The sequence below is a fragment of the Barbus barbus genome (assembly GCF_936440315.1).
Source record: "Barbus barbus genome assembly, chromosome: 40".
Lineage (NCBI taxonomy): Eukaryota > Metazoa > Chordata > Actinopteri > Cypriniformes > Cyprinidae > Barbus > Barbus barbus.
In genome coordinates, this window is record NC_136718.1 from 18,713,774 (window position 1) to 18,785,862 (window position 72,089).

General features: G+C 36.3%; 5 protein-coding genes across 9 annotated transcripts; 2 read left to right on the forward strand and 3 right to left on the reverse strand.

Annotated features, from left to right (window-relative positions):
* Nucleotides 1–9,611: 9,611 nt before the first annotated feature.
* On the forward strand, nt 9,612–25,691 carry LOC306859980 (CD63 antigen-like). 2 transcript variants are annotated; one of them, XM_079401450.1, is made up of 8 exons: nt 9,612–9,944; nt 10,912–10,996; nt 13,947–14,129; nt 15,526–15,600; nt 15,687–15,779; nt 24,432–24,578; nt 24,772–24,855; nt 24,960–25,691. In XM_079401450.1, exons 2-8 carry the CDS (start codon nt 10,931–10,933, stop codon nt 25,023–25,025), a joined length of 714 nt encoding a protein of 237 aa, XP_079257576.1. In that variant the 5' UTR covers nt 9,612–9,944; nt 10,912–10,930; the 3' UTR covers nt 25,026–25,691. The 2 variants fall into 2 exon arrangements, with proteins under 2 accessions (XP_079257576.1, XP_079257577.1); XM_079401451.1 differs by having other exon boundaries at nt 9,867–10,585; nt 24,960–25,391.
* On the reverse strand, nt 25,258–30,563 carry LOC306859979 (LETM1 domain-containing protein 1-like). Of its 2 annotated transcripts, none has more exons than XM_079401449.1 (9): nt 30,439–30,563; nt 29,986–30,143; nt 29,766–29,881; nt 29,593–29,675; nt 28,478–28,664; nt 28,270–28,371; nt 28,025–28,177; nt 27,835–27,931; nt 25,258–26,733 (listed from the first exon to the last, which is right to left on the reverse strand). In XM_079401449.1, exons 1-9 carry the CDS (start codon nt 30,555–30,557, stop codon nt 26,660–26,662), a joined length of 1,089 nt encoding a protein of 362 aa, XP_079257575.1. In that variant the 5' UTR covers nt 30,558–30,563; the 3' UTR covers nt 25,258–26,659. The 2 variants fall into 2 exon arrangements, with proteins under 2 accessions (XP_079257575.1, XP_079257574.1); XM_079401448.1 differs by having other exon boundaries at nt 29,766–29,902.
* A 111-nt stretch (nt 30,564–30,674) lies between these two features.
* On the forward strand, nt 30,675–34,083 carry LOC306859797 (gametocyte-specific factor 1-like). Its single transcript, XM_079401068.1, has 9 exons — nt 30,675–30,736; nt 30,969–31,036; nt 31,279–31,437; nt 31,595–31,704; nt 31,781–31,907; nt 32,027–32,107; nt 32,288–32,351; nt 32,584–32,654; nt 33,075–34,083. Coding segments are annotated over exons 3-9 (540 nt in total). The 5' UTR covers nt 30,675–30,736; nt 30,969–31,036; nt 31,279–31,352; the 3' UTR covers nt 33,077–34,083.
* Nucleotides 34,084–41,640: 7,557 nt separating this feature from the next.
* Nucleotides 41,641–41,949, reverse strand: LOC306859798 (protein reprimo A-like; the record flags this gene model as incomplete). The annotated part of the gene is made up of 1 exon (XM_079401069.1): nt 41,641–41,949. One exon carries the CDS (start codon nt 41,947–41,949, stop codon nt 41,641–41,643), a length of 309 nt encoding a protein of 102 aa, XP_079257195.1.
* Nucleotides 41,950–53,390: 11,441 nt separating this feature from the next.
* LOC306859996 (nuclear receptor subfamily 4 group A member 1-like) lies at nt 53,391–58,274 on the reverse strand. Of its 3 annotated transcripts, none has more exons than XM_079401492.1 (7): nt 58,085–58,274; nt 55,844–56,616; nt 55,591–55,720; nt 55,306–55,463; nt 54,995–55,197; nt 54,728–54,906; nt 53,391–54,644 (listed from the first exon to the last, which is right to left on the reverse strand). In XM_079401492.1, the coding sequence occupies exons 2-7, from the start codon at nt 56,612–56,614 to the stop codon at nt 54,388–54,390; spliced, it is 1,698 nt and encodes a 565-aa protein (XP_079257618.1). In that variant the 5' UTR covers nt 56,615–56,616; nt 58,085–58,274; the 3' UTR covers nt 53,391–54,387. The 3 variants fall into 3 exon arrangements, with proteins under 3 accessions (XP_079257618.1, XP_079257619.1, XP_079257617.1); XM_079401493.1 differs by having other exon boundaries at nt 55,844–56,525; nt 58,085–58,225; XM_079401491.1 differs by lacking the exon at nt 58,085–58,274 and adding an exon at nt 57,971–58,025.
* Between the last annotated feature and the right edge of the window lie 13,815 nt (nt 58,275–72,089).

Sequence of the window (72,089 nt, forward strand, 5' to 3'; positions counted from 1 at the left end):
CTTGTGGCTTTTGTCATGTTTTGAGGTGAGTGTTAGACCATAAGCAGGAAGTAAAAACAGGATGTTCAAAACCTATGTTGTCCACAGTAATGCAGTGCAGAAGAACCTGTTTTTGAAAATACATTCATGTCATTCTTTCGCTGATGAAACACGATGTTCTCCCTTTTTTACTTGCAGTCTAAAGTTATGGGTTAAATAAACAGCATGCCCATTCAAATTTCACCTGTCCATTTTTTTAATGCAACTTCAAAAAACAAAACAATGAATTGGTTAAATATTGGTTATGTACTTATGAACTATTTTTAAACTTTGCAGAGGAATACATTTCATTAATCATCATTCACATCAACACAGTCACACTGGGGGAGGCTTAAACATAAAATGAGATCACAACCACCCCCTTGCATTTAAAAACAGAATCATAAATGGAAATTGTGCAAATTTCCTGTAATTTCCCTGAAATTAAAATTGCATCATTGCTGGTGTCATCTACATCAGCGGTTCTCATGGTGCGTTCAATTCATGTCGGATACATCGTATTTACAAGTTGAACGCCACCTCAAAGTCGTTATTACGAGTGGGAAACTCAACATTTTCTTTAAAGGAACACTCCACTTTAATTTTCATTTTCGGTCGGTCTTGGTACACAATGTAACTACAGGAGAGTCAAGCTTTTAATAGGAAAATTATCGAAACTCTTTGGTCATTTTTGATGACCAAATGCTAATGGTATAATCCGATTCAATGATATGCTAAGATAAGCTTAGCCATATCACCCTGCAGCCCAAGACTGGTTGCCCATTGAAGCTAAGCAGGGTTGAGCCTGGTCAGTACCTGGATGGGAGACCTCCTGGGAAAACTAGGTTGCTGCTGGAAGAGGTGTTAGTGAGGCCAGCAGGGGGTGCTCACCCTGCAGTCTGTGTGGACCCTAACGCCCCAGTGTAGTGACGGGGACACTATACTGTAAAAAGCACCGTCCATCGGATGAAACGTTAAACTCCTGACAGAGGTCCTGACTCTGTGGTCATTAAAAATCCCAGGATGTCCTTCGAAAAAGAGTAGGGGTGTAACCCCAGCATCCTGGCCAAATTTCCCCATTGGCCTCTGACCATCACGGCCTCCTAATCATCCCCATACACTGATTGGCTTCATCACTCTGTCTCCTCTCCACCTGTAGCTGGTGTGTGGTGTGTGGTGGGTGTTCTGGCGCAATATGGCTGCCATCACATCATCCAGGTGGATGCTGCACACTGGTAGACACCCACCTTGTATGTAAAGCGCTTTGAATACCCAGAAAATAAATAAATGTAACAAATTATTATTATTATTATTATTAAGCTAAAAGTGCTACTGCCAGACCCGGAGATCGGCTGAATGGATTCAAAAAACGATAAAACTCAACTGTTTAACTTTAGGGGAGTTGTAAAATGAGCCTATTTCCAAAAAAAGTGGAGTGTTCCTTTAAGCCCCGAGTTTCCGAGGTGGGGGCGTGTCAGTGAAAAAACGTGTCGGATGCAGCCAAAGACTAAAGCAGCGTCGGTAAAGTTGTTGAAAGTAATAATATATATATATATTTTTTAATGTACAATAAAACTATATAAGTTACACATACAAAATATTATATTATTGTATAATTAGAATATATAATTGTTCAATTTACATCACCTTCATGAATTAAATAAAAACAGAAAAAACACGATGCACATTCTTCATTAATCATTTTATAGATGTAGAGTTAAAAAAAAAGATTGAATTTCATGTAGAAAAGTTATATCGCCATCTTGTTCCGACCAAAGTGACATGAACGCACCCGATTTGTCAACTCGTACGAACGTCCCAGGAGGACTTGACTTTTCATTCCAGTCCTCGCGTACCCCTTCTCTGCACATTTTGTATGCTTCTCTTATCGCTTCAGACGTTGTTCTATTCGACTGTAAGTGCCCTGCGAAGTAGACATCACAGGATATTCACTGCGGTCAGGCCAGCCTCCACTTTGAAAAACACGGTCATTCTAGCCGCCACGTTATTTTGTTGTGCGCGCATATATTAGGCGTTGCGGTAATAGCGTGTAAAAACTCAGATCAGATTTCCACAAATCAATTTCAATTCAGATTGACAGTCCACTACCACAGGGTGTCACTCAACGAGTTTCAAGCAGGTTTCAAGACGATCTGATGTTGCATTACAAAATTAAAGCCCTCCAAATCTCACATTCGACCTGTTCTTCCTGTGATTTTGGATAGCTCTAAAAAGGAAACTCCCTGATTTTGGATTGCTCTAAAAAGGAAACTCCCTGATTTTGGATTGCTCTAAAAAGGAAACTCCCTGTTTCCACAGAACAATTTCAATTCAGATTGACAGTCCACTACCCCAGGGTGTCACTCAACGAGTTTCAAGACGATCTGATGTTGCATTAAAAAATTAAAGCCCTCCAAAAACTCATATATGACCAGTTTTGTCTTTGATTTTAGGTAGCTCTAAAAAGGAAACTCCCTGTTTCCACAGACCAGTTTCAATTCAGATTGACAGTCCACTGTCCCAGAGTGTCACTCGGCCAGTTTCAAGACGATCTGATGTTGCATTACATAATAAAAGCCCTCCAAATCTCATATTCTACCTGTTCTGCCTGTGATTTTGGATATCTCCAAAAAGGAAAACTCCCTGTTTACACAAACCATTTTCACTTTATATTGATAGTACACCACCTCAGAGTTTCACTCAGCCAATGCTGATACTGTCTGATGTTTCATTATATAATAAAATCCATAATAAATCTCATATATAACATGTTTTGTCTTTGATTTTGGATAGCTCTAAAAAGGAAACCGTACTCAGTGTAGGATATCAGAGACTGAATCAGACAAATTTAAGATTCGATCAGAACATCGAAACATGAGAAGCTGAAATTCCACAAAGAGGGGCCTCAAAGCTGTAACAGGACAACGTCATAAATCTGTCCAAATCCTAGCGCCAACTAGTCTGAAGCATGCAAACTAACCAGCACGCCTCTTTCACAGAACAGCTTACAACCTTGAGACAAAAGAACACTTATTGATAATTCCAATTCAAAAAGAAGACTGTCACATTTGAGGCAAGTAATCAAGACTGATGGTCAAAGAGATGACCGTCACATGTAAACCTGTAATAGAAAATCACGAGCTACAGATTCTCTTGGGCAGGTCTCCCCACATACAAGACAAAAACCAGACTGAAATTCCTTTGTTCACAGAGACTATCGTTTCCATATGCACCTAAAATCATCTTAAAAGACTTTAATTTTCATTTTAATGAAACTAATCATTTTTATGCATCACTCCATAATATGTATGTAACCCACACATTAGACTATCATGTTTTAATCAGATATTATGTATGTCTATTTAATCATTATTGAATAGCTGAAGGATTCATATTCGTGTTTGGTATGTATGAGTTTGACAATTCTAGCTTTAAATGTTTCTTCCAATCAATTCTTTGTCAAATGCATCATAGTCTTGTTATAGAAATCATGTTCAAAAGTATACTTTGCAAGTGCCTATAGAGTTTGGACCTCTGACTGAACAGATAACATGTTGATATATTGATTGGGTGGAGGAACAGAGCAACACCCCAAGCAAGGACAGTATCTAATTGGTCATGATGTCCAGATGGGACGGTCTGAAAGCCGAGTTTAAAAACTCAGGACACCATCAAACTCTTTTTGGTCCTCTTAGCGCTCTTCTCTCTCCTCTTCTTCTCTTTTGCCACTGCGTTTTGACACTGCTCTTTGAGCGTGCCCTGGCCCATGTGCCATACCACAATGAGAAGGAAAACCCACCTAGTCTCGTTACATCCTTTTATTCTTTTACTTTAATTTATTTTATTTTCCATTGTGAGTTTCGTGTACTCAGTTAAGTTTTGCCGCCTCGCCTCTTCTCCGAGTTCAACTCGAGTCTGTGACCGCCTCAAAACTTCTACCAGCCACAACTCCATTGGCTTCCCAAGACGTCACTTCAACGACTACTGAACTCTCAACCAATCAGCAACTTCGGGGAACCCCCTTTCCTGCAAAGACGAGGACAAAAGGGATTCCCTTAGCAAAGCAAGCAAGTACCTCCAGGTTCTAACTGAATCGGTGCAGTTAATATAAATTTTAGCCTAATTGAGAAACTCAATGCGAGGGTTAAATAAGTGATTGATCGTTGTTCAGGTCTATGCAATTGAACATATTGCTGTAAACTTGGGATTTCACATTTTCATTCTCTTATACTCATCCTTTCCTCACGGTCTCTCTTTCTGCAACATGTGAATGTGTGAATGCTTGTGTTCATGTGTTAGATTAGTTTATGTCTTAGGTTTATATAAATAAAATCGTATTTATATTGAAAAGAGATATATCTTGTGTATCTTGTGTTTTGTGCTCACAAGTTAATGTCTTAATCTGTCGATCTTGTTACTGAGCTATTTAATAGTGTGTTCACTATATTTTATAATATAGAATATAGTTTGTTATACGGCTCGTTCAGTGAATGGCCATAATAGTGAGTCTGTTCAAATTCCCTATAAAATCATAAATGATTCCCTTTGAGTTAAATTAAACAATTTATTTAAATTACATTTTAATATTACGTTTTATTAAGTTACATCGGTTACTGTTGTAACCTCAATTCCCTGAGATACTTCACTTCATACTGCATCTTGTCTAAAGACGCTATGGGAATACAGTTCAATCACGCCGTGCTGATAGAGGAGCGACTCAATTTATACCTCCTCAAGCATCAATGCTTAAGGAAAGCATAACAATAACTCCAAGGCTAAAGCAGGCTAAACTCAAAGAGGTCACGCTCCTGGATAATCGTTCCAGAACTTCTTGCATTTCGGCACCCTGGGCTGAAACATACAAGTAACCAATCAGAGAGCTTAAGCTCCGTGCGGCCAAGAGTTCTCCGTCAATCTTCATTCAACAATCTTCATTGTTACACCAGTCTTTGTTGATATACACACACAAGCCACCTCCGCGGGTCTTACTAGATAGTGATGAATCGCTATTCGCTCGGTAGCTGGTTACCCCGTGCTGCTGAATGGTGGAGTCCGAGATGTTGTCGTTTTGCCATGTTTCGGTGAAAACAAACACACAACAATCCCTTGACTCATGCTGTGTAGACCAACTGAGTTGAATTAAGTCCAGTTTGTTTTCCAGAGAGCGAACGTTTGAGAGCATGTGTTGGAAGAGCCGGTCTTGTGGGGTTAGCTCTTAGCCTAGCTCGTATACCTCCGCGCTTACCGCGCTTCCGTCCTCTCTCACACCGCTTGCAACGCTGCCTTGTGCGGGTAGCGTCAGTAGGCAAGGCCGGGGTCTCGAGGTCCGGCTCCAGCAGTAAACAAAGGCCTCGTAGCTTCTCAGTAGCCGCCGGCGAGAGTTGTTGTTTGTATGCGTTGCTGATATCCAAAAGGCTTTGGTGATCATATATGTGTTTTGGATTGATTTCCTTGAGAGTTAGCGACAATTTTACACTATTTGGAGACGAACAGACGACATTAAAAGACATAAAAGCACCGTCTTTGGGACCCGGAGCAGCCGCTGCGTCTGACCGCGCCGCCATCTTATTTTGGAATTATACATAAAATAGTCCTGGCAATGTGTGAGTGACTCTCAGAGCAGGTGTACTCTTACTCTGAAGTGAAAGTGGTCTGTGGAGACAGGAAGTTTAATTTTATACCAATCAGAATTGACATACAAAATACTATTTGGGCTTTTATTATGTAATGAAAATCAGAACGTCCTGAAATCGGTTGAGTGACACCCTGTGGTAGTGGACTATTAATCTGAATTTTTAGTGCTATCCAAAATCACAGGCAGAACAGGTAGAATATGAGATTTGTAGGGCTTTAATTTTGTAATGCAACATCAGATCGTCTTGAAACTGGTTGGATGACACCCTGGGGTAGTGGACTATTTATCTGAATTGAAATTGTTATGTGGAAACAGGGAGTTTTCTTTTTATAACTATGTGAATTTACAGATAAATATGGTTATATGCAAGTTCATGAAAGGCTTTTATTTTGTTATTTCTCATCAGTTATTTTCATATTATTTGGAAATTCTACATTTATTATTACTCAACATTTGAAGTCATTTTCATTTTATCAGACCGTTTTTTAAACATTTGTATTATTTAAAATTTATGTATTTATTTGTTCATTAATTCATTTATTTATTCATTATTGACAGAGAAACTGGCTTAATAAATGAATGCCAGAGATCGCTTTTCCTTTGATCTGAGTTTTTACACGCTATTAACGCAACGCCTAGTATATGCGCGCACCACAAAATAACGTGGCGGCTAGAATGACCGTGTTTTTCAAAGTGGAGGCTGGCCTGACCGCAGTGGATATTCCGCCATGATTCCAGTTCGAAGCGAACGTATATGTTCCTTTCTAATGGCAATGAAGTGTGTGAGACGTGAATTTAAATTGTATTTATTAACAGAGGTATATTATGTCACACTTCACGCTTCTCTAGAAGACGTTGCGCAGTGTGTGAGACGTGAATTTAAATTGTATTTATTAACAGAGGTATATTATGTCACACTTCACGCTTCTCTAGAAGACGTTGCGCAGCGCAAATCCGTGAGTGAATGTTCCCAAGTGAAGTAAAGGATTTCCCGTGCGAGCAATGGACACTGTGTAGGCACCATGTCAATGGGAACACAATTAATGCATGGAGCTCACTTCTAACGAGCTGATGATCTGAATCAGGTGTGTTAACAAAGAGAGACATAATATGAAAAATATGCAGAGCGGGGGTACGCGAGGACTGGAATTGAGAACCAGAATTCCCTTTCCCTGACTGCACAAGGTTGACCTCCTTTAAATGATTGTGGTAAATTTCATTAATTCCTGAGGTCGATTAAAATATTTTTTTCAGGTCATGACAATATTGCAATAAAATTATATCACACTGGGTGTGTGTGTGTAATGGGAAAGATGAAGCTAAATGATTTCTAATCTTTGCTGGCATCTTCAATATGTCAAATGATATTTGCAAGACTGTAATAAAATGATCTCAAATTAATTGTAGTTAGTATAACAAACAACATGACTCAACACATTTATTAGTGATATGAACTGGTTAGGTTTTATATATGAAGCAATAATCATATGATCAGATCATGTCAAAATTAAAATATTAACTTTTATTTGATTATCTTTTTTACAGCTGTTTTTGTCTCAGTGGTTGGTTTAACCAGGGAATACTTTGTCCTCGGTTAACAATGAATGCATAAAATTGATGAAGGATAGAGATCAGCTCCTTAAAAAATCACTAAACTCTGGTCTTATTAATGATCGTTTTAAATATACTTCTATGAGGAATAAAGTAATACAGACTTTACGAAAGACCAAAGCTAGTTTTTTTATGGATATAATTGAGGGATCAAAAGGGGATGGGAAAAAAATCTGGCAAACTATTAATAAACTAGTTGGTAAACAAAAGAATATGGATAAAAGTTTTGAACTTAAAATTAATAATATTTTAGTAAAAGATTCAACTATAGCTACTAATTTTAATGCATGTTTTTTTTAAATTCAGTTAACGAAATAACTCCGCTTTCTACCTTAAAAGATATTACTTATAGTCCTATTAATTGTGCTCAACCTATTTTTCAAATAGAGGAAGTAACTGAACTAGAAGTAGCTAGTATGCATTAAAAAGCTTTAAAGCAAAGGATGCCTACGGGACTGATATATATATTTTTTTTAAATATATTAAAGATTCCTTAGTAGGCCCAATAACACATATGGTAAATTTGTCATTTAGGTAAGCAGTTGCTCCATCAGCTTGGAAGGTGGCTGTAGTTACCCCAATTTATAAATCTGGAGACAAAACTAATTTGAGTAACTATAGGCCAATTAGTATCCTTCTGATTATATCTAAGGTAGCAGAAAAATGGGTAGCTAAGCTTTTGACTAATCATCTAAATAATGGTTTCACTTCTTTACATCCAATGCAATTTGGTTTTCACAGTAATTATTCAACAGAATCAGCAAATTGTCTGTTTGTTGAGAAAGTCAAATGCGTGTTAGATAGGAACTTGTGTGTGGGTGCTGTTTTCTTAGATTTAAGGAAGGCAATTTGACACTGTTGACCATCAGGTTCTTTTATCTAAACTAGCAAATTAAAATTTTTCGGAAGAGGCTATACTTTGGATAAAATCTTATCTTTTTAATAGAAAACAATGTGTGTGTATTGATGGTACAGCGTCTTCATACTTCGCTTGCCCCAAGGGGGTTCCACAAGGCTCCATCTTGGGACCAATTTTATTTTGACTTTATATTAATGCCTGGAGTATAAGTACCAGGAGTGTAAAGATGTAAATGTTCAGTTGTATGCAGACGATGTAATAATTTTTACCCATGCTAATAACTTTGAAAAAGCTTTGACTACTTTGACTTCTGCTATGACCAATGTTCAGGAATGGCTTACCAAATCAGGTTTATTATTGAACACACAAAAAAACAGTGTATGATGTTTGCAAAACAACCAGTAGAGATGACACATTCTAAGGTATTCCTGAGAGGGGAGGAGCTTGAAATTGTTAAAGAGTTTACATACCTTGGGGTGACTTTAACTTTTAAAAGTCATGCGAAAAGTTGTCTAATATAAAATTAAATCTAAAGAATTTCAAGTACATTAGGCCATTTTTGACAGTCGATGCTGCTAGGTTGTATTTACACTCAATGATCTTTTCTCATATTGACTATGTTTTAATAGTTGGTCATTCATAAGTGACACAACTCTAAAGACAATAGAATCATTGTATAAGAAGGCGATAAAAGTGTTAGATTAAAAAAACTGTAATTTCATCACTGTAACATTTTACAAAAACAATCTATTGAGTTTTGAAAATGTATAAAAATTTTAATTATGCATGTTTTATTTATAAGGTCTTGTATGGGCTTGCTCCCCCTCCGTTAAAAGTATTTATAAAACCGAGGATAGATGCAGTACTGGTACTTGGTCTATTATTAGAGGGGACTGTGAGGTGCCGTATAGGCGAACGTCTTTGGACAGAAAGTATTATCTGTAATAGGGAGTAATTATGGAATAGCCTACCGCAGTCAATAAGACAATGTTCTAATTATCATACCTTTAAAGATCATTTAAAAAAATAGCTTATGACGAATCAGTTGTGTAAACATTTTACTTAGAAATTTTAAAATGTGTTGGGATATTAGTTTTTATGTACTGTTGTATGTGTATTTGAGTTTGTGTTTTTACCTGCCTAGGGACTGCGGATGTAAATTAGCAATGCTGCTATAATCCAGCCTGTTTACATTCTGTATTACTACAAATGTTCATTAACATGCATTGTCCCTATCAAACAAACCAGACTTAATTCTGACACATACTGGTGTAAAAATATGTTGTTTACTGATAATACACTCATCCATATAATAAACTTTAGAAAAACAATATGCTTAGATATATTATTATTCAGCATGTGATGTCAACATGGTGCTCTTAATGTAGAATAAAACAGCTGATAGCCGAATTAAAACCCTTTTTAATTAGTAAAAATACTGAGTGCACCTTTAAAATGATAATTTAACCATTATAAACTATTTGAACTGTTTTGGGCAATTTAATCAGTTGATTGATGATCGAGGAGGTGTTTAACATTTGAGGGAAGAAAATCTGCGTAGATTCTCTTTATGTGTGTGTGCTGCAACCAGATATCAAAAGGATTTTTAAACAAGTGAGCAGTTTTAGCGTAAACCAATGATTTCTGTACTAGGCTCACTGGCTCAGCCTCTTCTGCAGTAAGGGGTGGGGTGCACTTACAAGAAGGGATCCCTTTTACACAGTCGACTTCTCATATCCGCGTGCTGTTGTTTGGACAGATAGCATCCAGTTCCGCACTCTACAGGTTTTCTACACGCTAGACTTGACATTTTGACCAGAGGTAACGTTATTGCGTCTTTATTTCTCACCGATGCTTTTCCTCGACAGGCGCGCCACACTTCTACTTCAACTTTAACGGAAATGTTTCGAGTAACGTCGAGATTGAAGCGAATGTCTCACTTTCTCTTCACTTATAAGTAGTACTCGTTGTCTGTTTTCTTAGGTAATTAACGTTAGTTTAAAATCCTCGAAATTACACGCGTAACCCAGTGAATAGTCACGTTGTTTTCTCTTTCCTTCGCGATTTTCTTGTGTCGTAGTTTGAATTTCAAGTCTTTTCTAAAAGAGCGAGGCCCTAAAAGTCTTCAAAACTTCAGACATTGGTGTTTTTTTTAAACATGCGAAACCTGTGTTTTATCAAATTTAAAATACCATCATGTAAAGCCTTGTAAAGTTAAGGATTTGGGTAAGAATAAGGCGTTTGTATAACACACGAGGACAAAAAGAAGTTAGAGTTGAACGTCGTCATACTCCAAAACTTTATTTACGTTGCATATTTATTATTTATTTACAACTGGCTTAGCGACTCAGTTAAAGATCGTGTAGTCTTTAAAAGCCAATTTGACAGTAAACAGTCACAATTTGTTTAAAACATCAAATTAACTCTGGTGATTATTAGTCTCGTGACTGCAGTCAGATGAGGTAATAACCAGTTTCACCTTTCTCACGGTTTTACTTGTTGTTGTTACTTAACAGTTTTAGCATTTTTTATGCTAAATTTTACCTGATTAATTTACTTTTTGGTCTGGTTAAAGAGAATGAGGACTAATATCATATTAGGCCTTAGTGTCCAAAACCAACATTTTACTAACATTTATTTTGACTATAGTCATTTAGTTCACATCTTTCACACAAATAATTTTACATGATAATAATAATAATAAAAAACGTAGTTAATCTTTTGTTTGTATCTTGAGTTACTGTCCAGTGATATTTTGTCCTGTGTTTTTACCTTAATTTTTCCACAGGATTTAATTGAAAAGCACCATGGCTGTAGAAGGTGGAGCGAAATGCATCAAATACCTGCTCTTTTTTTTTAATTTCATCTTCTGGGTGAGTAACAAATAATACCTGTATTATTTCCCATCACATTTTGCGTTAGTTAAGGCTTGTGTTATAACTGCTGACCCATATTCCTGAATTATAGTTGGCTTATTGTATGTTACCTGGAGACTTTATTGTGAAAAGATTGATATGAAATGCTTTCCTAACCTTCCCTTTTTACTTTTTCTATTTTTTAATTCATGCTGCTTCACGTTGACTTTAGTTTAGTGAGGTGCTTTGAAGTAAAAAGGAGAAGTAAAGTGGACAGTTTTTTTCTTTACTTCTCATATAAATCTTGTGGTATTTCAAGAAAACCCCCCAAAAAAAACCCCTCAGAGTGAAGTTTTGAGTGTTCGTAGTGACACTAACTATGGCACAGTTTTTCCTGTCAAGGAATTGTATTTTCCTGTCAATAAAATCCTCTTTTATTGACTCAGAGTGGAAATCCAAAAACTTTAACAACATTCAGGAATGTGTTTCCTGGTTTTGTCAGCTTACATTTACATTTATGCATTTAGCAGACACTTTTATCCAAAGCGACTTACATTGCATTCATGTTACAGTTTTTACATTTTATCAGCTCTTGCTTTCCCTGGGAATCGAACCCATGACCTTGGCGTTGCTAGCTCCATGCTCTACTATTTAAGCTACAGGAAAGCCTTTCAAAGACCAATCACTCACGAGCACGGGTGTTTACTCAGCAACTGGGCAAACCTTCGCATTACATGCTTAAAGCTAATGAGAATGTTGTGTTGAACTCAATTTAATTTATTTACCCTCCTAACTTGTAGAAAGACTCAACAATTTCAAGGCATACAATTAAAGTGTGCTTAATGCAGAAATGTAGTTTTGTTGTTAACACTTCGCTGTTAGTTGACTTTGGGGATTAAAGAGTTTATGGCTGTCCTTCAGCAGCTCACTGATAATGTAGGCTTCCTTTTAGGTCATGGAAAATAGCACTCACTTTATCCCAGCAAGTTTGATCACACAACACACTGCTTTCTCATGCTTTCATCTTGTGCTGTTGTTGTTATTGTTTGGTGTCTAAGCATTCCCTGGTGTAAATGTGCACACCACACACTCTGTTTAAAGCGTAACCTGAGCATTTAGTGGTGTGTTTTCTGAAAGAAAAAAACATTCTTGCATGTACAGCACTCTATCCTTCAAATTGACAACATAGTTGCTAATGGCCATGTACTTGTATGAGCTGACAGCTTGTTTTTCACATATACTTTGATGGGGATCTACACAAGGCCACAAGCTCATTTTAGCACCTATATCATCTATGCTTCCTGTGATCAGACAAGCGCACTGAAATTAGTTTCTGTTGCGCTGTAAGGATATATTTAATTTCTTAAAGTAGCCTACATTTGAGCTTTATTATGTATATAATTATTGTAAGGAATTATTTAAGTGTCTTGATGTTGCGATTGCAGTGGCCATTTTAAGCACTTTCTGGGATTCACCTCACCTTATTTTTGTTTTAAGTTTTATAGTTAATTTTCTGTTTATTCTAGTGTACCACACAGTACTTGAACGGTTTACTCAGAAACTTGGTGAAAATGACTAATGAAGATTGTAATTATAATTTAAACAAATGATTTGTGGCACAAGAAATATTACTTTAGTTTTGGTATTCCGTGAACATCAAAATAAATGAGAAATGTTTTTAAAATATATTTCCACAATTGCAAAAAAGTGTACAGTTCAGATGGGTTTAAAAACGGTACATGTGTGGAACTAATGTAACTTTCCCAGGGAAATTTCGATGTGTCTGAATATGACATCATAACTGTAATGTTTGAAAACACAAAACAAGGGATCTTGTTTTCTTGTATAAGGGATGTTACGATTTTTAATTTTTTAAAATAATAATGAAAAGTTCAGTTTCTGTTAATTTTAGATTTTTTTTTATTTCACTTTTGGTGCATTTCCTGATACAAACCAAACATTTAGCCATTAACCATTCCAGTGATTTTAAGAATTACAGTTGTGTTTGCTTTGAGGCAACAACATTTTGAACTAAAAAAGAAGAAAAACAAATTCAGGAAAAACTACTGAGCTGTGCTAGGACCTCTTCAGTGAAAGCAAGAGAAATTTAAAAGTTCAGTCTCAGTCATGTGACTGATCTTCCTATCATGTGACTTTCCCCATATCAACGTTAGTCTGTGACTCATTCAGTAAAAAAAGCCAAAGGCCAAACGGAATATGGGCTGATAATAGACAATTAAATACCACTCCTTATTTTGGACAATGTCATGTGTTTCTTTACATAATTATTGGCAATTTCAACGTATATCTTTATTTCACTCATCAGGATTCATCCTCCTGTTGTTTTCTCTTTGTCAGTTTTGTTCAGGTACCCGCTGTTACTTATTACCCTCAAATATTTACAAGGGTGTTGCTTTGTATGTTAGCCAGATCGGTATAGTCATAAAAGTTGATCTGGGTTGTTGACTTGCTGCGAGACGTCCATGCATCCTTCATTTGTACAGCCAACATATACGTATTACTAAACATCCTTTACATGTTGATCAGCTGTGCTGATCAGTCCTACTTTACTTAAGAGACATTTACACAGTACTTTATCTGTGTGATAATAATGGTTTGTAACTAATTTCCTGATTGCTGACAAACTTTACAGAGCATGATGAACAGATATTTCAAGCCATCGCCAATGACAAATTACTGTACTGAAATTTTCAATGACTCGCATAGTTCTAATAACTTACCCGCACCTAGTTACAACTAGCTGTTTATTTTTCTGCATATTGCAATTATGCATAATGTGGTGTTATTATAATAGTAAATAAGTGACTGTTGTAAGTTTAAAAATGTAAGTTATTTGCAGGTTAATGTCAGTTTAACTACAGAATGAGGAATAACTCAATTATTATAGAAGAGTCTTTTAAAGTCACTGTTTTTCCTCTCACTTCCTCTCTCTATCTCTTATCGCTAGCTGTGTGGCCTGGCCTTAATAGTTCTGGGGGTATTGGCTAAAGTTTCTATCAACTCCACGCCCTTCCTCAAAGGATACTTCGAGTCTGCTCTGGTGCTCATAGTGGTGGGAGTCGTCATCTTCTTCATCGCATTCTTTGGCTGCTGTGGTGCCTGGAAAGAGAGTCAGTGCATGATCACAACGGTAAGAATGTGTGATGAAAATGATCATGTTCTAGTGCATATAATGAGATTCAGGGATTCAAGTAAATGTAATTTAATGGGTAGGGTTGTTTCAGCTGTTTGCACTAGGGGCTAAAATTAGTTTGCACCATTTATTTTTAATTCTTCGGTATTAGATCACAAGCTCATTGTAAACAAATGCCTAGTCACCATGTATGACATGACATTTACCTTTATTGGTTACTTTACCAGTAAGAGGCTTTGAAATTCGTAAATAAGAAGTAGTGCTGAAATCCATGCATTTTGCTTTTAATTGTTAGGTTTGTTTTGATTTTATTGTACCCTATGCAGAAGTCAGCTGTTAAAAATTTCAGTTGCTATAATGCACATATATTTATATTTCCAAATTTTTCCAGATTTTAATATATATAAAAAAAAAATGACGACATAAATGGTGATTTTTCCAAGTTGTGCATTAGTGGTATTTATTTTCTAATTTAATTATTTTATTATATGTCATACATTTAAATATGTAAATAGATTAACATTAAAGATTTGGGAAGTGTATGTAAAATTATGAGTATTAATGTAAAAATTATAAATATGATCAAATCTGGCATGTACTGGGGTAGTAGACAATGTTGCAATGTATGTAAGTGCAAGTGTACTTGTGAAAATGAACTGTTGACTGACTGAAATATGAAGTTTATATGTGGGGTTAAGTTTAATGGTGAAGCACACTAATATTCAAGTCCACGCTTACCGGTGAGGAGAGTGTTTAAGGATAGTCTGGGCAAGCTGTGAAACTGACGTCATCAGAGAAGGAATGCCATTCCAGAGTGGAAGCCAATGTTCAGATTTTGATTAAAGATTACCAAGACAAATTTGTATTTTTTTCAGTAGATTAACTTGCATGGATTAATTGTGCACCTCAAGACTAGCAATGTGTGCTAAAAAAGTAAATAATGGACAATATTTAAAGTCTGCATGAAATCAAAATGTACAAGAAAATTGGTACACATTTACACTATTACACTACATCTAGACTTTAATTCCAGTAACTTGCTGCTGATGCATTTGTTTACAGACTATTGTATTGTAAAGCTGCAGCATGTCTTTTTTGACATGGTCAACACATGGCCAACAGGACAAACCAGATTCCTTTTTATACAACACTTAATTTGAAGAATAGATGTGTATCTGCACATTTGACTAAAATGGAAATCAAACAGTTACAATGAACTGGTGCTTCAGAATGTGCCACTTTATGCCTACTCAAATACAGTAGCACAGCACCTACCAGCTCTCAATAAAATCATTAAAATCTTTGAAATGCTATTCTAGTTATGGAATATGAAATGCTATTCCTAGTTATATCACCTTTATCAGTCACATCTCTTTTATTTATTCTCTCCTAGTTTGCTGTTATTCTCTCCCTCATCGTCATCATTGAAATCGGAGCTGCCATCGCTGGATATATATTCCGTAGGAATGTGAGCACTCTTCTCATTAGCGCTTCATTTTTATTAATCTCTTTCCTAGTACCATTTGGGTAATAATAATTTCTCTTTCTCTGCAGCTGAATGATCGGCTGAATGAAGGCTTTCACAGCATGATCGCAGGATACAATGAAACAGAAAACCATGAAGCCATGGATAGCATACAGCAACAGGTTAGTAAACCCATACCTCTTACATTTTGGCTGTGCTGCTTGTCCAAACAAGGCCTGTGAACCTGCTTCGATGACATGATCGTGTCTCAAGAGTTTCTCCCATTTTGTTTGCTCAGTGCCGTCTGTTGACACTAAACTGACATCCTGCTTCCTCTTGTGCTGTTATGTGGCTAAATGTTACTTTAGATATGTGCTTAATTATTTATATATATATATATATATATATATATATATATATATATATATATATATATATATATATATATATATATATATATATATATATATATATATATAGTGCCCTCCAAAAGTATTGGAACAGTAAAGACAAAATTGCTCTGTTGGCTGTGGATTCAAGACATTTACAAATATGATTAAAAGATGAATATGATGCAAAACTACAGAATGTCACGTTTTATTATTGGGTGATTCAACACATAGATGTTTTACCAGCTAAGAAGGTCAGCACTTTTAGAGTTTCATCCCTCTATCTGATGTGAGCATAAGTATTGAGACAAGTATTAAGTGATCAGCTGTGTCCTGTTGCATTAATTCTTCAGATATTAAAAGCAGGGATGTGTCGTATCAGTTATATCCATTACTTCTGTATTCTGAATCTTGCATTCGATGATGACACACAAACCAGGATGAAGATGAGGGAGCTGACTTTGAGAGAAAAGTAAGCAATTTGGATGCTAAAAGAAAAGAGGAAGTCAATTAGAGCTCTAGCAAAAACAAAGGGTATGGAGAAATCAAGAGTTTGGAAAACAGCAGCGACACCAGCAACCAACAACTACCTGATCGGCTGAGAAAACAACAGTAGTTGATGACAGACAAATCATAAAAGCTGTGAAAATTAACCCTAAAAACGTGTCTGTAAAATCACCAACAACTTCCAGTAAGCTGGGATGATGCTCTGACAATCTACTGTCCTCAGGAGACTTTGACACAGAATTACAGATGCTACACAGCAAGATGCAAACCTGACCAGCACCAAAAATAGAAAGGCAAGATTAGAGTTTGCAAAAAAAGCACAAAGGTGAGCCAGAAGAGTTTTGGAACTGTGTTTATGGACCGATGAGACAAAGATGAACCTTTATCTAAGTGATGGGAAAGCAAACGTGTGGAGAAAAAAGGGAACTGCAAATAATCCTAAGCATACAGCCTCATCTGTAAAGCATGGTGGAGGTGGTGTCATGGCATGGGCATGCATGGCTGCTTCTGGAACAGGCCCTCTCAACTTTACTGATGACTTAATATATGATGACAGTAGCAGAATGAATTTGGAAGGGTACAAAACCATCTTGCCTACCAGTATTCAAGAAAATGCCACCAGATTCATTGGGAAGTGCTTCATATTGCATCAGGACAATGACCCAAAACACCCTGCCAGTTCAGTCAAGGAATTTATAAGGGCAAAGAAATGGAAAGTCTTAGATTGCCCAAGTCAATCTCCAGATTTAAATCCGACTGAACATGAATTTCACCAGCTGGAGAGGAGAGTAAAGGCAGAAAATCCCCAAAACAAGCAACAATTGGAATTGGCTGCATTAAAGGCTGGGAAAAGTATTTCAAAGGATGAGACCAAGAGTCTGGTGATGTCTATGGGTCACAGACTCACTGCTGTGATTGTGCGCAAGGGATCTGCAACTAAATAATAGCTTTTAATCTTTTATATCTGCCTTATGTTCAACTGTCTCAATACTTATGCTCACATCAATGAGTGGGATGAACTCTAAAAGTGCTGTTCTTTTTATTTGGTAAAACATGTATGTGTTGAAACGGCTAATAATAAAATGTGACATTCTGTAATTTTGTCTCATATTCATCTTTTAATCATATTTGTAAATGTCTTGACTCCACAGCCACAGAGCAATTTTGTCTTTACTGTTCCAATACTTACGGAGGGCACTGTGTGTGTGTGTGTGTGTATATATATATATATATATATATATATATATATATATATATATATATATACACACACACACACACACACACACACACACACACACACACATATATATATATATATATATATATATATATATATATATATATATATATACAGTGTATATATAGATAGATGGATAGATATATACATATATACACACACACACGTGGCCAGAATTTTTGGTACCTTTGGTAAATATGATCAAAGAAGGCTGTGAAAAAAAAAATGTGCATTGTTAATCCTTTTGATCTTTTATTTAAAAAAATCACAAAAATCTAAGCTTTCATTGGGGAATAAGAATTTAAAATGGAGGAAATATCATTATGAAATGTTTTTTCTCAAATACATGTTGGACACAATTACTGGTACCCCTAAAAATTCTTATGAGTAAAATATATCTGAAATATATTCCCATTAATATTCATTTACATTTATGCATTTAGCAGACGCTTTTATCCAAAGCGACTTACACTGCATTCAAGTTACAGTTTTTACATTTTATCAGCTCTTGCTTTCCCTGGGAATCGAACCCATGACCTTGCGTTGCTAGCACCATGCTCTACTATTTGAGCTACAGGAATATTCACAATTCACAATTTTGAGCTCTCCAGCATGATTATGAACATGAAATTATCCAGCCATGGCTTCCTGTTTCACAGAAATATAAATAGGAGGGAAAGCAAAGCCCAAATTCCAAATTAATCATCCATCACAATGAGAAAAACCAAAGAATATATTTCTGATGTGCAGCAAAAGATAATTGAGTTTCACAAATTAGTGAGGTGGCTTTAAGAAAAGAGCTAGAGCAGTGAAAATTCCTATTTCCACCATCAGGGCAATAATTAAGGCCCCGTTTACACTAGTGCGTTTTTGTTTTGAAACGCATAACTTTTGCTACGGATACGCCTATCGTTTACACTAGGGATGCAATGGTATGAAAATTTCTTATCACGATTATAGTGACCAAAATTATCACGATTATCAGTATTATCACAGTATTGTTAAAATGTGCTGGAGATGTTCAAAAAGTACCGACACACAAATCACTTCAAGTTTTATATTTAAAAAATCAACAAAAAAAATTACTTTTGTTTGCATAATCACTAAAACAATAACGTTACCAATTATGTTCGGATTATAAATGACAACTTGACTGAAAACAGTTTAATAGCATGTTCAAATATCTAATGTAAATGTTCAAATAAAGCTTTGAAAAAGTTTCATAAGGTAAACCTCACATTTCAGCCTTTAAATAAAGAAAAGGGTTAAAGCAAAATGATAATTGATTAATAAATGATTATATGTATTTTATCTGCTCCATAAATAATTCTAGATAACTTTTCTGAATTGTTTGTGTAGAATCCACATAAGTTCCGTGGACAAAGCAAGATTACGATTAAAAACACTTCCTTTATGTATTACATGGAGTGAAGATGAAAACAAAATGCCATCGAATCGTTTCTGAAGACAGTTTGAACCTTCAGAGGTACATTTATATAATTCATTAATTAACATATTCATTTCTATAATTCCCGTAGCACTTCTTTTAAAACCTCCCAGCTTTTCTGCCCTATTTTCACTCAAAACGAAACTACTCTGCATGCTGTGCGCACGTGAGACTATTACTTAAATCTGTGCTTTGTACTGAACAGTATTTATTTATTGTGAGTTGTTCAAATCACGGTAATCGAATACGGTTTTAATGATAATTAAAATATGAAACGGTAATACTAACCATGGGGAATTATATCATGATTTATCGTTTAAACTATTAATTAAACTATAAATTAAAATGATAATAAACAAATATATATTATAAAAATAGACAGAGAAACAATAAATGCATTAAACTATACATTACAATTATAGCAAATGAATAAATCATATAAATGAAAAACTTCAAATAATGAATAAAACACAAATATAACAAATGTGTTAAATTATAAATTAAAATGCCCCATCGGGACAAGGCCACGGGAATCAGATAAGCCGTTTGCACAATCTGACATGGCTGGGGTTGGAATTGAACTGAGGATTTCGTCTGGCCAGAGGAGAACTGGCCCCCCAATTGAGCCTGGTTTCTCCCAGTACAAGGTTTTTTCTCCATTCTGTCACTCACTAAAAAGCATGTCTAATAGCGCCTGATTACTCAACTAAGTTATCTTTTGCGCTGCTGTCAAAACACACAAGGTTTACATATAGACTCAGTTGGTTATGTCTAAAATGAAAGTAAACAGTTGAGAGAAAAATGGATGCATGCCTGTTAGATGCGCGCAGGTCTTAAAGGGACAGTACTAAACATGCTGCCCCACTTTCATTAAAGGGATAGTTCACCCTGAAATTTAATTTGTCATTATTTACTCCCATGTTGTCCAAAACCTGTATTAATTTCTTTCTTGTGCTGAACACAAAACAAGATATTTTAAAGAACGTGGGTAACCAAACAGTTGCTGGTTCACATTGAATTTGATAGCAAGAAATAAAAACTATGGAAGTCACTGTGGACAAGCAACTGTTTGGTTATCCACATTCTTCAAAATAGCATTTATGTTCAGCAGAAGAAAGAAACTCATTCAGGTTTAAAACTAGGGATGCATCGATCCCATACTCAGGATCGGTATCGATACCGATGATTTTCTGTGGATCGGGTATCGATCAGACTAGACCGATCCAAATCCGATATTGTCCGTATACTATTCTGTGTTATTGTTGAGCCCCACGAAAGGCACAAAAACATTATAAAGCACCATAAAGTTTTCGTGCACTATATTTCAAGTGTTCTGAAGCTGTTCCATAGTTTAATCTGAGATACAGATGAATATTTAAGTCTTTAAATTCAACTTCAGGTAAACTCTTCTCTCCGCCGCGGCTGTCTGTCATCCTCCATTCAGCAATCAAACTGCGTGTCGCATTCGGTTACTACAGTCAAACTATCTTCACGAGCACACAGTTACTGAGGTTTAAAACTGTTAAAAGAAAAGGATTAATAAACGTAGGCATAGATTTAATACACTATGCATCAATATCTCTTCCCTTTGTACTTTGTCCCTTTGCGCGCTGTGACTCCGTGTCGCTTCAAGCGCATCATTCTGCGCACGAAATGTGCATAAAAGCTTTCTGCTGCTCTATATTGGAGCCTTACTTATTATAATACTTTTGCGCAATGAAAGATTATTAACAGTCTTTCTTGTTCTGTCCTATCTATCATATGTTGCTGCCTTCATTACTGTGCTATAGATTTAAAAGAAATGTCTTTTAATTTTATAGTAGCCTATATATTTATATATAAATGTATTTGCTTGTTTTTTCATGAATGTATTTTACAACATTTCAAAGAGCAATGTGTATAATTTCACCAGATTTAGTCCTACACTTATTCACTTTTAATTGTAAATAAAAATGTTTCACTAGGTTTTATAAAATTATTGTGCACCCATGATTTTTCTAGAGTATCTTTTACTGTATTATAAACCAAGTTTATAATAGTATTTTTTATCATAGATTATGATTATATATTTTTTCATTTGTTATTTTTCATTAAAATGACGTTATCTATATGTAGTAGATTGTGTTTAACACACAAAAGAGTGACACACACAGACACACAGAAGAATAGAAATTCTACATCGATAAAAAAAAAAACTGCGCTGTATCGGATTGGATCGGTATCGGCATAATTTTCAGGATCGGATCGGTTCGGAAAAAATGGTTTTGTTTTACTTGTATATTCACTTGTATAAATGGGTTTGTTTTACTTGTATATTATGTGTATTTGTAATGTGTATCTTTGTTCTTATTTTTAATAACAAAGATTTTTATCTTCGCCCACTTTGGCCTAAATATCCACCATTCTTTTTTTATATTTGTAACCTTGAAAGGCTTTTTTTTTTATAATAGGGAAATTATTTTGTCTGTACTGCTCAGACAAAATAGTAAAACCAACATGACAAAGAATCGTGATATTTCAAAAAAAAAATTGTGATATGATATTTTTGCCATATCGCCCACCCCTATTAAAAGCGCTATATAAATAAAGGTGACTTGACGATCGTCAAACCGGTAATTGTTACATCCCTAGTTTACACTACTCTGGCATTTTCAAGGTCGAAAACGGAGACTTTTGAAAACGCTGCAGACCCTATTTTAGTTTGAAAACTCTGGGGTTGCGTTCAGTGTAAATAGACCAAAACGGAGACTTTTGAAAACGATGGCGTGGCTACTCACATTCAGCATGCTCGTTATTGTACCCATTGATACGTATGGGTAAATTCCCCATTCGACCGCTCCAAGCACACTGATGCGTTCGCAATCTATATAATAGGGATTCTACCTATACATATCTATGGTTGTACCTGCATAAATGGTCATGTGACATCCTCCGTTCAGCATTCAAACTGTGTCCCGTTCGGTGAAGACAGTCAAGACGATGAAACTCTATCCAAGAGCGCTCAATAACTGAGAGTTAAAACTGTTAAACGAAAAGGATCAATAAACTATGCACAGATTTAATAAGCTACGCACCAATATCTCTTTCCTTTGTGCTTCGAACTTCTCTATGCGGAGCTGCGCGCTGTGACTCCGTGCTGCTTCAAGCGCATCATTCTGCGCATGGGAAGTGCATAAATGCGCTGCATTTTATTAATTATCAGCTCATTTCAAGATCAAAGACCGCAATAGGAGAGCACGTGGCATCAGCACTGGAAAGATAAGTTTGTCTTATACTTTTAATGAAGAGTATTGTGTTGATCGTCTGCGTCTTACTTTCAGTTTCATTCATGGCAGTTTGCATGTCTGCTTGCTGAAGAGATACTCAGCTACTCGTCCGCGGCGATGCGTATTGCATTAGCGCTGTCATCTCAATGTCATATAGCCTACACTGTAAAAAGTGACAAGCTGACTTAACTTATTTTTTTTTATTATTATTCACTTAAAAAATTTTAAGGCAACGGGTTTCCTAAACTTTTTTAAGACTCTTCAAGGATCACAGCTGGAGAATTGCAGAAAAGAGTTTCGGGGTCAGAAAACCTTAGAAATATTATCAAACTGCACCTACATCACCACATGTTGTTTGGGAGGGCTTCAAGAAAAAAATTAAGAAAAGAAAATGCTTTCATCAAAAAAGCAATCTCCAGCATATTCAGTTATCAGACATGACTGGAACTTCAAATGGGACTGGCTTCTTTTGTCAGATGAAACTAAATAATGAGCTTTTTAGCTGGAAACACTGAAGATGGGTTTGGTGAACACCGGCATAAAAAGTACCCCATGTGCACAAATATACTGCTGTATTTTTAATGTTGTGGGCCTATGTTTCTGCTGGAGGTCCTGGACATTTTGTTTAGACATATGGCATCATGGATTCTATCAAATACCAACAGATAAAAAATCAATAAGTGACTGACTCTGTTAGAAATCTTATTCTTGTTTGGATTATTGTCCAGTTGGAAGATCCAAACAAGAATAAGAGTTCTAACAGAGTCAGTCACTTATTGATTTTTTTATCTGTTGGTATTTGAACAAACCTCAAAAACAACACAAAAATGGTTCACTGAGCACAAAACCAAGCTTCTGCTATGGCCATTCCAGTCCTCTGACCTGAACCCTGTAGAAAATGAGTGGGGTGAACTGAAGAGAAGCAGCACCGTCATGGAGCTGTGACTCTGAAGGGTCTGGAGTGATTCTGGATGAAGGAATGGTCTCTGATCTCTTGTCAGGTGTTCTCTAACCTCATCAGGCATTAGGAGAAAATTTAGAGCTGTTAAACTGGCAGATGGAGGTTTCAAAAAGTATTGAATAAAACGGTGCTGTTAATTGTGTCCAATGTGTATTAGAGAAAAACATTTCATAATGATATATCCCCCCCCATTTTATATTCTTATTCTCCAATGAATCTTCATTTTTGTGATTTTTTTTTTTTTTTTAATAATAGATAATATCCATTTCCACAGCCGTCTTTGATTATATTTACCAAGGGTACCAACAATTCTGACCACGTGTGTATATATTAGGGCTGGGCAAGATAACGCGTTAACGCATTAATTAATGCTTACAATTACAGCAAGCCTAAATGCCGACAGCAGGCCTAAAGACTGCTGCTGTGCTCATATGAACGCTCCCAATAAAATTATTTAGGCTAAGCATCAACATTCACAAACCACTGTTCACTGTTATTTTAACAGACAAGTAAGCATGGGCTGCTACGTGCATGGTTTTGTATGGCAGAATACGTTCTGGGGCTCCCTTTAATATCGCTTAAAATCTGACATCTCAGTTCATTGAGATCTCATAAAGCTCTGTTATAACACAATGAATATATGCACAATGAATCCACACTTTGTGTGTTATAATGAGAGGATTTGTGAGCGCACAGTTTTCAGCACTGCACAAGAACTTTTGAGCGGTGAGTGGATTACTTAAACACCTTTGATTGGCCATTGCGTTCCTGAAATCAACAGATATGTCTGTGATTGTCTACATTGCTCAACGCGGCAAACACGTGTTATAAATAAAAACTGCCTATGCTTGCGCAAGTTAATCATTTTTATGTTATATTAGTTGTTTTTGTGCAATAGATGAATAACTATTTATGTTTTTGTATATTTAGTTTAGATTTTTTTCGCCCATTTATTGTATTATATATTGATATATATATATAATTACAATAAGCTAAATATGAATTTGAAATATCTTTCTTCTAGTTGAAGTGCTGTGGAGGAAACTCCTCTGACGATTGGTCGAAAGCGAAATTCATCCCTTCCAATTCAGTCCCAGACACCTGCTGTAAAAATATCACTAAGACATGTGGTAATGGAGCTATCCATGATGCCAACAAAATCTACACACAGGTAAGACACTGTCACTTCTGCAAGCTGTCTCTTCTGTATTATGGCATTTTTACAAAGAAAGTCCTCATAGCTAAAAATCTAATTTAGTGTTTAAATTTACTTTTTTAAATAACATATTGTTTATTGGACAGAATATGTGGGATGAACACTTTTTTGTGTTTGATTTGGTTTTGTTTTTGTGTTTGTTTGACAGGGATGTCAGCCCATTCTGGACAAACTTCTAAAGGAAAATGTCCTGTGGATCATCGTGGCAGCTCTGGTCATTGCATTTGTGCAGGTAAGAACTGCAAGATTGGTTTTCCTATTATATGCACATCAAAACATCAATGCAAACTCCCCTTCTTCATACACTAACCAATAAAATTGTTTGGCTTTTTGTAGATCACAGGCATTGTGTTGTCCTGCATTCTCATGCGAGCCATCCGCAGCGGCTATGAGGTCATGTGATCATGTAGTTACAGCACTTCATCCATATCAGCACATCACTTAAAGCTCTTAGAGACTGTTCAGGTGTTTTTAAAACTATTATTCTATTATAAACTATTTTCCCCCTTGCTGTGTAAGTTGACAGTACTCATTTTCTTTGAGAATTAAAAATCTATGACTTCTGTGCTTCTGTGAATAATCCAGTAGATTAGTCTCCTGTTAAGTCTCTGATTTATACTTTAGACATTGTTTTAAACTTGATCTTTATTGCAGTGACATTCCTTTGGGTTACAGGACAACAATCAGTTAATTACTGATATGACAAATTTGATACATTTATAAAACATTTGTGTTGAAATAAGGAATAAAATGTTCCGAACAAGCTTGTCCTTGTCTTAAATATAATGAACTTAAATATTATTTATTTACGTTTACTACTGTGTTGTTGGTGAATCAGTGTTACCTTAATGAGGGATGCGAAACAGAGATAAAGTTCGAAGTCTTTTAATAGAAGTTCCGATCTTTTCATACTACATTAACTATGTACTTTAACACCGAACCAAACAGCATTGCCTCTTTATACAAAAACTAAATAATGCAACACATTTGGCAACATATAAAGATAACGGCATGAACTGCACCTCATTTGTACCTGTGTTCTTAAGTAAAAGGCACCTGTTAAAAGGCTGAATAAGAAGATCAAGTTATTTCAGAACTTGTCAAGACTCCTTTAGCATAACATAAATGCCATGATCAAATAGCCCAGTGCTCACAGCAAACAGCTTCTTATTGGATAGGACAGGAATATGGTGCCATATTGTTTATGTAGTCTTTAGAACTCAAAAATAAATAAATGCAATTAAAATAAGTATATGCAGCATTATAGAACATAGCTTAATAATATATTAAGGAATACACTTTATCTCCAGTATTTTTAAAGGCTGTAAACCTCTTTTCAGTTCTCACATCAAATTTAAAACATAAAAATGGGTTTTTATAGTAAAACATGTTAAACCCGAGAGAGACACTAGAAAAATGAATGTAATAGGTGATGCTTGTCAGTGCAGGTTTTAAACAAAGGTACAAAATGGCTCAAAATGCAATTCACAAATGACTGTGCATGAACAACTTGTTAGTAGAATAAATATTCAGAATGAAAGTGTTTCAATATAAGACCAATGACCTTTAGTTCCAAATGGATGCATTTGGCTTATGTTCAGTGTGCTTTTTGTCTCCGATGTGGTTAGAACATCTCCCAGTCTAAATGTACATCATTAATTACACACCCTGTCTATATGGGGGAAAAAAAGTAATGAAATTATTAGACAAATTCCAGAATCCCGATGACATCTTTCAATGACCATGTCCCTCCTATCTGTTCCTAACTGAAGTAAACAAAATTGGATACATCTCCAAGAAACACATTTAAAGCATGTCACCCCTTTTAAAGAATAATTCCTAAAACCTAAAAAAAATCCCTTCATTATAAAAGTAACGTGCGACTAAGCCAAAAGACTCATGGTAAAAAAGCTTGTTGCGCTGTTTGGATTTGCATACACGAGTCTGTTTGTTCCCACTGTGTTTTGGCCTTGGGTGTGGTGGTGGATGATCAGTGATGGGTGTTAAGAAGAGAAGTCATCTACTTCCTCCAGAGGTCAGTGACGTGGGTGTTTAGGGAAGTTTACAGTTAGCAGTACCATACAGTGCAGATAGAGGGAGGTCTCGGACTCTGGTCAAACAGGAAAGAAATGGAATACCACAATGAATGTGCAACACAGTAACTGTCAAGTCAGTTTCAAAAGCACAACAGTGGTCTCTTCTGTGCTATTTGTTCATGCTATTTAACAAAAACCACTACAGACCAATTAAGAAACATTTAGTGGATTTTAAAAGAAAACTTTAGAGCACATCTATGCTCAAATACTGAATACTGTGCAGTACACAATATACTTCAAAGTATTGTGACTGTAATGATTAATATAAACATGCTACACTGTTATCCCATGTTTTCATCTAGTATTGTAAAAAGTACTTTTTGGCAGTTAAATGAAAACTAGAGTTTAAAAGTAATTTTGGTTCATTCATGACACTGCGCTGCATTATGGGATACAGTATCCTGGGCAATGCACTTTTTGACATTTTGTATTGTCTACAGCGAATTTGCATTGAGAAATGTTGCAAATGAGATGTTATGTTTAAATATGCAAATAAGGCATTATCTAATTAAATGTGCACTAATTTGCATGCATTTCTAGAACAGAAATCTGAACCCTGGTAAAGCCAGGTTAAAAATTCTTATTTCACATTAAATGTAAATGTTTTTCACGGAGGGGATTTTGGACATCTGTTTTTATCACTCTATAAATCTACAAAATACTGTCAGCAGCCAGGAAATGTTTTTAGACAAATAATATACTGTAAAAAAAAAAAACTTCAGAATATAGATAGCAAAAAAACTGTAAAGTTTAGTGTATGTAAGTTCTATTGAGGTACTATTTCTGAAAGAAAAAAAAAAGTTAAGAAATTAGCCTTTAAAAGATACGCTTTGTAATTGAAATAAACATACTGTACAATACAATAAGGTAGAAAAACAGTTGGGAAAATAATGTCCGGCTAAATAACCTTTTACATTTACGTGACAGCTGTTACCTGTTTTGTTATTTTGTCACTTACAAATTACTATTACATACAATAATTCCTGCTCTAAAGACAAGAATGGCTCAGAGTAAAATGTCCAGGTTTTCATCTAGTAATTATGACCTGGCATAAATGCACCATAAAAGTAGCATGCTAGTGCGCTAACATAGCCTTGATCTTATGGCTTGTGTACCTTTGAGGTGTGCTGAGAACTGCAACCACTGTGTGAGCCATTCCCGGCACTGCCCTGGACTCAGGCGGTCTGGATTCAGCCCTCTCACGTAACATGCCTAGCAGATGCAAAGTAAAAATATTCTTCAAAAATCACAAAATAAAGGCTTGCTAACAGAATGTAATAGGCAAAATAAGGAGTGATCTCTGACCTCTCTGAGTTCTGCGTCGTTTAGCTGATGTAAGCCTAATCGAACAATGGCACGGTCAAGCTGCATGAGTTCTAAGGCATGGCTGTTCAAGCGACGACCAATCCAGAAGCCTGGGAGACGGGGCGTCAGAAAGAGCAAAGCACAAAGGTGTCTCTGCAAATACATTTTAAGCAAGACTAAGACTAAAGACTAAGTACATTTAAAGTGAAGTTCATTGTTAAACTACCCAATTATCTGCAGCTCACCATCTGATCTGCATACATTTTCTTGATACCCAAGGGAGGTCCAGAGAACAAAGTTCTCACTGCATGGACATCAGACACCACAGGATGGACTCCACTTCGGACCTGCAGACACACATTTATAATTATTAAAAAGTTAAAATCTGAATAGAATAACTAACAAAGGCTATGATTTTACACATATGTAAAATAATGAATTAGCTCAGGCTACCTTACTGCAGAGCTCTGTAAGGCGGCTTTTGAGTCGGCTGTCTTGGACCGATGTTGAGGTTCTCTCCATCCCTTTGACTACAGCCCAGTAGTGCTGGGCTCTCTGGGTATGATACACCCCCTGAAACTCCACCAACTGCTGTGGGGTCCAGAAGTGCCGGATCAGAACCTGGCGTGGATAGAGGTACCTAGAGGATGATGCAGGCATGTGATCAGCTAAGTACAATAAAGAGGAAAAACACCCCTTACCCCATTTAATAATAATAATAACAAACTAAATTTTTTTATTTACATTTAAAATATAATGCTGTAAAATAAAAAGCTTGTACATACATATATATATATATATATATATATTAAACTATTAATGAACACAGTATTGTGAAAATTAAAATCAATAAAGAAATATTACTATGAAATTAATACTATTTTACTGTAAAATAAATCATATTTAATAACAGATTTAAGATTAATTTATTGTTTTAAATTAGATGTTTACAATTTTTATTAATTTAATAATTTTAAATTTTAATTTAATTAATCATTTTAAACATCTAATTTAAAACAATAAATTAATCTTAAATCATAAAAAATGCTAAAATTGCAACAACACTATTATACTGCAAAATAAAAAAAGTATTAATAATAACAAACTATTATTGTTATTAAAATAGTTTACTTTTATTTAAATATTTAGTTTACAATTTAACAATTAAATAAACATTTTTGCAAAATGTTATTGTAATATAGCTTTGTATTAATAATAATTATTATTTTTAATAATACCTAGCTATACTACAATAATAATTATTATTATTATCATTATTACTTTGCTATATTACAATAATAATAATAATACATGTATTATTATTACTTTAAAATGCATAAATTTTTCACTCTGATTGACAATTCATACATCTCAGGTCAGAAATTTTTATAAATATAGGAAAATCACATCCTTGAGGGTGGAAGTATCATTGGATCAATTAATGGAAGAGTAACAGATAGTAAGGGAGACATTCGATATTCAATCAGTTTCAAAGATGCAAAAATACTTCATAACTGCTAAAAGACAAAACACTGAATAATCAGCAGGGTAAGACCCTAAATACTCACATAAGGATGAAGACCACATAGTTGGCAAAAGGAGGTATTGATAAGATGACCAATGGAATGGCTTTGATTAAGTCCCTGCGGACCTGAAAACAACACACAAAAATTATAACAATTTAATACAACTTATAACAGCAATATATCCCATAAATGTCTGCTTCAGTTCTTTGACTCACCTGCCTGATTTTCTCCATATCACGGTAAGGCAAATTCTGGTGCTCTGTTCTTTCACTGAGCATGCAGGCTACGATTCTTCTCACTTCTTTACCATCTTGAAACAGGAGCCGGAAACCTTTATAGAAAATCATAAAACCTATCATAACATATTTGGTAGTGATGGTTTGAGGATAAAAAAAAAATCAGTAATCATTTTAAAGATTTATTATTCACTCTGACCTCTCATAAAAGTGTTATAAAGAGCGTAAAATCGTGGAAAGCGACGTTGCAGGAATCTCTCATATTTCTCATTGGCCCATTTCATACCGGAAACAACGCTTCGACCGATCCCATGTCTGGCTTGTGAAGGAGAGTAGTGTCTAACAAACCACAAACTACTACACACACACACACACACACACACACACATAAATAAATAAATAAATAAAGATGTTGTATGATGTCGCAGGGCACTATTTCCTGACCCAATGCAATATTTTTCTCTGGCCAACAAATGAAAGGAGGATAGACAATGAGAAATATTTCTCTTAGCCCCATTTGTGTTATTTATGATGAAACGTCATTATCAATATCATTTCATAACGAGTCTATATGCAAAAAACATCTAGCTGTGTGGTACGAAAACCACCACCTACATTTGATCGATCATTCTGAACTTGTTATAAATAGTACCTGGATTTTGTGGAAGCCAGTCTAGGTGTGCAGAGACTTGCTTTGACCCCGACAGGTCGTTTTCCGTACAGTAAGATCAACGAAGCCCCGCGGCATACCCCTCTACAGGACAGCGCCATCTTGGACTGAGCAGCTGACAGTTCTGCGTGGGCGTGTCTTCAGAGAATGGAATGCGGGCTCGGCGCTGTGATTGGCTGCTTCAATAACCGCATTTATAGTAAGCAATGCGCACCCGATATTTGTGTAGATGATTACCGTAGTATTTGTGTGATAAAACTGATGAGTCTTCTTGCCTCATGTATGTATATAGATTAATGATCCCTCATATTTTGTTGGCTGAAACCTCAAAATAGTCTAATCTGATTTAATTTAATTGTTTTATTATATTTTATATAAAGCCGTTTTGCTAGATTTTGTTTGTATACTGCCTGTATTTGGAAAAGTGTTGACCGTGGTCTATTATTATGATGACACATTAATGACGAAACAAATTAAGGTTTTTAATTAGTGCATCACGTGACATTCCACAGTCAATTGATTGAAGTCAGCAGAAGGGGGAGGGGAGCGCGCGCCGTTCCTCACCTACAAAAGACAAGTTGTAAGTATTCTGACAAGATAATGCTATTTAAAGAATTTAAAAAGCACTTCAAGTTGTGGTTTTTAAAGAGAACTTGCAAATGTTTTTTGATCGAACTTCCTTGATTTTTGGCGCTCGGCGGCCTCCCTTCTTTCAAGTGGTTTGACTGTCTTGTTTAAAACGCGTCGCTTTTCTACTCATCAGTTTTTTTTATTTTTATAGTTTGGTTTGTTTTTAAACTGGATTGTGTTTTTTTTATTTAGGGTGACATTTTTATCAAAGTCAACGCAGCACGCAAGGCCGAGCAAGCTAGCCGGATCTCCAGAAGGACGCAAGCATGGCCGCTATTAGATTCGGGAGCAGCGTCGGCCCGTCTGGAGTCAACTCTGAAAATCAACAGCAAGGCTGGAATGAAGAAACCGGTAACGAAGCAGTTTTTTATAGGCCTAACACTTAAGTCGCAAAATAGTTAAAAAATGCATATTTAGCATAGAAAAACAATGGACGAGTAGCACAGTGGAATGGAAAGCGCGTTGTGTGTAAACCAGAGTTTTATGAAGGCGCCTCTTGTTTCCACAGATTGTGGTGATGACGCCAGTGACCCCAACAAGATTGTGCAGTGCCCATATGACAAAAACCACCAGATCAGAGCCTCTCGCTTCCCTTTTCATGTTCTCAAGTGCAGGAAGGTGGGTTATGGCAGAAAACACCCTGTACTTGGCATTGGTGTGAGAACTTTTATCTGTCTACCCCCATCTGTTTCAGAACCACCCCAAACTGGCCAGTGAACTGAAGACCTGCCCCTTCAATGCCAGGCACTTGATTCCCAAGCATGAGTTGTCTCATCACATCGCAAACTGTGAAGACAAGAGGACATTAAATGCTGAAGATGGTTAGTGTCGCATATTTGAACATGGTCTGTTACTGTGATCAATTCACTCTACTTTCATGTAGAAAAGTCTTAGTGTTATTATTTGGATAAAAATAACCAGTGAATTTTTATTTTTTTAGGAAATGTAGAGCTGTTGGAGAAGTTCCAGGTGCCTGTTAACACCTGGACAAACCCTTCCCCCGATGAGGACTGGGAAACCGGTCTGTGACCTGTTGAATGCATGCTATGCCGTTTTGAATTGTTTTCGTATACTAGGCTTCTACTGCATATTTGCCTAATTTAATATGTATAGTTTCTGGGTTCTGTATTTACATTTTTGGCTTAAATGAATAAATCGCTGCTTTCTGGATGATTTTCTGTTTTTGGGCCTTTGATTGCAGAGACTGATGATAATGCTGCTATGTTTGTCTGGGGTGAATCCAACAATCAGCTTGCTCAAAACAAGTGAGTCTTCATGTTATTTTTCCTTGATATGCAATGTTTCTGAGCATTACATTTTGGGTAAACTTAACCTTGTAATGGTTTGGTTGAAAGTAACCAAGTTTAACCACTAGGGGCACTCTTATTTATACTTGCATACCTGTCTTTCTTTTTTTTTTTTTTTTTTTTTTTTTCTTTTTTTTCTTTTTTTGACAAAATGAGGCTGAAATAATTGCTTTACACATGTTTTTGTTAGGCCAGAGCCATCTACCACTATCAGTTTATCCGATGGACTTCGGGCACCACGGACTCTTCCATGGAAACTCTGTAAGCACTTTATTATGGGTTTTAGCTTATAAACAAGTCTGCTCTTCTATCTATGGGTGATACAAACGCTCCTGTAGATGGCAGCAGCACTCTTAGATGATTCAAGCAGTCCTGTGACCTTTTCAGGGGCCAGTTGCATAAACGCAGCCACTGTTAAGATCGTCTTAAGAACTAGTTTCACAAACCAGTAGTAGACCAGGCATAATCAGTCTTTCTTTTCAGATTCCTATAGACAATCTGCTTTTTTGTAACTGAACTTAAAAAAAAAAAAAAGTATGTATTAACTGTTTTGAAGGGAAGAAAAATGGATGACTCCTATCTTAAGATTTGTCCAAGTAGTTTATGCTACCTGCCCCTGGCTGTATATATGTAACAATATTACAGTCTTTCTCACTACCTTTCCTCCCTCTTTTTACTAAGGATGTCACCTCTGGATGGACTTCACTGGCTAATATTACTTATTTAATACTTTGAGCCCTGTGTGATTTCTAGCCCAACTTGTTTAAAGTCTACTTATATTTTAAAGCTTTTAATTTTAAAGTGTTGTGAAGTTTCCCTTTTCCTATTTTCTACAAAAGTTAATACACTGTTTATAACCGGCTATGGTCCATGTGTAGAGACGCTCCTTATTAAACCAAAGAATAGAGTGTCATATTTCAAAGGAAAAACCATCAGTGCCATTCTTTCTGGACTATTTGCTTTAAACTTTCTTTGCATTTTGTGGAAGTGGTAACCTTTAATCTTGACGTGTATGATTCATTAAAGATTTCTTTAAATGCAAACCTCTATTGCTTTTTTTTTTTTTTTTTTTTTTTTTTGAAATTGAGGCCGTTATGTTCTTGCACAGTGTGCTTTGAGCATTTTTAATTAGTGTGTGAACGTTCTGTCCTTTTTCGTTAGAGTGGCTGCTTTGAGTCACAGAGACGATGGGCTAGTGTGACCCATGTGTCAATATGAATGGAGCATGAGTTAGTATGGCAGGACCACAGGTCTGCCCCCTCTTCCTCATCTCCCGTGCCTCGTTTAACCCGCACAGACAGCTGGCCACACCAGCTCTCCCCTGCTAGCGGCACTGACTACAGACATTTGCAAAAATGACAGGGTCTCCGTTTGTGTGCTTGTGTTTGCGTGGGCTGATTGCTCGCCCCCTCTGGTGTCTGTATATTTGTGCCTGTTAAACACAGCTGTGTAGCGCTTCCTTCGGTGCACTGTTGCTCCGAGGAGTACTTTACAAGCTCGTTTTCCTTTTTGAACTTCACACTTTGGGCATGTGAGCAAATTAAGTGCAGTGCTGTTGGAGTTTTGTGGTTCTTGATTTTTCAAATGATGGTTCAAATTAAAGCAATATCCTGCAAGATGATGCCCTATACTTAATCTAAAAGTGTTTTTATTTACTTGTAAGTGTGAAAAGGATTAATTAAAATGGTGCAAGAAATAATGTCCAAATTTCATTATGTAAAAGACTACTTCTGAAAACTTGAAATTGGGTTTGGTAAAGTTTAATATTTTCGAAAGAGGTCTCTTATGCTTACTAAGGTTGCATTTTATTTAACAAAATACAGTAAAAACAGCAGTATTGTAAAATTACAATTTAAAATCTAAAATTTAATTAGTTTATAATATTTTAATTATAACAAATCTATTTTTAATGTTGTGAAGTGCAAGTTATTCCTGTGAGGGCAGATCATTCTAATATAATTGTGCTCAAGTAACGCTTATTTTCAGTGTTGAAAACCAATAATTTAAACCTAATTTAACTTTTTTTCCAGAATTTGCATGGAAAGTTTAAAAACAACTTGATAAATCTTTGTTTATAACAATATACGTCTTTACTGTTGCTTTTAATTAACTGAATGCATCTCTGCTTTAAAAAAAAAAAAAAAAGCCACTAACTTTTCAACAGCAGTAAAAATGGATAATGCATTTGATAAAGAGAGGAATACACGGTTGAAGAATTGTATTTTTGTTCTTTATTTCAAACTTTTAGAATATAGCTTCATGAATGGTATTTGGGAAATGCTAAAAATAAAAATCTCATGAGACCACAGGATTTTTCTCCCATAGCTCATTAATATGGGATAGAATATTGCCCTACTACTCAATTCTTTAATCTTAAGACGTAACTAAACCAGATCTGAATGCAGAGACAAATCCTAGATTACACACATGACATGCTGCAACGTGACTGACAATAAGGACTCCTCATTTGCATCTGGTTTTCTCCCTCCAACAGATGCTGAAATTAGCCAGCGTCATACTGTAGTCTCTCACACACTTCCTTTCGCTCAGTGTTTTAGATTTTGACACGTGCGTGTCCGTTCATCATTGACCACGATGGTCTGCAGAATGGGATTTTACTTGTGGAGCTGACTAGAAATGGGTCACTTGTACCCATCAGCGATGTTGAAAGAAAAATAATGCAATGTAGAATTGCATTTTGGTCTCATTCATCTAGATTTTAATGTGGTCGTTAATAGGCTATACTTGGATAATAAAATTGGATGTGAATTCATCTTTTGGAGCATGAAATAGTGTTATTGTTGTATGAATATTGTTCCCTGCCCTTTCTCTGGGTTGCTGTATATACTATTCATGAGGTGCAAATGTATTCTGTCCTTCAATTAATTTTCCCCAGAGAGCAATTCTAGCAGCCTGTGCTGTCTTTCCGTTCTGCCAGCGTTTTAGTTACATCAGAGAGCACATAACATCAGCATTTGCTTGCTGTTTACTGAGGCAAAAATAGAGTAGAATTTCATAGTTCAGTGTGATATTGTAGATTTTTTTTTTTTTTTTTAAATGGTAATATTATTCATTATTACTCTTTATTGAAGTAGTGAGAAATAGCTTTTCCACCACATATTTGACGATCTCATAATTTTGACTTGGTGTCCTTCATAATTTCAACTTTTCATAAGTATGACTGTCAGTTTCATCCTTTTCAGTTTCAAGTTTATTGATTGTCGTTTTTTTTTTTTTTTTTTTTTTGTCAATTATGACTTCACTTCTCAATTTCATAATTTTACTCGCTATAGTTCTGATTTAGTATCTTTATTTTGATTTGTCAGTTTCAACTTCATAATTTAGACTTTTTAAAGTGTTTTGTCAATTATGACTAACTCAATTTCAATTTTCATCTAATTGACATTCATAATTTTACTGTTGTCATAATTATGATTTAGTATCTCAATTTCGATTTAATTGTATCATTTTGACATTTCATCTAATTTGACTGTTATTTTAACTTTCCATTTCAACTTTGTGCCATAGTTATGACTTAATATCTAAGATTGACTTCATGTAATAAATGAGTCAAGGTTTTTTTTGGGGGGGGGGTGCGTCTAATAAAGGTGTATTATTTGCATGCAATGTGATGATTGAAGGACTCTGAGCTTAGGTTGAGGTTTCCGCACTGTCTGGGTCACCATCTGCGTAAGCACTGTGTGAAAGCTGCTCAGCAGGACTCACCGCGCTGCAGTTTGAGACTGCATGTTTGAAAAGGTTCAGCAAGACATTTCTGACAGAAACCCATGGGAAGCTCAGTCATGCAGAGTGAGTGGGTAGACAATCAGCATGAATTTGATTACATCATTGTTCCTTAAGACTTATATTACCATTTTACATGATTGTTTTTGTTTATAACGGCTTTCTGAAATGCTTGATGGCTACCATGGCTGCTTGCATCACTGCGCAGACTCCCAATCTCTTTACACTAAAGGACTTTAGTGTATTATTGGAATATTGTGTCAGTGTTCATCTTGTAGCTAGAACAATTTTTTTTTTTTTTTTTCATTTTTCTCTTAAAATAACTCAGATAATATACAGGTAAATGTATTTAATTTATATTGAAATCATTTATAGAAGGCATCCTCCACCAAATATAGAAGTAAATGTAATGTGCATAAAGTTGTGTTTTTCTCCTCATATGGAGGATTTTGAATGGTAAATTAATATTAAAGAAACACAATTGTAAGCAAGTTACAGGCCAACATTAAATATAGATATAGTTTTTTAGTTTCAGGTTTTTTTTTTTTTTTTCATAGGAAGTTTATTTTTTGTAAATAGTCTTTTTTTTTTTTTTTTTTTTTTTTTTTTTTTTTTTTTTTTTTTTTTCCTCCACATATGGAACACTATGGAATAGTGATAGATTTTAACTGTAAAGGACTGTAAAAATCCGCTACTTCCGCGAAAGTTTTTGAAAGTGGAAAAACTAGTAATTTGCAGTGCAAAACTGTCAATTGACATGATCAGAATTTGCTGTGACACTTCACAATTGATGGTTTATTTATATAACTTAAACATTAGTTTTGTTTGACATCTTATGTTTATTGCATTATTTACCTTTTTCGTTGGTGGGTCATCGATTGTGGAATAGTTTGCCTGTACAATTTACGTTGGCCCACTCTTCATCAGTTTTCAAATCTCTCCTTAAAACTCATTTGTTTTCCTTTGGCCTTCAACTTGTTGACTTTCATTCCGGTTTCAAATTGTGTGTTCATGTTATATCGAGCAGCCTATTTTATTTTGGATTTTATATTGGACTTATTATTCTCCTCATGTACAGCACTGTGGTCAGCATCTAGGCTGTTTTGAAAGTGCTTTAAAAATAAATAAACTTAAACTTACCTCCTCAGCTTGTGGAAAAGCTGCTTGTGAGCTTTGATTCATCATTTTCTGGATTTCTCATCACCACCATACAATTTTTACTGAAACCTAAAATGTTGCTGTTGTGGGATTTTTTTTTTTTTTTTTTTTTTTTTTTTTATTATTTATTTATTTTTTTTTTGCAGTAAAGGTTTTAAACAGTAAAAAAAAAATGCTGTTTTTTTTTTTATTGCATTCAGAAACGGTGTCAAATGAAATTCAAAGTATGTTTTCCTCATATGACTGATATCAACACCCACAACACTCTCGCATGCCTTTCATCAGAAAATAAAATGTGTAATATGTAGCCAGCAACTCAAGCTGTCAATTCTCATTGAAATCTAGTTATGCAATATTTGGTGCGTTGTACAAACATTTGCGCTTTGCAGTACTGTGGCAGGGCTTAAAATGCCTTTTGCTGTCAATCACATTTAGACTCGTTGGACTGAACAAAAAGGAAGGGAAGGGGGGAAAAAACAGTCTGTCACTTCCTGTTCCTTTCACACCACTGGAGTGATGGGTCGCTCTGTTCTGACTGTGATGGAAAGGTATGCAGCTGTTACTCCCAAATGCTGAGCTGAAGTCTGAGGCTCATGGGACGACAGGGAGTGCATTTGTGTTTGTGCATGCAAAACAGAGACAGGCATTCAGAAGGATAGAGAACAATAGCAACTGAATTAGCAGGGTGAATTAAAAAGGATGAGAAAAGTCTGGACATCATGGTGCCTCATGTCAGTTTTTAAAGCATCTGTGGGTGTATGACTAATACCATACTAAGGCTAGGCAAATAGTAGCCTATATATATGTTCTATAAACTCAGTCTTTCACATTTGCAAACACTTAATTAAGCTACAGCCTCTCCAAAGAACTGAATTCTGAATGAAGGGTTTCTGTATATTGCAAGCTGAGTGTCAGTTGAGGGTAACTGAGGCTATGAAATGGTGATTAAATGCAGCAAGTTTTACTCCCCGAGTCACACAGTTAGTCTCCAGAGAATCTTTTTTAGGCTGTGTCCCCCGTGGCTTTTCGGCAGACCCTTGATTTTGTTTAACATCTGTCAACGATGAATAAAAATACTGATTACTTGTGGGAGTTAAAGCTGTCAGATATGATCTAAAAGGAAGAGATTTCATAGATGGTGAATGGTTTTGGATTCACCTCAAAGTAGTTTAGGGCATTGTTATAATTATGTTTCTCTGTCAGTATAAGTCTCAGTGACGGGTGGTAGCAAAGAGTGACTTCCTGTGTGCAAAGAGGCCTACTGAAGAATCACTATAAAAATCTGAAATGATTTCTGCCTCCTTGAGCTTTACACAATGGCTTGTTGCATAACAGGTTAAGGTGGTTGCATCCCACCTAGACCCTTTTTTATGCTTTTCACATTTATGCTAACATGTATTGTAGAGGCCTCACATTTTTTCCGCTCTTTTTACTCTGACATTTCCCCTGCTCCATAGCCTTTCTCTAGCTTTGTCAGTTCGTAATGCCACGTCACTTCTCAGGACCATACCGCTGTCTGACAGCCACTACCACCGGGAGTGACCTTTTCTTCCATTCCTTTCATCCATGCTACCACTCGCTCTCCCTCTATCTTGAAATAAGGGCTGAAGAAATATAAAGCAATCACAGCATCAATCATTCAGTGGCTCTCTGGGGAAAGTTCATGAGAACCCGTAGCAAGATTCTCTCTTTTTAGTTCCGTCATCATGATATTCTGAGGGAGAAAAATAAGATATTCATAGATGGCAGAGTCCAACTCCACAGGCTGAAAAAAGTTTAAATTTTTTATCTCTTAACTGTGAAATATTTAAACACCAGATGAGCATAAAGATATCTACCCATAATATATATTCATCCTAGACCGGCCCAATGAGAATATGCAATATTATACACATGTACTGCATTCATTTGACCAAAATGCAGTATAGGGCTGTTATTGTAAACTAAAAACTTGCAAGAAATTAACGTGAAATAAAAATGAATAAAAACAATATAAACATTTTAAAAACTATAAAAATGACAAAAGAAAATGTAAAAAAAAAAATTTAAAATATTAATATAAACTAATAGTATCTCAATTACACTAAACACAAAAATCATACTAATATGCTGATTTGGTGCTCAAAAAACATTTATTTTTATTATGTTAAAAACAGTTGAGCTGTTTAATATTTTTGAGCATGAATCTTTTTTTTTTTTTTTTTTTTTCAGGATTCTTTGATGGATAGAAAGTTCAAAAGAACAGCATTTATTTGAAATATTTTTTTGTAACATTATCCCCCGGTTTCACAGACAAGTCTTAAGCCAAGTCCCAGACTAAAGTGTAAGTCTTAAGTGGTTTTAACTGAAAGAAACTTGCACTGACTGGTCTTAAAATATATCAGTGCCTTTATTTTGTCTCAAGATGCACACCAGTAATGTTTTTTTCTAAGGCATGTTAATAAAAATGACTTAAATTTCCTAACTGAACAATGGCCTAATCCTGATTTAGTCTAAGCCCTGTCTGTGAAACCGGGCCATTAAATGTCTTTACTGTGACATTTGATTAATCTTTACTGAATAAAATATGAATTTAAGAGGGATTCCACCTGAGCCTTATCATAGCCTATTTATCAATCAAAACTGAACAAATTTAGATTATGCTGTTTATAGTGTAAGAAACCAGCACCTGTATGATAAAGCAGTGCATTACAAGCTTCATAAAAAGCACTGTGATTAAAAAATAAAAATCAGCAGTGGCCGGTTACATGTGTGCGGGTGGGGTCTGGTGAGCTTAATGTCCTAGGATTGGGGTCAATGATATAGCATGCAGCCTTAATCTCTAATTTGGATTATGGTTCCCTGTTCTCCATTGCATGTATTTCAGCACCATCTGTTTTAAGGCACCGAATATAGTAACATCTTTGGCACATTTTCAGCAGTCACATGTATTATACAGTGAATGGCTTTGACCGTGTTCTTATGATGTCATGCTTGTACGCAGCAATGTGTGTACAAATACAGGGGACAAGGTATTATCCAACTGATTTAAAAAAAAATTATAATTATGCAGCATCTCTGTAATGTTGCCCTCAGGTTTTGGTTTATGAACACTGATATTTTGCATAAAAGTTTGTTAATGGAATTAAGAAACTAAGGGCTGCAGGTTAAGTTACATAATGTTCTAGTTTGCTGTGCTACTATAGTCAGAATTACAACTCATTCACCTCAATATTTGTGGTTGAAAGGTACTGTGTTAAAATCAAATGCACCACTTGTTATATGCTCCTCAGGCTAAAGCTCATGTGGAAAGGCAGCTGGTGAGTCAGCAGAATGTCAAATTATAATGCTGACACATTTCGAGTCATTCTAAGCTTTTTAGCTGCTTGTTGGTGGAAAAGCATATTGTTGCAGTTTAACATGTTAACATTAACCATCAGTTTTAAGCTTCCAAGGACATGAGCTACTGACCGAATTAAAACGTTTGGTCTTTTCTAGCAAATATGAAAAGTAGATTAATAATTTTATATTTGTGGAGATATTTAATAGTTCACCAACGTTTTAGCTGTAAGTGATTGCACTGTGGGTGTAAAGATGAACTAATGTGCTTCCATGTGGAAAAGGTCATGTGATAAATGGAAGTTAAATTAATTTATTGTCCTTTTCTTTCTTTTAAAAAATGTTTATTTTTGTAGAACTTGATTCACGTTTTTTCCTCTACTGAAGACACTATGCTTTGACTTTGCAACTGACCTCCAGAAGTTGAGTAGTCATGTATCTGATTTTTGTGATTTGATATATCAGAATACAAACATTTATGTATTTATTAAGAGTGTGAAATGTGATGGTTGCTAGTTAATCATCTAATCTGATGGACAGATCCAGGATTGTCATGTTTTGAACCTTTGAAAAACACTAAAATGTCATCTAGGAACTAAAATGGAACAGTGTTTTTAGAGTTCTCTATTTCTTTTTAATCCATTTTGCATGCAAGTTCACACAATCTTTAACACATTAAGATATTCTTGAATCAATTCATTAAAATCATCAATTCAGCCAATATAAATACAAAACAAATGACACATTTCTCAATTTCAAACGATCTGTCCTGAATGAATTTGTCTTTCTCTGCTCTTGTTGTTTCAGGGGTCTTCACTAAGATGTGTTTTGAAAGATGTAGACAACTATTCATTACCACACATTTCTGGGTTTTAAAAAAGTTGAATGCATTGTTCGGTCTCCATATTTTGCAACAAGATGAAATAGCCTATATAAAAATACATTTAGTTCATCATTGGCATGAGAATCATACCAACAGGTGTCGTTCATGAGAGATTGCCAGTTTGTGTCAGATTTATGGCACCACTCATGCAGCAATCATAATATCCGCGTCTTTAGAAGGTCTTCTGTCCTCCACCAGCAGATGTAACATACTCTCGGACTTCATGAGCAGATTGCACCCGAGGAAAAAGATGCCAAAAATGACCGTCAGTGACAGCACGCAGAGAACCGCGATCTGCACCAAACGCATGATGAACTGATCGCGCTCGTCCTGAATCGGTGACCCGAACCCGTCGCTCGTGATCACCGAGAAGTTGCAGCATCCTCGAACGCTTTCCAAAGTCTGCTTCGCTGTAGAGATCGTCCGGTTCAGTAGTCCGTGTGAAACATTCATGTCGAGTTTTCTGTCTTGAGTAACGCGTATTGATGTTTTAAAACTTCCAAAGGGTCCTGGGTTTGCCAAGGTCACTTGTGCGTTTCCATGGATATAGCCTAGTTTAAAAGTTAAAAAACAGTCGTCGAAGCGTCGGTTTGTGGTAGATAGTCTGGTTTATGTGTTTCATATGATGGAGTACATCATCCAAGCATCTCTGCAGCTGTCTCAGTGATGTCTGGAAGAGCGCACTCCGGTATTTTGGTGAGCCTTGGAGCGCGCGCTAAGAGGGGCGGCGACGCACACACACTTTCTTCTGAACTCAGTGACTATGGGGCGTTTGAGGGAGGGGATGTTTTTAAAAGTATATACCTGTTTTGACAGCATTTTCAAATAAAATTCAGTAACCACGAAGGGTTTTCTTTTCTTTTTTTTTTTTTTTTTTTTCAAAAGTTAGTGTCGCCTACTTAGTTACCAAGGAGAAACCGCGTGTTTCATCCCGGTGATAAAATGTGAAGTACATTCAAGATAAATCAAGGTAAATGTCACTTCAACAGATTTTTTTTATTTTTATCATCGTGTGCCATAACTCAAGTTTAGAAGTGTTAAAATATTGTTTATTTAAGCGTGTTTAGGATAGCCTACATAATAAAATACTAGCTATGAAATTTGCCTAGGCTATAAGTGGGTCGGCCACTTTATTCCAAAAACGACAAAAATATAAATTCCACCACCATCATTTCCATCATATGTTTTTAGATGTGGTAAAAAAACTACACCTTTTTTCGATTCGGTTTAGAGTTTCGGTAACAAATCTGCAACACAATTAGCCTACGCCGTGACATCCCACTGTCGAAAATTGTAATAACAAATGAAGCCAACGAATAAGTGTAAAAAGTTTTAAGGGAAGCTTAATTTATAAATATCCACATATATCTTTATTAATAGCTAATGCGAAAGCAACACCCCGCAATTGATGTAGTGATAGCTCTACCGCGGAACGCTAGATGGCAGTATTGCCCTGCTTTACCAGTGAAGCCGGCTGGACCATTACACATTAACAAAATCATAAGCCATTAGGATTTAATCAATTAGCCATTTATTTTATAGCTACTCTGTGGAAGTTTGGCCTTCAGGTTTGCTTTGGTGTTGGTCAAACACTTTGACAACATTGAGAATACACAAAATTTTTTATTTTTTTTAAACGTTATATTGCTTTTACATCCTCAATGGCATAATATTTTTGAATGCCAAAGCAACACAAATGTGATTTTCAAGTGCACACTTTTAGCCCTGAATTCGTAATGAAAAACATCAAATGACAAAATTCTGTCTCTCCTTTTAAAAATGAAACGCATGATCACACTTATCTGAAATTCATCACAGCCTGCGTAGTTCTGAATCTTACAGAAAGACTCCTATTAAGTTATTTGAATATTTTTAATGACAAATACTTTAATTCTGAATGACTAAATGGCTTTCATCAGCCATTCATCTGTAGATGGTGCACATCCTCATGCTAGCAGTGCTCAGAGATCCACCCTCAACCTTTTGCTTTTTAGAACACACATGTAACTACTGGTTTACAATTACTTTCTAAGGATAGGCTGATGATCTTTGCAGATGCATGACAACCTTTTAATGTTATCTAGTTAATATTACACAAGTTAATTCCAGTCATTTAAATTGATTGGCTGAGGGCCATTCCAAGAGAGCTGATATATAGTCCAGCAGCACTGGAACTTTCACTGTTAATATCACTCTGCTTGAACATGGGTTCCAGATGGGCTGGCAGTGCAAATATTGATCACGCTTGGCTGCTTTATTTTTAAGTTTTTATTGCTTTTCATCTCAAATAATTCATTTTAATACATTTTTTAGTATTCAATTTTTTTTTATTTTATTTATATCAAATAATACTATTTTAATTGAATTATTATTAATTTATTTAATCTGGTCTAAAATTATTACAATTCTTTATTACTTGTGAAATGTGACAATCAAGCTCATGGTGGTTGTTTATACATTCTTTATCAGACTATACTGAGATTGTCATAAACCAGATGAGGTTAATTTATGCTGTTGGAAAATAGGGAAAATTATTTGCTGCAACTTGTTTGAAGCAGAGAACTGGAATATTGGTAGCTGGTAAATTAGTCAGCACCATGTTGTTAGCAACTTGTTTGTGTTTTACCGTGGTGCAGGATTTTCCTCAGGTCCAGGTGAGAGTGATGGTGTCACTTACACTTGCCAAGTAGTGTGATAATCCCAGAGGGGCCTGACTTTGCGAACTCGCACTCCGTCACATCTAAGTGCCGTTATTGTTTTCATGTGATGAGAGCTTATTTTTAAACTCAAGGCTAATGTTAGGGAACGGCAATCCCCACCCACGACACCCTTCTGAAAGCCCAAAATATAATTCCTCTGGGGAACAACGTGTACACTGAGAGGAATCTACGCCTGTCGTGTGTGGGAGAAATAGAGAGAGAGAGAGAGTGTGTGTGTATTAGCAAGTTAGAATGTGCTCTCATGTTTGTGTAAGAGATACGATCTAAAATTACATGCATAAATGGAAAAAGTTGGAAGGAGAATGCAAATTATTCATTTTTAATCTAAAAAAAGTGGAAATACTGCAGTTCATGTCAGATTCTACTTTATTTACAACCGAACGGTTGGCATAGTTGTTTTACTCATTCATTTGCATTCTGTAAAAGAATAAACCTGCTCAGCCAGTTTCATAGACAGGATCCTGCCTATTGGGGTTGACAAAACATGGGAATTGTGTGAAATGCCATGTTAATACAAACAGAGATATTTTTACTATATATCAGTTGAAATGTGCAACATTCCTGTCTGTTCTCACTGTGTCTCGTGGTAAAGCTGGTTTTCTAACGGCTGTGTTGTAACAATGCATTTGCTGGGTGAACAGGCCTCACTGCACATATTGAAGCATTCCCTGCAGGTCATGCCGCTCTAAGAGGGGGTCCCTACATGACCAACTGAGCGTTAATATTTCCATTTATTTTTGTTGTGCATTTAAGGTGTCATATCCTAAGGAATGAGATTTTCTATAAGATACAGGAGCTCAGTATAGTTAAAAATAACTTTGTGAATTTCTTGATATCAGAATACATCAACACATGCTTGTCAACATACATAGATTATTTATTATTTTGATTTTTTTTTTTTTTTTTGTGCTGATTGTTATTGTATCAGTTTATTTTTGTCATCCATGGGCACCATTACCTAAGGAATTACATTTTCCTTAAGATGTACACTAAAAATTATTTATTCTCAATTTCCGTAATATTTTTAATGTCGGATTACATCGACATGATTGAAGTTCAGTTTATTATTCTTATTATTGTAGATGATTATTTATTAATGTTTAGTTTTTAAATAGCTAATTTCATTACATTTGTGCTGAGTGTAATTATTTATCATTACTTGTTACTCTTTGTTATTGTAGTAATAATAATAATAATCTAAATCTAGAAGAAAATAAAATAAAATTAAAAATTAATTATTATTATTAAATGTCTCACTTAGGGGGATTTTTGTCACATGGTATTTTTTGTTAATGCGTGCAATTTATTGATTTAAAAACTTTTTTTTTGTCAGATTTGATATGCTCATTTGGTCTCCAAATGACAACATTTTGCAGAACCATTTGATGCTTTTCCTTTGACTTTTCTCCCATTTCAGGCAGAAGAATGAACTGAGAGTGTAGACTTGTATCAGAGCTCAAATGTGGTGTTAGGAATCAAGAATTTGAGTGATTATTCCCAGAGATAAGGCTTTCTCTGTTGAGTGGGAAGGCTCATGTCCGGGAGCTGTTCTATGATTTCTTTTATTATCCGTCCAAGCATTCATTCAAATGGAACGATTGAGTGTTGAACTGAAACAAGTGCTGGATGGAAATAACTAAAGATTCTCATTTTTGACACTTGAGTCATACAACATCCATCTATCTTTATCTATTATCCATCTCTTCTATCTTCCTCCAGTACTAGTATTCAGTCTCTGTCCCTCGCCCTCTCTAAACACCCCTAATTTACAACTACATGTCCATATTATCATAGATGAAACATGACACATTTTCACACTGCATGATAGACCACATGATACCCAATCTGGATTTGTTTAGCATGTTCGTATTGAGTCATGAGCTCAGTGTGTACAGTAAATGTTCCCTCTGCTTTATGCTCCACTCACTATCGATCATATGGCCTATGCACCTGTTTAGAGCATAACAAGTCGTCAACAACACTTTGTCAACTCTTTCACTGAATCTACATGGGCTCACAGTTTATAAAAATAGCCCTGCTGTCTGTCCTAGAGTGAGCAAGACTGCAGGCTGAATCAGGAAAGAATTATATTACAAATAATACAAAATTGCTAATGCATGTTTAAGGCTAAATCCAGGAGAAGGATTTGAGAAGAAGTCTTTGGATGATTTGTCAGAATTTGCTTGCACCAAAGCAGTGAGGCTCAAAAATTTAAAGGCTGTTGATGACTTTATATACACCAGTTACATGGTTAGTATCTGGTTATGATGTCCTGCATGTGTTCATTTTGTCTCCTGGTTCTTTGAGTGTGGAAGAACTCGGAACAACCTCTGGGCTCTTATCCAAAACTTGCAGCTCTTCATCGAAACTTGAGCCTCACTGTCGGTCTTGTTTTATACCCCAGCATTCTCCTGTTCTCAAGGCTGTCGGTGACCAGTACAGGAGGCTTATATAATAACTATATTCTTTGGCGGTGAACCAGTCTTGTTTAATTGTCACCATGGCAATGTGCTTTTTAACACCTTGTTTTGATTTTGCACCAAAAAGCTGTCTTTACCAGAGGAATCTGAACATGGAAACTGGATATTTTTGTATGTTGTCTGGCCTTGCCCACATAACTGCTGTAATCGGAGTGATAGGGACTTTATCCAATTACTTCTTGTGGATGAGCTCTGGAATTTTTTATTAGAGCGCTGCCATGCCCTTCAGATATTCCTATAGGCTTGCCAGAAAATTTCATAACAGTTTAAAAAACTCTCTCTAGCAACCATCCAAAACAGCCTAGCAACGCCCTAGCAATTATCTAGAACACCTTACAGGGCTCGCAAAATCGCTAGCCCGACGTCCAGGGGCTATTGTGTTTTCCAGTCGGGCTACCAAAATGTATCACTGCCCTGCCCGACGGGCTACCTTAAATACAGGGCTCCCACGCAGTGTTCCCTCTAACGTAAGCTGAGCGCGCGCGCGACCGCGCTCTTCGTCCACCGCGCCCGCCTAGAAGAAATAATGTGCCTCGCGCACACAAAAATGAGTTGGGAAGCCATTTGATTGAATGCTGCCAGTAAAAGGGAAAGAATGGCAATGCTCGGGCAAACCGCTATAGAGCTGATGTCACGACAGAGTTAGAACCGGTTTCATAGAAAGTGAACGATATGCACCAAATGAGTCGCTGTGTGCGCTCAACACAAGAGACAAATGTCCTCATGTATTAAAGAAGAGTGGCCTGATTAAGTGCTGGAAATACCGGAGGATGGGCAAAGAACGGTAACAAAACTCTGAAACATACAGTCACACACAAGAGTATTGTACAAACTGTACTTCATAACCATGTTTAGACAGCTATAGAAGAATTCATATGTTCACGTTTTTTATATTTACCTTACAGATCTCAGCTTAAGTTTAGCTTCAGCTTCTATTCTATTCTATCAGTTTAAATAGTTTGTTTTGATAAAATATTATGTTAGGCCTATATTATAGACTCAAAAACAAGGTAAATTATTTATCAGGTTTTTTACTTTCAGTCTCTTGCTCATCAAGGCTGTATTCATTTAAAAAATACAGAAAAAACTGTGATATAGTGAAATATTATTGCAATTTCTGATATTGGTTTCCTATTTTAATACCTTATACTTTAAAATAGTATTTATTGCTGTGATCAAAGCTGAATTTTCATCATCATTACTCCAGTCTTCAGTCACATGATCCTTCAGAAATCTTTCTAATATGCTGATTTATTATCAGCGTTGAAACTGTTGTGCTGCTTCATATTTTTTTGTAACCTGTTATGTTTTTATTTGATTTAATAAAAAGTTTAAAAGATATGATTATTTAAAAGTTTAGAAAATATAATTATTTTCTTACAATAGAAGTCTTTGCTATCAATTTTTTCCATTTAACACATCCTTGCTGAATAAAGTTTATTTAACTTTCTTTAAACTTTTTTAAAGTATCTTTAAAAAAGAAAAAATTTCTGACCCCAAACTTTTGAACACAAAATCTCTATTTTGACTAAACGCTGTTCTTTTTAACTTTTTATTTTTAAGAAATATCACAGGTCCCAAAAAATACAGTATAAAAAAAATAAAGTAGTACAACTGTTTCCAATATTGATTAAAAATCTGCATATTAAAATGACTTCTAAAGGATCATGTGACTCTGAAAATACTGCTTTGCTTCACAGGAAGGATATACATTTTAAAGTATATAAAAATAGAAAACATTTAATTTAAATTGCAATAATATTTTGTGAAATAATATTCAGTATTTTTTATCAAATAGATACAGCCTTGATGAGCATCAGAAACTTCTTTGATCCAAACTTTTGAACTGCAGTGTATTGGACAGTAAAAATGTCTCAGGTAACCTAAAATTTACATCATTTAGTTACATCAAGGCTCAAATCAAATATAAATAGCACATTAAAGTTCAAAGTTACACACTTTTTTGTGTGCATGCTGTACAGGTCTGGTATAAAGAATGCTTTTGCTCAGGTGCCTGAAATGTCCGCCCAATAGAGAGAAGTTTTGCTCAGCAAGAAAAAAAATTAGAGGGAACATTGCTCCCACGGGTCCTTAAATTTGATACAACTAAATTGAAAAGTTTTTAAGGGTTTTAAATACGTTAAATGGTATAAGAAATAATTTTTCAAATTGCCTTAAATAGATTTTAAAGAATTCTGCAAATACCTTTGTAAATAGTAAAATAAAACTCTTTCCTTGATATTCGTTGATATTTGTGTATTGAAAATGTTTTTGATTGACATTTATGGTCCTTATTTTATTTGGGCTAGTTAAATTATTTTCGGGCTACCAAAATCTGAAGAGTACCTGCCCGAAGGGCTACCAGGGATTTCGAAATTTTGCGAGCCCTGCCTTACTTTACCTTTCTCTGTCTGTCTGTCTGTCTGTCTGTCTGTCTGTAGTGCTTTGCGAAAGTATTCATACCCTTCATTTTTTTCACGTTTTGTTATGTTGCTGCCTTATGTTAAACTGCTTTAAATGACTTTTTTCCATATCAATCCATACTACACTTCGACTGAAGTTAACCTGCGGAAAATTCACTTGAATGGGTATGATTTGGAAAGGCACACGTCGTCTTAAAAGGTCTAACAGCTGATAAAACCAAGCCATGAGGTCAAAAACCAAGCCCTTAGCTCAAAAGAACTGCCTGTAGAGCTCAGAAACAGGTTTGCGTAAAGCCACACATCTGGAGAAGAGTTCAGAAAAAAAAAATCTGCTTCATTGAAGGGTCAGAGAAGCATGTAGTCTCTGTTACCCTTAATGGAAGAAGTTTGAAGCAACCAGGATTCTTCCTGGAGCTGGCCTCTTGGCCTAACTGAGCCATTGATGGAGAAGGGCTTTGGTTAGTGTGGTGACCAAGAACCTGATGGTCACTCCAGTTGAGCTCCATGATCATATATGCAGATGGGAGAAATCTACAGAGGGACAAACATCACTGCAACACTTCAGCAATCTGGGCTTTATGCTAGTGTGGCAAGACTCAATCCTCTCTTCAGTGAAGACACATGAAAACACACTTGAAATTTGAAAAAAAAAAAAAAAAAAAACCCAAAGGACCCTCAGACTCTGAGAAACAAGGTTCTCTGGTCTGATGAACCTCAATTCCAAACATCATGTTTGAGGGAAACCAGGCTCTGCTCATCACCAGAAGTAAAGTGTACTGGTAGAGGCTGTTTTTCAGTGGCACGGACTGAGTGACTCATCATAGTAAAAGAAAAGCTCAATGCACCAAAATATTGAGATGGCCTTAATGAAAACCCAGTACAAAGCATTCAGAACCTCAGACTGGGCAGAAGGTTCACCTTCCAATAGGACAATGACTCTAAACACACCACAAGAGTGGCTTAAAGGCAACTCTGTGAATGTCCTTGAGTGGCCCAGCCAGAGCCAACGCTTGAACCCAATCAAATAGTTCTGGAGAAACCTGAAAATGTGCGTCTACCCCAATCCAAACTGACAGAACTTGAGAGGTGAAGAGATGAGGAGAAGAATGGCAGATAACTGCCAAATGCTGATGAGCAAAGCTTGTCGCATCAAACAAAAAAAGTCTCAAGACTTTAAAGGTGCTTCAGCTAAATATTTAGTTAAGGGTATGAATACTTATGCAATGTACTTATTTAATTTTATTTTTAATACATTTACGAAGTTTTGACAATTCTGTTTTTGCTTTGTCAGTATGGTGTATGGAGTGTAAATTGATGTGGAAAAAAGTCATTTAAAGCAGTTTAACAAGGCAGCAACATAAAACGTGAAAACAATAAAGTGGTATGAATACTTTCGCAAGGCACTGTATGTGTCTGTCTATCTATCTGTCTGTCTGTCTGTCTATCATCTGTCTGCAGTTTATAGGTCTTCATTTTGAATGAACTCAGTTCAAAATGTGGCTCTTCCCCTCTCATCTGTCATTGTCAAATTGACAATGGAGCAGATTGAGTTACAGGACACAATGATGAGCTAAATGTATTTACCACAGGGTTTCCTCTTTCCTCTCACTGTGTGTGCAAGGTACCCACAAGAGCTATGTGAATTATTTATTAAAATATAAACATGAATACTCCAAGTAAGCTGTTTATACAGACATGTTATTCAGCGAAGAAGAGAGTTTTAACGACAAACTATGCAAATGATTACAAAATATAAGGTGCTGGCCCACTCTCAGAAAACTCATTGTTTCTTGGGATATCCCTTTTCTAAAATGACTCACTTCATGAGGCATACTGTAAGCCACTTTCGGGCCAATTTCATTGCCACCGCCCAGGTATTATGTATTATATAGTTAAATTTAGAATGGCCTGAGATATTGCATAACATTTCTGCCCAGGGTCACTAATGTTGAGGATCCTTCTCAATTTAAGCTCCAAAATGCATCTGTTGGTCTGGAGCGCTTTCACACAAAGTCCCTGGCACTTACTCTGTCTGCTCAGTTGTACTTTCTTTGGTGATACCATTGGCTGCATACCTTGGCAGGCACAGGATGTGTCAGAGCAAATTACAGTGGCCCAAAATTAGGCCATAGAATTTGGTGTTCTCTGCAGGGGAGGAGGGGATATGTGACACCCTGCAGGCCTTGTGGTGTGTAGCGTGACTGTCAGCCAGCAGACTCAGTGTTTTAAAAACTATTCACAAAACTATTTAGAAATGCAACTTAGGGACAAAAAGGCCCTCCGTGTTCCAAGGTAGTCTGACTTGAGGTATCATGATAGTAGCAGGATGGGTCTGCAGGGGTAACGGTGACTCATAAACCCTATATGTTAGAACGGGATGCAATCAGACGATGAAGCTTCTGCACCTATAATGTCCTACAATGTTGTGATGAAATTAGCTGAATGAAATCCGATGAGATGTTTTACACACCCTCCAATAAGCTACTGTGGGACAGACAGATCCCTTTTAGACAAACTGCAAATTGGCTAATAGTCTGTTCGTTTTCATCATTACAGCAATAAGGGTTTACAGGGAGTTACTGTATGGTTGCTGAGATGTTACTGTATAGTGCTTTTTTACTCTGCTATTTTCTAGGCTATTTCTCTATCACATAACCACGCTTATTCAGCAGTAAATCCAATTTCTTTCAAATATTTTAACTAATTGTATAATTGTCCCACTTTTACCCCACCTCATAGTTGGGGGGTATGTTGAAATCCCTTAATCTAAATATGAGCAGTAGAAATTACACCGCTATTGTTAGCCTCATAAAGCAATATAATGACGTATGTGATAATCTGATTGCAAATGGCCTGATAGTAAAAAAGAAAGACAGATCTAAATATAGTTCAAGAACCACGTCAAACTGATGTGACATCAAGTTCAGATCTGAATCATACACATGAAACAGATTAGCCAGCTAGCTGTCCATATGGAAAATGTTCAAAACCACAACTTCCTTCTAGAAAGGGAAAGCTCATTGCAGTGCAGTAACCTGGTGACATCATGATTACTCAGTTACAGCTGTTATAAAAGCAATGTTGAAACCCTATATAGAAACAAGTCTATACTTGAGCTATACGATAACTTGTATTTTCCTCTTCTTTTTGTATTTTTAATTTTTTTTTTTTTTTACTTAAGGTTCATTTTTGCCCACTCTTTGCTGTATAATGAAAGTAAATGAAGATTGGAGTTGTCAAAAAAAGTGACAAAAAAAAAAAGAACCATAAAATTGTCATAAATATTATCTTTATGACTGCGTTCTATTTTAAGCCCTACGTTTCTTTGGCATGTTCATTTTCCAGCATGTCTGATTCATAAATTACGGTGATGCATTGCTGCCGCACACATATTATTTTTTTCCACTCAATTATGTCGTAATAACAAGATTTTCTCATTTTAAGGACATCTTTTCTTGTAATAACGAGATGTTTTCTCGTGAAAACGACATCTTTATTATTAGCGCGGACAATCAGCTGGCTCACATAATGTAGGCTACCATATATCTATTATAACGGGAAAATATATCGTTTTTATAACACACGATGCCGTTATTATGAGAAATAATGTCGTTTTAATGAGAAAACATCTCGTAATTATGAGAGCCATATTCAAGTAGGGCTCGCTGCAGTCCACAACATCCAGTCCACTGCAGTCCACAACAACCCTTTTGTGAAACAGAAAGGTTCTTCAGATGTTAAAGGTTCTTTATGGAACCATTTAGATGAAAAGGTTCTTCTATGGCATTGTGAAGCACCCTTTATTTTTAAGAGTGTATATTAATCAATTTGTTGCATAAAATTGTTTATATGGCTTCAGAAGATGCCTCATTTATAAAACGTGCATATGTACAGATATGCTCAGATTCTAAGTGGACGTACATGATTTCCTTGTGTTCCTTTTTATGCAGATGACATTAATTAGTGGCCATTTACAGGTCAGGGATCTGACACCATTCAGCTGCACACAATTTCAAGATCATTTGCAATATATAGATGACTCATCTGTATGAGAGTCATAAGCACATTTTCTTTGTGTGTGCGCAAATTTTAATTTCATTTCACATGTACGCATGTAGGATGTTTTTACACAGCATTTTATAAATGAGGCCCACAGGATACAAGCTAGAAGTGCTAAACACTTTTTTTTATGTTTCAAAGAAGAAAGAAAAACACAGGTTTGGAATGGTGAGCAAATGGTGAAAGAAACCACCCTTGTTTTTTTTTTTGTTGAAAGAAAAGCCATGCAGATCTTGCTATATCCCTTTTATTGATAAACTAAATGATGTGAAGAAATGTTTCATAGCACCCAAAATGATTTTGGTTCAAAATGTCTTTATTTAGAGAGCTGCACAAAATCAATGAAAGATAAGCAATACCTCTCATTTTATGTAAAAAAAAAAAAAAAAAATCAGAATTTTTGATTTTGTCATTATGAGCAAGGATGCAGTCTGCAGAAGCTCTAGTCATGCCTATACATCTTTAAAATACATACATACAAATATAATTACTCTAAGGTTTGACTGGTACACTAAACTAAGTCAGGAGTCTGTGATAATACTCAAAGTATTTGCATGTAAGAGGCTGTACGTGGTACATGTACAGTAGCTGCACTGGATCTCCCGTGACTTTTCAATCTTTTATATAAACTACTGACTCTTAAAATACACTAAAGTTTCTAGTGTCACTGGATCTGAAACATTAGACAAGTGTACCACAGTCCTCCAATGCACTCACATCAGTCCTGTACTCAAACATAGTAAATCTTTGTTTTCAGTGTAAGCACATTTTGGAGCAGATTTATGGGAAACCGTTATCTGGCACTTGAGCTTGTTCAGGTGTGTTTGATTAGGGTTGGAGCAAAACTCTACAGGACAGCGGCACTCCAGGACTGATGTTGCCTACCCCTGGTTTAGAGTTACCAACACATTCAACCAAATGCATGATTCTCGTTATGTCTCTTAGTGAGTTCAATGGTGAAAACTGTATGATAGAATGCAATAGTTCTCTGATTGCATTCCAAGAAAGCAGAGAACAGTAAGTGATAAGTCAGGAGTCTGTGATAATACTCAAAGTATTTGCATGTAAGAGGCTGTACGTGGTACATGTACAGTAGCTGCACTGGATCTGAAAGCAGAGAACAGTAAGTCAAACCATCTCAAACATCTCATATCCATCACTTTCATCTGTTTGTCACTCCGATTGTCCATTTATAAAGCCATTCTATATTCAGAATGGCAATGTGTCCATGAAGATTTTATCCACAATGGGTGGAGGTGGGACCAAGTCTTCCAGTTTAAGGTAGAAGATTCGCTGGAGGCCCTGGGTGCACAATGTTCTGAGCTCTGGAAGTTTGCCCAGGAGTCGGGACAGGTAGTTGGGCCGGGTGGCCTCAGGGGTACTTGTGGAAACATGGTCTCTGAGACACGTGATCAGGCGGTTTTGGAGGTCTTCGATCCGTTTGGGTTCTTTCAAGCCATGTCGATCTGTTGGTCATAAGTGAAGGTTAGAGATCTGTTTGGGATAAAAAATTACATTTCTGTTGGCTGTGTAGAACAAAGTCATTTACCTGTGATTATGACCAGTGTGGCAAGACAGGAGAAAGATGATACATCCAAGTTCAAGCGGTGTAAACTCTGAGAAAACTCCATAATGGAGTCAATCCAGTCACCAAAGCTTCGTGTGCACTGCGTCCGATTCAGAACCACACCGTTGCAGAAAATAAGTTTGTCTGTCTCGGGGTTTGACCTAAATGTAAAGCGATAAATAGATGCTTAGTTACCCCAAACAGTAATTTTATAATCCTAAATTCAGTGTTGTATGAACTGACATGTACCTGTAAGCTAGCCGAAGTATGAAGAGCTCAACAAATGCTGACTCCAGAAGAAGGTCTTGATCCTCCTTACAGAAGGCACTGAATCCAGGGATGCTTCCAGCCCACTTCCTGATCACATCCATTGACCCTGTTAGCAGGTCATAAAACTGCTGTATGTCATTGGCATCCTCCTTCTCAGACAATCCGGATACTGATTCCTGATACTAAACAATGACCAAAAATACAAAATATAAATTGACAATACTATTAAAACAGCACTATAGCTTTAAATTTTGCCTGTCAGATTATTGTGAAGTGTGTTCTGTCCTCACCTTTGAATAGTCTAGATTTCCACTGGCAGGGTTTGAGTCGATATGGGCAGTGACGAGAGAGGCGATGATGTTTACAGGCGAAGACAGTGAGTCCTGAGCAGCTTTTGGCTTGGATGGCAAACGACCTCTTCTACCTTTCAGACTGTCTGTTCTCACAACTACACAGAGGCACAATATGTATATTTATTAAAACTGCTTTGAGGGTATTTTAAATTCTTTATGCATTTTGAATTAATTGATATTACGTTCTTTTTTATTTATTAATATAATATTTTTAATTCTCACCTTCTTTCACCATCCCCACAGCTAGGCACTTTTGGAAGCGGCAGAACTGGCACCTGTTTCGCCGCCTTTTGTCCACTGGGCAGTCTTTGTTGGCGAGGCAAACATACTTGGCGTTTTTCTGTACTGTGCGCTACAAAATAAAAAAGGAAACCTAGTCATTAAAATAAGCCAGATTCCCAAATCCAAAATGACATGATTCAAACGTATAATAATTTATCAGCAAGACAAGTACAGCACGCTCACGCTCTCTCACCTTGAAAAAGCCTTTGCATCCTTCACAAGTGCGCACCCCGTAATGCTGACAGGAAGCGTTGTCTCCACACACTGCACAGCACCCTTCGTTTCCTGTGGGGCTCCTTACTTTAGGAGACAGGTGTCCGTCCATCAGTCCTGAGCCATCCCGACTGCCTTGCTCCAGGCTGAAGGGAAGTGGTGAACCGTGTTGCTGGGACTGGGAAAAGGGATCCTGATCTGGGAGTTGTGGCTGCAGCTGTCCCAATGGAGAAAGCTCGTCGTGTCCGAACGTGAAGAAAGAGGCGGCCTGGTTCATAGGCTTCTCTGAACCCCAACAGCCCTCATCGGGGGAGCAGGGACCGAAGGTGCTGTCCCAAGCAGACATGGGCCGGAATCCCGGGGTAGAGGGTGATGGCGCAGATGCTGGACTTCCAAAGCAGTTTGACCCACCTGAAGAGGACAATGTCTCGTCTAGGTAGCTAAAAGCAAATGTGCCTGGGTAACAGCCGTACACCTGGAGGTCATCCAGCTTGAACGAGTCCTGCCCAGAGGTGCCACCCGGACAGGAAGAAGCAGCGCCTGTGGCGATCTGGCATGAGTAGGTATCAAACTCCCCAACGTATCCTCCAACCAGAGAGGTGATGCTGGGCAGGGAGGGTGTGGAGAGCTGGTCCCGCTGGTCAGTCACATCCATGGCCAACCTGGAGGTGAAGTCAGGATTCAAAAACTCTGAGCTGAAGAGGGAGCTCTCATAGGTCTGGACTCCATGTTGACTTCGAACACAGGTCATTTCTGTAGAACAGAACCACAACATCTACTTTTCAATATTGTAGATATTGCTGCTGAAACGTCAAACGCCTCAAAAGTTGAATAACGCATCCTAACCTATACCTAGATAGACTTACTCGACGGCCAGCGAGTCTGTATAGACAGTTCTCTGAAGTGCCTTTAAGATTTCTGAGAAAACTTAGAGAGCCGTCTGGCTGGAAAGGGCAGCCATGCTTATTGTGTTACCACATTAAGGTCGTCAGACGAACATGACACATGGGTTGCCTCACTAAGAGGGCGTGTATATTTGTGAGTGTGAGTGGGCGGTGTATGTATATGGAACTTTTTTAAGATAGACTCAAATTTCCCCTGCAAACTCAGACATTGTGTTCCATAAGGTAAGTGATAAGATAAATTAAGAAAAAAAGGCAGTGAAACAGTTTTTACATACAATCATACTACATTCTAACCACATGGATTCAATCTTTAGACCAATGGAAATATTTGGAAAACATGCCACTATCAACTTGTTTTTAAAAGAGTAATTCTGCAGAAAGTACTTTAATGAGCTTGGTAAATGCATAAGATAATTATGGCTCAGCAGTTTGACAGACATTCATGGCCTTGCACCCAGAGCAAGGTGAGAACATGGCACCTGATGATCATTTGACTAAACATTTCATTGCCTCAATAAGTTGACTAATACACAAGTCACTGCATTAGCATTAGATATGATTCTTAAAGTCAAATGCCTAGGTGGTGTAACTGTCTGACAACTGTAAAAAATAGTTTCTTTTAAAAAATGAATGCTGGTCATAAGTAGTTTAGCATAATATTTTATAATTATTTGTTTAAAAATAATCACTGAAACAATTTTGTTTTAGAATAGTATTCATATTGTGAAAAAACAGTCAGTGTGGCATAACCAACATGCAGGAAACCAAGTCATTTTGTTTACAAAATAATAAGTAATCAAATAAGTACAGTCAGGTTTAAACCTAAGTCAGGTTTTAACCTAAGTACAGTCAGGTTTAAAAGGACAGTGTATGCAGATAAGTGGCTGTTGCGCGAGCACCTGTTGCAGCGAGACGCGTGCGCGTGCAGAAGAGCACCATTCACTGTAACATACACACACCCTCTCAGTCTACTCTTTCATTTCGTATCTTCTGACATTCAAGCCTTTTTGCATTTTAAATTCCAGAAACCAACTCATTCTGTGCATTCAACTCAATCTAGATAAGCGCTAGGCTGTTTGTTTCTGAATAACTCGCGCGCTCCACGTAGCGAAGAATACCGAATAGTAAAGAATACAAAATAGCCTACATAAAATTAGACCTCAATAGCACAAATGTTTCCATTTATAAACACGCACACCTACTTTGAATAACTGCGAACTCATCTTCTGCTCGTATGCTATTTAAAAGAAGCATAAAACAGAAAGAAAAGAGTGTTCACTGACTTCCAAATTTTATAAGCAAAAATATTTACGTACCTGAAAATGTGTTGTGTTGAGGGACCTATAAGTGTCCGTATTCCAAGTGATGGATAACCATGTATAAACGTCCCTGGCCACGACAAGACTGTTTTCTCAAATTTCTGTGAGCGAGCAGATATATAGCGAGTATTTTATTGTGCCGTTACGTCAAAGGTGCATCCTCTCGAGGCGTTCCACTGGCAGATATGGCCATGCAGGGGCGGTGATCCTCGGCAAATCTTTCCGGCTGCCGACCAATCAGAGCGCTCGCAGTCAAAAGGCATGACGCACACACGGGATTCCATTGACGCAAGCAATCCGCACGTTTATTGTTCTAATTATAGCAGCGTACTGCTGTGCAACTGGTTGAATTTAGTTAAAAATAGTGAGGAGAAGACACAAATAACTAGCAGATAAGCAAAGAAGAGCATCAGAAAGAGTAAAAAGTAAAACACACGGCTTTTTAAAAACATTTTAAACAATATTCATTAAGTTGATTAAATTAAATAATTTAGCTAATTTTAGGTAGCCTATATAAATATATTTATTGTTAGATAATTGTTTTACAAATATATTACATCAGGTAAATGCATTATATGTTTTGATTTGATTTTTTTTTTTTTTTTCCTTAAATTCTCAGTTATTATTGAGACAGTTTCCTCCTAAAGAAAACCACAAAGAGCCCACGAGGAGAGGGAAGGGCTACACCTGCACAGCCTGAACGTGTCAAAACATGAAAGTGTTCGAAGAAAAAATGAAAACGGAAGAGTGCGCTGTCTGAGTGCTACAGTACAGGGTGTGCGAGGGATCGACAGTGCCAGTAAATGCCACGTTTCTTGTGCCATGCGGTAATTCTCGTGCTGGGAATGAAAATCAAGCATAACTTCAAGTCACAAATATTATTTTATCCAACTAGTACTTCGAACAGTAAGATTTAAAATAAATATTTTTGTGAACCTATTTTTCAAAGCACACATTAAAATTGCACTCTGTTTATCACAAATAAAAAGTAGGTAAAATATGTATAATATTAAGTATGTATAATATTGAAAATTATTGAAAAATACAACTATTCGGAATATTTGAAGAGTTTATGGTGGTTATGGCCCTGTCTGCCATATCTCAAGGTCAAAAATCTGACCTTATGTATGTCATGCCACCATTTAACTTTCACTTGCAATTCCTTCACATGACAAAAGATATTTAAAGAAAAAAGCTTTTTTGATGTCCATCATCTTAGGTTGATATTCTGACCATTAATAACTCTTCACAAATGTAAAAACATCCTGTCTCTGCATGTAGTAGGCTAGGTGTAAATATTACTAGTAAACAATTGTACTCTAGTTGGCTACCTTTTAGGTGCAAAAAATCAGCAGCCAACCATGAACTTCTGAAGGTGAGATGCTTGTGCTGCTATTTTAAAGAGCATGTCCTGATCCAGATATGCTGGCCGAGAGGGCTGCTACGTGATGATAGAAGCAGTCCATATCAGTTGTTTCTCACATAGGACTTTCACACCTGAGACAGACAGTTTCCTATGCCACATCGGCAAGTATAACCTTTCAGTAAAACACACTGAACGAGTGACCCAGTCCTGCTGAATAGGTTGATTCAAGTGCTGGCAGCCAAGTAACATGAAATGCAGGCCGCTGACACAGTATCCAGTTTAGGTATTTAAAAACAAAGACATCAGATCTTCAAAAGAATTCAGAGTAGGCCAGCATGTGGCCTGTGCTTGACCTCGGATAAAATGTGACCCTGGACCTCAAAACCAGTCATAAGGGTCAATTTCTTTAAATATAAAATTGCTTTCCATTGATGTATGGTTTGTTAGGATAGGACAATATTTGGCTGAGATACAACTATTTAAAAATCTGGAATCTGAGGGTGCAAAAAAATCTGCCTTTAAATTTGTCCAAATTAAGTGAAGTGAAGTGACAGGCTGCCAAGTATGGTGACCCATACTCGGAATTCGTGCTCTGCATTTAACCCATCCAACGTGCACACACACAGCAGTGAACATACACACACCGTGAACACACACCCGGAGCAGTGGGCAGCCATTTGTGCCGCGGCGCCCGGGGAGCAGTTGGGGGTTCGGTGCCTTGCTCAAGGGCACCTCAGTCGTGGTATTGAGGGTGGAGAGAGCGATGGACATTCACTCCCCCCACCTACAATCCCTGCCGGCCCGAGACTCGAACCCACAACCTTTGGATTACGAGTCCATTAGGCCACGACTTCCCCGATTAAGTTCTTAGCAATGCATATTACTAATCAAAAAAGACGTTTTGATATATTTACATTAGGAAGTTTACAAAATATCTTCATGGAACATGATCTTTACTTAAAATCCTAATGATTTTTATCAATTTTTTTAATATATATAATTTTGACCAACACAATGTATTATTTGCTATTGCTACAAATATACCCGTGCCACTTATGATTGGTTTTGTGGTCCAGGGTCACATTTTAGGTCAACATAGGCTGAAAGTGTAACTATTATCTCTTTGTCTTCCAATTTACGTATTTCATAAGTAGACAAAGCACAATAAAACATTTTCAGAATTGATTTATTCTCACTTATGTATGCATGATTTATCTTTTTTATTCTTTTTGAAGATTGAATCTCTTGACCAAGTCACATTTCTTTATCAGAAGAATCAGAATGAGCTTTATTGGCCAAGTATGTTAACATACGAGGAATTTGTTTTAGTGACAGAAGCTCCACAGAACAACAGAGAGACAGCAACAGGACAGGACACAGCTAATAAAGAATAATACAAATACCCAAATGTACAAAAACACAATATATAATATAGACAATTATGTGTTATTATTATGTAAATATTTAACTCCAAAATAAACAAATACCCTATAAATATGCATAAATAAAATGAAAAATAATTATTAGTACATATTTTAAATCATAAAGGCAATGCAACAAATAATCATGATTCCTTTTTTTGTAGTTTAAGAAGTAGGACTACATCGTATTACAGTCATGCATTAATTATTGATAATTGATAAAATCTAATTTTATTTTTGTACTGCTTTCTTTTTATTTAGTGGTTAAATGACAATTTTATTGCATATTCTTGGTAGGTTGCAGTCTTAAACACGCTTTATCGGTGTTTCCTAACATTCTCCGTGTTTTTGCCAATTTCCATCTCGCAGTCTGTGTACCCAGAATTGGCTTTACCTCCTCTTTCAGGCTCGTTTCCTCCCTAACCACTTCCACTGTTCTGGCAAGACTTTCCATTAGTTGTTGAGGACTGAGGGTTTGTCGAATGAGGACTGGGGATTGTCAAGCTCCCAAAAAAAAGCCGCGGAATCTCCTTCGTTCTTCCACCTGTGATGCGCGGACAGGAGCGGGAGCTCAGTGTAGATTCGCTCTTCCTCTTTTGACCGTGCGGTCGGAGAAAAGAAAGGATGTGTCTTGTCTCAGTCACACAGACCAAAAAAGAGGAAGCTTCGTCAATGACGTCATGACGCGCCTCGACTGACGTAGCAGGAATCCCTCCCGCGCGCGCTGCCATATGGGGAAGCCCAGCCGAATACAGCAGAAGCGCTTGTTGCTAAATGACGCGACAGTTTTCCATTACGGCGTCCATTTACTTCGTGCCATAAGCCGGATCACGAGCTTAATTACTTTTAAAATAAACCTTTTAGGGCCTGATGATAAGGCAAACGAGCACCGAGGGACACTTGCAGTTCAATTATCTTACAGCTGCTGAGCTGTTGGCACACAGGTTGAGCTGAACTGTTGAAGCGGGATAGGAAAAAGACGACGAGGAAGTGGTCACAAGACCATGAGAAAAACATTGTGCTGACACGCAGAAAGCGATCAGATCATAACAGATGTTAGGAGGGGAAAAAAAGATACAAAGACCAAAAAAACCCATTTCAAATGAGTAAGAAAACATATCTCAGAACCCCACAGGACACGAAAGAAATAACAATTTCGAAAAACACACTCTTGGTCATGTGAAATGTTAAATGTAAATGTTAGTCACCTTGACCTGTGGACATGCAATGCAAGTGGACATTTTGGGTGCTGTACTTTTCTAACATTTAATTTCAAAACTATGGGCATTAGATTGGTCCTCCCTAACCACTTCCACTGTTCTGGCAAGACTTTCCATTAGTTGTTGGAATGCTGCTGTGGGGATTTGCACGCATTGAGACACAAGATCATCAGTGAAGTAAGGAGCTGATGTTGGGTAATGGGTCTGGCTTGATATCTGCGTTCCGATTCATCCCAAAGGTGTTCAGCTTTGGCCTTTGTGGAAGCCAGTCAAGCTCTTCTGCATCAGACTCTACAGGAGGATCCTACATCAGTTCAATATTGAAAGCTGAGCTCTTCCGTTCTACCGAAAATGTTTGGAGATTGCATACCCTAACCTTTTAATTATATGGGGTTGTCCACATACTTTTAGCCATGTTTTGTATTTATGCTATTCGTTTCCTTAGGTTTAAATCTTTTTTCTAATGGACAAAATATGTGAACATTTTATTTTAAATAATTATTTTGCTATATACATATTTTTTCTCTGTTGTAAAAAGATTTTTTTTAAACTGTGGAATGTCATCATTCTTTTTGATGTTTCAAATGTTGTGTCTTTCACATTTCACTCAGTAAAAAAAAAAAAACTGTTAAAATCACCAATTCAGTAGAGGGATTGCTTGGTCCTTTCAACAGAATGCGCATTTGCCTTAGCTGAATATTTTATATATATATATATATAGTCTTTTACACTGTTGCAACAAAATCTAGTTCAAATAATTTAACTTGGAAAAAAAGTATTCTGGTTTCCACAAAAATATAAAGTAGCACGTCTTCTCAAATATTTAATGAGCAAATCAGCATAATAGAATGATTTCTATCATATGACTCTGAAGACTGGAGTGATAGCTGCTCAAAATTCTGCATTTCCATTACACGAATCAATGACATTTTTAATATATCAAAATGGAAAACAACTATTTTTAAATCATAATATTTTACAATATTATTGTTTTTACAGTTTTTTTTTTTTGGATTTATTGATTTTTACTTGTGTCTAACAGAGAGACAGAAGGCCCTAAACTCGTGTTTACTATTGCTCTCAATCACATATATATTATGGGACCATATGTACTACCTGATGAAGGCATGGTGTTTGTTTACTATTAAAATAGAGTTTGAGAGCATCGTGACAGTGTGCTGTCCTTTCATTCTTTTTTGAAGGCCCTCTTTGATCTTTTGATCATGCACCAGCTGTAAATTGTTTTTGGATATGCACATACCATTTCGTTATGCACTATGGAACATCATGCACTGGTCATTTTACCATATAGCACGCATACTGTACAAACCCGGTTGCTGGATTCAGAGTCAGGCACCTGTTGTTAAATCAAAGCGATTTATGTACAGCTGTTCGCTTTCAAGACAGAGTTAGCTCCCCCTGTCTGTTTGTCAGTAACTGCATCGTGTGGCTCTCCACATTGCAGCATGCCTAGAGAGCCTTGAATGCAGCCTGGATTTTGAATCAGATCAAGAGCATATCATCCTTCTAAATAGCCAGTTTGCTGTTTTGATTTAACTGTAGCTTAGCACGCTGATTATGTATTAATATGCAAATGTGCTAAAATATGGTCCCCTGACTTTGGCTGGATCTTGAACTTGACCTTGAGAGGATACTGACTGCCAGCACAAGTCCCAAAAGGCTTAGGCCGAAGCCAGACAGCTGCCTTGTGCCTTCGAGACGAAGCTATCAAATGTAAACCACCAACTTGATCACTGTAGTTTCATTTCAACTTTTTAATGAGGACATGTGATACTGTTAAAGGGACAGTTCACACAAAAATTCAGACATAACCTGAACAATTAGACACACTTCTCAATATAGATTGCTGCAATGATGCATATTTTATAGGCCAACCTGGAAGTTAACATCACCCTGGTTTCCTCAAAACAAACCCAACAGGATTTTTTCAATGGATTTTGGATTATTGCAGAAAAAAGGCCATGTGACCAAAAGCTATAACTGAACAATGCCACTTCAAATGTCATCACTATTAAGCCTCTGACAACTATTTACTATCTTTATTTAAAAAGTATTTTTGCTTAAAGTTTAAATTAGAATAGCTCTCAAGAGCATGATTATAAACACAATGAGGCTGTGAAAGAGGACTAGTGAGTTGAATTTACCTGTTTAGCATGATGATGTTTAATGTCCCCCATAACATCTGTTGTCCCGTTTAGCCACTTTTTAGCCGCCTCTTTGGAGAAAAGTAAAAGCTTTAAAGAAATCACAAGAGGGTATTACTGATGTATTTGTATTGTCAAATAAAACATGAAAATATCTTGTGCTAACCACAAACCTTATTTCAGTTATTTAACCAAAAACCAACTGACTTTAGGACGATGGAAACATAAATGCTAAAATGCTAACTCATTTCTGGATTTGGCTTACAAAAATAACCCTGCATTAATTTTCTCTATAGCGAATGAGGACTGGGGATTGTCAAGCTCCAAAAAAAAACCAAAGAGCACCATTGTCAATCTAAGTGAAAATGTTTATGAAATACATTCAGCAAGTCTTTATTCACACAAAGTCTTGACATCTGCACTAGCTGTGATTAGCGTATTCATGAGAGAAATAATAATGTCTAATTTGTAAATATTTTTTTTTTCATGACTCATTTGATCAAAACTGGTCTGGACAATTCTAATCTGGTTCTTGTGGTCAACTCACTAGAAAGATCCATCAGCAACATTTAACAGCCCACTGGAAGGGACAATTACTACCAATTACTAATTGCTACCACTTTGTTCATTTAAATGGGGAGTCATCTCAATTATCACCAGTAAAGTATGGAGTACCACAAGGATCTGTCCTAGGTCCTCTGCTATTTTCAATATACATGTTGCCCCTTGGTAATATTATTAGAAAATACGGGATTAGTTTTCATTGTTATGCTGATGATACTCAACTATATATTTCAACAAGACCAGATGAAACTTCTAAACTAAGCTAATAGATTGTGTAAAAAATGTAAAAGATTGAATGACCAATAATGTCCTCCTATTAAATTCAGATAAGACAGAGATATTACTTATTGGACCAAAAAACAGTACACAGAATCTCTTGGATTACAATTTGCAACTAGACGGATGTACTGTTACGTCATCTAAAGTAAAAAATCTGGGTTTTATATTAGACAGTAACTTGTCCTTTGAAAATCATATTTCCCATGTTACAAAAACAGTATTCTTCCATCTTAGAAACATTTCCAAGCTTCGAAACATGCTACCTGTTTCTGATGCAGAAAAGCTAGTTCATGATTCATGACCTCTAGACTGGACTACTGTAATGCACTGCTAGCTGGTTGTCCTGCATCTTCAATAAACAAGCTACAGATAGTCCAAAATGCAGCGGCTAGAGTTCTTACCAGGTCAAGAAAATATGATCATATTACCCCAATTTTACAGTCTCTGCACTGGCTACCTATTCAGTTCCGTATCATTTACAAATTATTATTACTTGCCTATAAGGCCCTAAATGGTTTAGCACCTGCGTACCTAACTTGTCTTCTACCACGCTATAATCCAACCCGCACCCTAAGATCGCAAAACTCTGGACTTTTGGTAGTACCTAGGATAGCAAAGTCCACTAAAGGAGGTAGAGCTTTTTCAAATTTGGCTCCCAAACTCTGGAATAGCCTTCCTGATAACATTCCGGGTTCAGACACACTCTCTCTGTTTAAATCTAGATTAAAGACACATCTCTTTAGCCAAGCATTCACATAATGCATCTTATAATCTTGTACTGCAGTTATATCTGATCAAATGTACATTATTATTATTCTTTAGCTTGGGTTGAACAAATCATATTTGCTTAGATGGAACAGCAGCTACGCTAATTATGTCTCTATTTGTTTCTCTGTTTCTGCCACGGGATTAACATCCCATAGTAACTAGGAATTACAGAGGCTTCAGTCTGGATCCAACCCTTAAATGATCTGAGATGACCGAACACCTGAGAAAAGATAATGCCAACCCCTCAGAGGATGCCAATATACAGACAACATACAGAATTACCCAATTTTGCCATGAGTTAAATATATTAAGGTTCTGCAATATATAAATATATTGTGGAAACTTAATTTCCTGTAGAGCTGCTTTGCAACGATTTGTATCGTAAAAAGCGCTATACAAACAAACTTGAACAATCACCAATAACAACTAAAATTTTGGTTTGTTCCTTCAAATTTTTATTACCACATCTTTAAAAGTCATTTATAACACACAGATCATTTGGACCACTTTTGCCTTTTTTTTTTTTTTTTTTGGTGTTTGTCAGCCCACTAGTCTTAAAGGGACAGTTTACCCAAAAATGAAAATTCTGTCATTAATTACTCACCCTCATGTAGTTCCAAACTTGTAAGACCTTCATCTTCATTAATTAGTTTACCTTCATCTTCATTAACAAAAATTAATTTATTTTTGATTAAATCCTAGAGCTTTCCGACCTTGGATAGACCTCAATACAACTGAAATGTTCAAGGCCTATATAAAGCAGTAAGGACATTGTTAAAATAGTCCATGTGACATCAGTGGTTCAACCGTAATATGAAGCTACGAAAATACTTTTAGTGTGCAAAGAAAACAAAAATAACTTTATTCAACAATTTTTTTTCTTCTGCATCAGTCTCCGCTACATGTTCTGGAGAGTATCATGAGAATACCTTTCTGGGCCCTGAACGAGTCGGTTGCATTGCTGTCTATGCAGGGTCAGAAAGCTCTGGGATTTCATCAAAAATATCTTAATTTGTGTTCTGAATATGAACGAAGGACTTACAGGTTTGGAACGACATGAGGGTGAGTAATTAATTACAGAATTTTCATTTTTGTATGAACTATCCTTTTAATTAACTTCCATTCTATACACAAGTATTCAGGATATTCTGCAAAAATGCACAATGAACGGGACCAGCATTATTGTGTTGGAATCCCAGAGTGCTTCCTAGAGTTCAGGCATTCCTCCGGCAGGCTTAAGTCACCGTTCACCTTATCCAGTTCCACGCCTGGCGCACCAGTAAATAGATAGGAGACGTATTTAAATATAGACTACATAAATTACAGCAGTGAGTTCGTTAGGGAACCACAAGATACTGAGTCTCAGCTGTGTAGCCCACTGTGAATCCTACTGTGAATTCCTGTTTTCCCTGAAGACACTATCATTGCCCATGAGGTACAAAGATGACATAAGAAATGCGGAGATGTTTGGGTAGGGGGTAGAGTAGAATGTTCCTTTAAAACATTCCCAAGTTTGTAATAGCTCACATTCAGAAGAAAAATAATGTTTTATAAAAGTAAAACATTTTATAAAAGTCATAATGAAATATCCAGGTTTATATATCTAGAAACATCAGTTTCTCAAAACCTGATTTATCTATTTACATTTACATTATTATACATTTACATTCATCTATTGGAAGGTTTTACATTAATTTAGGTTCTTTTGCACTTTTTAGGGCATTACTTAATAATTTCACATTTAGCTACTTTTATTGGACTCATTATAGAGCCATTATAGATCTCATACGCCCTCTGCTGGTGACTTAAATGCAATAAATTCGTTAAAATAATTCAGGGGTGCCCAATGCTGCTCCTGGCGATCGACTGTCCTGCAAAGTTCAGCTCCAACTCTAATCAAACACACCTGCCTTTAATTTTCAAGCGATCCTGAAGACCTTAATTAGTTTCTTCAGGTGTGTTTGATTAGCGTTGGAGCTGGAGCAGAATTGGGCACCCCTGGTTTTGGATCAAGTATTGTAGTGCTGTGACATTCGGTCTGTCATCAAGTAAAGCACAGCTCATGTATGCGCAATCTCAATACTCACACAGCTCTCAAATGAGAAGGATGTCTTTCCAAAGCCTTTGACACTTGATTCGTGTGGACATTTAGCACATGGTTTAGCAGCGTTGGTGTGAATTCATAACCATATTAGATCCCCTGTTGTGCCCTTGACGAAACCCAAGCACCTAGAAAATTCTACTGGCTGAAACTAAACTACACCCGGAAATAGAAAAATAACTTCTACAGCCAAATGTGGTAGCCTGCTTGATAAAACTGCAAGGCTTCAATGTTAAATAATAACATTGATACACACTACCATTTTAAATTTGGTGTCAAGTAAGTTTATTTATTTTATTTTTGGAAAGAAACTTATTTTATTCAGCAAAGACACGTTACATTTATTTACACATTGACGTTCTATTCATCAGAGAATACTAAAAAAAAAAAAAAAAAAAATCAGTTTCCATGAAAATGTTAAGCAGTACAACTTTTTCCAACATTGTTAATAATAAGACATATTTATTGAGCAGCAAATCAGCATATTTGAATAATTTCTAAAGGATCATGTGACTCTGAAGACTGAATCATAATTTATACCGTTTTTACAGTATTATTAATCAAATAAATTTAGCCTTGGTAAACAAAAATACTAATGCACTTTCTCTGTATTACACTACTACTACTATATTACTACTAAATTATGATTACTTGACATCGCTTTGTATACTTTGTTGGGACTGTGCTAACAGTCAAGAGCTTGGCTCTTAGTTAGGTAGTGTACAACTGGCTAAATGTGCCATAAACACCGGTTGTAAATGTCCTTTGCTCTAATGACAGTATCCCAGCAAGCAATTTTGCGTCTAATAGACGTCTAATAGCAGTCAAAACACAGCCCAGACGTCTAGGCTAAAACGAGGCTAATTTTGGGCTGTCAGTGAAAATCTAATAGACGTCTAAGCATAGCCCAAAAATAGACAGCTATTGAATGACTACATATATACATCTAATAGACATCTAAACATAGCCCAAGAATAGACAGCTATTAAACGACTACATATATACGTCTAACAGACAGGCAATATGGGTCTAGGCTAAAACAAGGCTGATTTTGGGCTGTCAGTGAAAATCTAATAGACGTCTAACCATAGCCCAAGAATAGACTAGTCATCAATTACACTACATATACATGTAATAGACAACAAAAGGAGGCATAAGGATTCTTTTCACTTAAATATAACAGGTTCTCATAAATGAAAATCCATCCAAACTACTTGAACATAAAGGGATTTATTAAGAACAATTATAATAACAACTTAGACAACATTCAAACATAAAAACGAACAAATAAAATATTGCAAAATATGTAAAACAACTTAAGATACTAAAATTTTTAATTAATTGTTAGCTTTATAGCCATAACCCCCGCCCCCTGCTCTCCCTGGTGCCGGTTTAAAATGACCAGAAATTGCATTTTTTATTTCCCATTCAGTCGCCAATGGAAAGTTGGTCATCACTGCGTCTGCCAAATGAGAAAAAGAAAACAATTATTGCTCAAGAAAAGCATTGTGGACAATCATTTTTAAAGGGGTCATATAATGGTACATTCACTTTTACAAGTTGATTGTACTTAAATGTGTGTTGGCAGTGCCTGTACACAACCATCATAAAATGATAGATATCCATCCAGTGTTTTTTTTTTTTAATCTTCTTGTATGTTTACCCCTCTCTGAAATCAAGCTGTTCGATTACAGTATTTTTAATTATCATTCTAATGAAGGTGAAAACAGATTTTATTTTCATTTCTTTAGTTCCTCCCTTATTTTTAAAGGGATGGTTCACTTTGAAATTAAATTTTGGTATGTTTTAGTTTACCTTAAGGGCATCCAAGATGTAGGTGTCTTTGTTTCCGCAATAGTTTAAATTTTGATATTTTTAGGTCAAACCGTTCTTGTCTGTCAGTCATATAATGCAGGTCTATATGGTCACCACCTGAAAGAGCATGCACAGAGAAGTCCAAATTAAACAATGACACCTACATCTTGGATGCCATTAAGGTAAGCTAAAACATAACAAAATTGAATTTCAAAGTGAACTATATATCATTCTTTATCACTTACTCCTATAACTCTAATGAACAAAGTTATAGGGGTAGTTCACTTAAAAAAAAAAACTAAAAAAGCATGTAATCATTTACTCCCTTTCACTTGGTTCCAAACCTGTATGGCTTTCTTCTTTGGAGCACACACAAAAAATATATTTTGAAGAATGTTGGTAACAAGACATGTAATGGTAGTCATTGACAAGTGTACTGTATATTCAACTGCTGTAGCCTACCTTGTTGACTGATTGCTGGATAATTTGCAATAAACAGTGTCTTTAAATCAAATAAAGTGGATTACATCACTCCACTTCTGAGGTTTTTACACTGGCTATCTGTCTGTCTAGTATCAAGATACTACAGCTGGTTATTAAATTAATTAACATTTTAAGGCCAAAGTAAATTTCTAATCTTCTGATGCATTATGAACCATCCAGAGCAGACCTCTCAGGTCATCTGGGACAGTAGCCAGCTACCTTTATATCCCCAAAGTCAAAACAAAACACGGAGAAGCAGCATTCAGTTTTTATGCACCATATATCTGAAACAAATTCACTGAAAACTGAATGTATGCTGCATATTTTAATTATTTTATCAAGTTTAAAGACTTTACTGTTTGCCACTACCTTTTATTAATTGGAAAGGAAAAAATATTTTTAAATAATTTATTTTTTATGTTTTATGTAAAGTACTTAGAAAATTTGCATTAAATCAAAGAGTACTCTAATCTAAAAACAAAAATATACTGGTATATTTAATAATAATAAAAAATAGTAATGATAAGTTTCATAGTTTCTCCACATTGAATTTAACTGTTAGATACATTTTAGAAGGGCACACAGTTGCAATAACACGTGCAGGTAACGTTAACTTGTTGGAGAAAAATAGTACTCTGCAATGGTAATGTTAAAATGTCACGGTTTCTAGACATTATAACAACTAACTAATTTAAACAATGAACATACCAAAAATAAAACGCATACTTACAAGATCGAAGTAGAAATGTGACGCTTTTCAGAGTGTGGCTCGCCCGTTGCTCTCTGACAGCTGCCTCGTGTAAAACAAAATGGCGGAAATGTTTATCGCGAGATCTGGCTAAAGTGATCTAGTCGCGCAATGCCAGTAGTCCCAGTAGTCATGTCTCAGTAGTGTTTTGATTGCGCCATCTAGCGGTTGAGAAATGCAATTGCATTTGATTTAATTTGAAATGATAGACAGTCATATATCGTAGATTGTGTTTGAATGTTATGTTTATGTGTGACAGCAAACATTAAGCTGTGTGAGCGAAAACATTTCTAAGACTAATATTCTTATACTATATGTGGTCTGAATCAGGGCTATAGCCAAGCCGTACGTAGACCAGATTGCCTTGATTACGCCAGGTGGGCTAAAGCAGACCGCATATAGCCCGTCCAATTCGGAGCTAAATCGTGACTACAGATCGACCATGTCGTGAAATGACACATTGAACCTTGTAGATATCATTACCAATGCGAACATGATGGAATATCAACCATTTCATGCACTGCCTGGCAAAAAAACTACAATTAATCAGTTCTGACTAAAAGTGGGCTACAAATAGCCGGGTCTGAATACGAGCTAAATCGTGGCTACGCACAGCCTACACATATAACATGTAAAATAAAGCAAACCAAACAACTTGTAATCACAGTTGACTTTGCTTACATGATGGAATATCATACATCTCACAAGTTATTTTGGAGAAAAATACATTTATCCAGATTAAAATGTTATTTGGGCTAAAAGTGGGTTACACATAGCCAGACTATATCGGGTCTATATTTAACCGAGACGTTGAAATGACGGCTATTGCTTGCTGGGTATTAGCTAGACCTAGCCTCTTTGAAGTTTTGTAACTGGATGATTGATTTGATCCACTAGAGGGCAGGATCTGATCATGTGTATGAAATTCATTACACAGTCCTCTTCAAGTTAAAGTTTCTGTCTAGTACCGATTCTGTTGTATCATATCCATGAATTTATATATCTTTGTTACTTTGTTTTTACATTAAACATGCTTTACGTTACTCTTGGACACAATACAGTCATAAATGAT

Bases quoted from the DNA above. Each gene is read 5' to 3' on its own strand.
- LOC306859979 (XM_079401448.1), bottom strand. From the start codon at position 30,557: ATGGCGCTGTCCTGTAGAGGGGTATGCCGCGGGGCTTCGTTGATCTTA. The intron at 30,144-30,438 runs GTACTATTTATA...GTGTGTGTGTAG, and splicing joins CTGGCTTCCACAAAATCCAG to TAGTTTGTGGTTTGTTAGAC. The intron at 29,676-29,765 runs GTGAGTCAAAGA...TGTTGTTTTCAG, and splicing joins ATATGGAGAAAATCAGGCAG to GTCCGCAGGGACTTAATCAA.
- LOC306859797 (XM_079401068.1), top strand. From the start codon at position 31,353: ATGGCCGCTATTAGATTCGGGAGCAGCGTCGGCCCGTCTGGAGTCAAC. The intron at 32,108-32,287 runs GTCTGTGACCTG...CTTTGATTGCAG, and splicing joins CGATGAGGACTGGGAAACCG to AGACTGATGATAATGCTGCT. The intron at 32,352-32,583 runs GTGAGTCTTCAT...TGTTTTTGTTAG, and splicing joins AATCAGCTTGCTCAAAACAA to GCCAGAGCCATCTACCACTA.
- LOC306859980 (XM_079401450.1), top strand. From the start codon at position 10,931: ATGGCTGTAGAAGGTGGAGCGAAATGCATCAAATACCTGCTCTTTTTT. The intron at 15,601-15,686 runs GTGAGCACTCTT...CTTTCTCTGCAG, and splicing joins GATATATATTCCGTAGGAAT to CTGAATGATCGGCTGAATGA. The intron at 24,856-24,959 runs GTAAGAACTGCA...GGCTTTTTGTAG, and splicing joins TGGTCATTGCATTTGTGCAG to ATCACAGGCATTGTGTTGTC.
- LOC306859996 (XM_079401491.1), bottom strand. From the start codon at position 58,022: ATGCTTCTTTTAAATAGCATACGAGCAGAAGATGAGTTCGCAGTTATT. The intron at 55,721-55,843 runs GTGAGAGAGCGT...TTTATTTTGTAG, and splicing joins GATGCAAAGGCTTTTTCAAG to CGCACAGTACAGAAAAACGC. The intron at 54,907-54,994 runs GTACATGTCAGT...CTTTACATTTAG, and splicing joins ATACTTCGGCTAGCTTACAG to GTCAAACCCCGAGACAGACA.